This window comes from Callithrix jacchus, chromosome 7 (genome assembly GCF_049354715.1).
Source record: "Callithrix jacchus isolate 240 chromosome 7, calJac240_pri, whole genome shotgun sequence".
Classification (NCBI taxonomy): Eukaryota; Metazoa; Chordata; class Mammalia; order Primates; family Cebidae; genus Callithrix; species Callithrix jacchus.
The window spans coordinates 69,593,667-69,658,289 of record NC_133508.1 but is presented as its reverse complement, the minus strand read 5'-3'; the positions used below and the strand labels follow the sequence as shown (position 1 = coordinate 69,658,289).

The window sequence follows — 64,623 nt, the reverse complement described above, 5'->3', positions numbered from 1 at the left end:
GCCAAGTGATTTGCCTAAAATCACACAGCAGGTAAATGGCAGAGCCTGGACTCAAACTCAGGGCTGTGCACTGGTGAGAAATTTGAAATGGAGAGGCCCGGGATCATGTTAGAGCAAACCCTGGGGCCCTAGCTCTTCAAACTCCAAATTCTAATTGTTAGAGCTGTCTGTATCCCCTTGATACAGGGACAGGCAGGCAGAGACCCTGCTGCACCTTGGGACCCAGCCTAGGACCCAGCACTGAGAAGACAAAGCTCAAGTGTGTTGACTGAATCCGGAATTATACTCACAACCCTTCCCGAGGCAGACAAGATGCTAAGAGGCTGAATATGGTAATTTGGATTTCTTTGTGTTTATTTTCATTCTCTTTTAGGCTACACAAAAATGCGAAAAAAAATAATAATAGAGTGTAACAATTAAGGAACTCATATACTTTCTCTGAAGCCAGACCTGAGTCATTTCTAACCAATGAGTTGGGAAAACAACAACTACTTAAAAAAAAATACTCAGCTGAAATTTCTCGCTTTCTCCAGCTGCTGTCTTCAGAGCCACCTGGGAGAGGAATAAACAAGGCTGCTGACTGCAACTCTGTTCCGCATTCTCCGATGGTTCTCAGACTTGGGCCTGCATCAGAATCACCTGGAAGGCTTGTTAAAACACCCATTGCCGGCCGTTTTCCAAAGTTTCCAATTCAATAGGTTTGGGGTAGCCCTGAGAATATATATATACACACACACATATTTTTTTTTTTTAGATGTCAACCTTGTTGTCCAGGTTGGAGTGCAATGGTGTGGTCTCAGCTCACTGCAACCTCTGCCTCCCAGGTTCAAGCAATTCTCCTGCCTCAGCCTCCAAAGTAGCTGGGATTCCAACCATCCACCAACACGCCCGGCTAATTTTTGTATTTTTGGTAGAGACAAGGTTTCGCCATCTTGGCCAGGCTGGTCTCGCACTCCTGACCTCAGGTTATCCACCTGCCTCAGCCTCCCAATGTGCTGGGATTACAGGTGTGAGCCTGTAAGACTGCTGTAAGGTGTGAGACTGCTGATACTACCAGTCCAGGAACCACACTTTGAGAGCCCCTAGCCTAAATAGACCTGAAGCACAGCGGGCAAAGAGATCAAAGCTATGCGCCTTTGAAAGAAGGCATCAAGCGCTTGCCCCAGCCCCTCTCTGGCAAGGAGGTAGGGTGGGCCAATAACCAACCTGGGCTGGCAGGCTGTAGTATCCCTAGACAATAGGAGCACATCCACAAATACGCACACCTACTATGTACCCACAAAACTTAACAAAAAATTTTAAGTAGGAGTACACACTTCAGGGGTATATAAGCTTGACTTCATCTCCTGGGGCAACCCTCATTTACTGTGTTACCTTGGCAAAGTTACTTATCTTCTGTGAGCCTCACTTTATTCATCTGTAAAATGGGCATAATAAGACTGCCTGCTTCCCAGGGCTGCTGTAAGAAATTTGTGAACATGTAAAATCTCTTGCCTAGTACCTGGCATATACATTAGCAAATGCTTTTTTTTTTTTTTTGACAGAGTCTCGCTCAGTTGCCCAGGCTGGAGTGCAGTGGCACGCCGGCTCACTGCAACCTCTGCCTCCTGGGTTCAAACAATTCTCATGCCTCAGCCTCCTGAGTAGCTGGGATTACAGGCGCGCCACGACACCTGGCTAATTTTGTATTTTTAGTAGACATGGGGTTTCACCATGTTGGTCAGGCTGGTCTTGAACTCCTGTTCACAAGTGATTCACCCACCTTGGCTTCCTACCAAATGCATTCAAAGCAGTAGCTATTCTCATTATTAGCCTGAGCCAGAGTGCACGGAGCCAGAGGAGAAAATTCAGAACTGTATCAGAGGATACAGCTGGGGCAGGATGGGAGAGGCAGTCCCACAGGGAAGTTTAGGAGGTGAGCTGAAAACACCCAGCAGGGCCCAGATACTCAGGAAGTGGGGCAGCACAGTACCAGGGTGGGGGGTGGAATTCCATTCCATTCCCCTTGGATTTTCACAGGGGCAGAGGTTGATGTGCAGAGCACTGAGTCATGCAAGCCCAACCCAAGCTGGGCCTCCTTCTAAATTGCTACGGAAGTCATGTTTTCTCCAAAAGCTGGTCATTCACGCCAAGAAAGAGCAGACTCAGACAACCACGTTTACACCTCAGGATGCTCTGCTCCCCTCCCGCACTACTGATGGACTCATACTTGGGCACCACATCCCTATGCCTCCAGTTAGCTGACCAATCAGAGACACAGTGACTGCAGCTGGGTGCTAGAGTGAGATCCAAGGTCAGTGGAATCCACTCTAGAGAGAGCCAGTGTTTGCCTCTGTCTCTGAGGCTTCCAGCCATGCCTGGTGTCCCTGAGAGACTCTGAGTCCTTTCATCAAGCCCTCCTTACAGAGGCAGCACAGCAGAGTCCTCAACCACAAGGATACAAGGGGTCATGCTCCCTATCCTTGAACCTGGGCCCCACCATTTACCCAACAGTGTGACCCTGGGGAAGTTACCTAGCGTCTCTGTGCCTCATTGTCCTCATCTGTAGAATGGAGATAATAAAACTGCCTACTTCGCGGGGTTGATGTGGTAAGCAAAGAGGTAACCATGTGCTCTAGTCTGAATGTTGGTGTCCTCCCAAAATTCATACGTTGGAATCTAATACCCAATTTGATAGTATTAAGAGGTGGGGCCTTTGAGAGGTGATTAAATCATTAAGGGAGGCCATTGAATCTTTCACCATGTGAGGATACAGCAGAAGGTGTCATCTTTGAAGCAGAGAACAAGTTCTCATCAGACATCAAACCTGCTGGTATGGGCTGGGCACAGTGGCTCATACGTGTAATCTCAGAACTTTGGGAGGCAGAGGCAGGTGGATCACTTGAGCCCAGAAATTTAAGATCATCCTGGGCAACATTGCAAAACCCTGTCTCTACAAAAAATACAAAAAAAAAAAATTAGATGGCTGTGGTGTCCTGTGCCTGTAGGCCCAGCTACTTGGGAGGCTGAGTTGGGTGGATCACCTGAGCCCAGGAAGCCAAGGTTGCAGTGAGCCATGAAGTGCTACTGCACTTCAGCCTGGGAAACCGAATGAGACCCTGTCTCAAAAAAAAATCTGCTGGCATGTTGATCTTGGACTTCTCAGCCTCCAGAGCTGTGAGTAATACATTTCTGCTGTTTGTAAATGACCCAGCCGCAGGCATTTTGTTATAGCAGCACAAATGGACTAAGACAGGACTCTTATGTGGTTGTAATCAGATGGCAGCTGGAACTAGAGTCACCCAGAGGTTCCACTGGGACACTGGGATAGCTGGGCCTTTCTCCCTCTTTGTGTATGTCAGGGCCCACTATGGGGTTTTCACTTGGTCTCATAGCAGGGGAGCTCTTACCTGGTAGAACAGAACTCCTAAGAGCGCAAAGGCAGAGCTTGACAGTCTCTTGAAAAACTGAGGTTCAGAACTGGCATAGCATCGCTTTCTCTGCATTCTACTGGTTAAAGTGGGTCAGAGAGTTGTCCAAGATTAAATGTAAGATGGTACTACACAAGGCACATATATTGGGAGGCGCGGTTTATTTTTGGAGAGTAACTGCCATAAAATCCATCCAATGTCTATGTGTCCACTGTCCCCACCCTGTCAAAGTGATCATCCCTAGCCTGGAGGTCTGCAATCATTTTCTAAATAATTTCCCTGTACTTCTCTTAACCTTCCACCCATCTAGCCCCGACACTGCAGCCAGGGTGTTCTTAATGAAGGTGATATCAAAATGCAAATTCAGCAAAGGTTTTGCCTATTAAAAACCCTGCAATGACCTCCCTTTGCTCTTGGGACAAAGTCTCAGATTTTTAACAAAGCCTACAGTGCCCTTCGTCAGGAACTTTGCCCCAGCCCCACCTTGGACACTCTTCTGGCCACCCTTTTCCTAGCCTTCCTCTAGCTGCCACTGCTGCTGCCACCGCCGCCACCGCCGCCGCCTCTTCTCCTCCTCCTTCTTCTCCTTCTTCTCCTCCTCCTCCTCCTTCTTCTTCATTCTTCCTCTTCTTCTTGCTGCTGCTGTTTCTCGAAGCTGCTGCCACTGCGCTCCTCCGCTGCCGCCTCCTCCTCTCTCTCCTCCCCCTCCTCCTCCTCTTTCTCTTCCTGCTCCTCCTCCTCCTTCTTCTGAGATTGGCCTTTCTCTCTCACCTACACCTAAGCTGGAGAGAAGAGGCACAATCACAACCTATTGCAGCCTCAAACTCCGGGGTTCAAGGGTCCTCCTGCCTCAGCCTCCAAGTAGTTGGGACTACAGACATGTGCCACTATGCCTTGCTAATCGTTTTTTTTGTTTGTTTGTTTGTTTTTTTAAGTGATTAGGGTCTAACTATGTTGCCCAGGCTGGTCTCGAACTCCTGGGCGCCAGCGATCCTTCCCACTGAGCATCCCAAGTAGTTGGGACTACGGGCGTGAGCCACCGCACTCAGCACTTTCAATTTATTGAGCCTGCCATGCTCCTTCCTGTCTTGGGACCTCTGCACTTGCCGTTCCTCTGGAACATTTTTTCCACCTGACCAACTGTTGCTCATCCTTTAGCTCTTGGCTGAAGTGTCCTTTCCTCAGAGAGGCTGTCCCTGACGCTTTGGAGCACTCAAGCATTTCTTCATTTTGAGTAGGGCAAACCCAACTAATTGTCTCGAGCAAAAAGGGCATTCATTGCTTCATGTGACAAAGTCACTGAGGGATGAAAGTTGAGACAAAGACTAAATCCAAGAGCTCAAAAATGTCACTGGGGATCTGTTTTGCTTCAAGTGTCAGTGCTGCCTTCCTTAGGGTGGGCTTCACCTCAGGCAGGCTCTCAGCACCGCACCCCCGACACACACTCCTATCCTCCACTCCACCCTGGACCCCAGCCACTGTCTCCTAGGCCTGGTTCCTTGATGTGCACGTCTCTGATTGGCCAGACCTGGGGCTTGAGCCCCTTGCCCAAGATAAGATCAGCCCCATTCTTTTTTTTTTTTTTTTTTAAGACAGAGTCTTGCTCTGTCACCCAGGCTGGAGTGCAGTGGCTTGATCTCCACCCACTGCAACCTCCGTCTCTCCAGTTCAAGTGATTCTCATGCCTCAGCCTCCCGAGTAGCTGGGATTACAGGTATGCACCACCATGCCAGGCTAGTATTTTGTATTTTTAGTAGAGATGGGGTTTCACCATGTTGACCAGGTTGGTCTTGAACTCCTGACTTCAAGTGATCTGCCCACCTCAGCCTCCCAAAATGCTGGGATTACAGGCATGAGCCACTGCACCTGGCCTATAAATCCTTTTTTTAAAAAAATGTTTTATCTTGAAATTCATATAGAAATTTTCCAAAAATAGTACATATCTTTCACCCAGATTTCCCAAATGTTAACATTTTAACAATTTTGCTTTCTCATTCATATATATACATAAACATATATATATGTGTGTGTGTGTGAATACATGGATGGATAGACAGACAGATAGATAGAGATATAAATGATTTATTTTTTCTGAACTGTTGGAGAGTAAGTTGCAGACATATGCCAGTGTACACCTAAATACATCCATGTGTATTTTTTCTAGAACGTGTTTCCTCCAGATATTCCCGTGGCTCACTCTGCACACAGCATACCCTCACTTCCTGCAAGTCTTTGTTCAAATGTCACCTTCTCAAGAAAGCCTATCCAATCACCCCTTTAAAATTTCTTTTTTTTTTTGAGACGGAGTTTCGCTCTTGTTACCCAGGCTGGAGTGCAATGGCGCGATCTCACCACAACCTCCGCCTCCTGGGTTCAGGCAGTTCTCCTCCTGCCTCAGCCTCCTGAGTAGCTGGGATTACAGGCACGTGCCACCGTGCCCAACTAATTTTTTGTACTTTTAGTAGAGACGGGGGTTCCACCATGTTGACCAGGATGGTCTCGATCTCTTGACCTCGTGATCCACCCGCCTTGGCCTCCCAAAGTGCTGGGATTACAAGCATGAGCCACTGCGCCCGGCCCTACCCCTTTAAAATTTCAACCTGTCTTTCTGTGCACGGTTGTCACTCAATCCTTTTACTGCTCTCTACTTTTTCTGCTTCGACAACGCCTTTCACTTTCTAGGATACTTCAGAATTTATAGGTTAAATCTGCATATACTTTAAGCTCCCTTAGGATAGGAATCTTTGAACTTTTTGTTTACTGACATATCCCAAGCTCCTTAAGCAGTGCTTGGCACACAGCAGATGGTCCATAAATACCTATTAAACGAATAAATGGGTAACCCAAGATCATAGCAAGTGAGTGGCACAGTGCTTCCATCAGACCCTGTCATGGGTCAGCCACTACTCTCAGAGCTCTTCTGTGATATTCTCTGGGGCTGCCTAGGCTCTCAATGGGCTCGTCTACAACACTGCTTTGTGTAGTCTCTAGCCATTATGGGGTCGACCCAAAACAAAATTACGAGCTCTCAATTTTGCTACCTCTAACGTCCCTTTTTCTTTTGCTTTTTTTTTTCCTTTTTTTTTTTTGAGACAGAGTCTTGCTCTGTTGCCCAGGCTGGAGTATAGTGGTGTGATTTCAGCTCACTGCAACCTCCGCCTCCCGAGTCCAAGCAATTCTCCTGCCTCAGCCTCCCAAGTAGCTGAGATTACAGACACATGCCACCATGCCTGGCTAATTTTTGAATTTTTTAGTAGAAACGTGGTTTCACCAAGTTGGTCAGGCTGATCTTGAACTTCTGACCTTGTGATCCGCCTGCCTCGGCCTCCCAAAGTGCTAGAATTATGGGCATGAGCCACCACACCCAGCCTGACATCCCTTTTTCACTGCTTTCCCCACTTCAAAACCTCTCTTTGCTGTAATGTTTCTCCCACATGGCAACTATTTCCCTCTTGTATGGCAAGAGGCAGGCCAAAGTGGTGCAAAGACACTGGCAGGGAGTCCTTAGAAAGGAGTCACTTCCTTCTCTGGGTCTCAGTTCCCCACTCTGAGATTCCCATGATCTCTGAGACTCCTGGGGACTCTGGTAGCATCTGCCAGTCTCTTTATACATTGACCTAGGGAGCCTGGGTTGAGATTTGAGGACTTTTCTTTGATAGCAGAATGGGTGGCTCATTCTCCCACGAAAAGCATCACAGGGAATAGATGAGAAAAGTGTTTTCAAGTCTGTGGTTGCTGCTTCCCTGCCTCTGGGTTTGAAAACTAGGCAAATTGGAATTTCTATCTAAAGCGACCATATCACTTAGTAGCTCTATGACCCTGGCAATTCGTCTCAGCTTTCTGAGTCTCTGTTTTCTCCACTGTAAAATAGGTTTAATAATATCTTCTTCAGAAGGTTGTTGGAAGGAGTAAATAAAAAGATGCATGCAAAGTACTTTGCCTATAACCTGGGACACAGAAAGATTCCAAAAACAGCAGCTGTTTTTAGCATCTGTCTTAATCCATTTTCTGTTGCTTATAACAGAATCCCTGAACATAGATAATTTAAAAAGAAAAGGAATTTATTTCTTATACTTACAGAGGCTGTTAAATCCAAGGTGGAGGAGATGCATCTGGTGAGGACCTTTCTGCTTCTGGGGATTCTCTGCAGAATCCCAAGGTGGTACAGGGTATCATATGGTGAGGGGGCTGAGCAAGCCAGCTTGAGTCTCTCTTCCTCTTCTTATGAAGCCACCAGTTCCACTTCCTGACAACCCATTACTCCATCAATTCATTATTAATCCATTCATTAGGGCAGAGGCCTCAACCCAATCACCTCTCAAAGGTCTGACCTCTCAACACTGCCACACTGGGGATTAACCTTCAACATGAGTTTTGGAGGGGACAAATATTCAAACCATGGCAGCATCTGAGCCCTGAGTGGATTCCTGCTGCAGCTGTGGACACACGGTCAGGGAGCATTTCTGGAGTCCTCTCTGTATAGCAAGTGTGGGCCTGAGCCCTGTGTGCAGCCACTGCGGGGCTGGTTTGGTGGGCGGAGTCTGTGGCTATTTAGGAGACACCAGTTCCTATTGTCTAGATGGAGTTCCCTAAGGCCATCATCTCCTCATCACAGAAGTTGAGCTCAGAAGTCTGAGTCATAGAAAGCACTCGAAAGTCGCTGGGAAAGCCATCTGGGCCAAGAGCACTTAGAATATTTTTTCCTACATGTTTCTTCTATAGAAGAAAGTTTCTTCTATATTCATCATTTATTGCTGCATAACCCCAAAACCTACTAGCTTAAAACAGCAAACATTGATTACCTCACCCAGTTTCTGAGGGTCAGGAATTAGGAGGCAGCTTAGCCAGGTAGCCTGGCTCAGGGTCTCCCATGAGTTTGTGGTCAAGCATCTGAAGGCTTGAACTGGAGCTGAAGCATCCACTTGCAAGCTCACTTACATAGCTGTTGGCAGGAGAGTTTAGTTTCTTGCCCCCTGGATTTTTTCATAGGGATGCTCAACATATGGGTTCCTCCAGAATAAGTGACCTGAGAGAAAGAGAGATTGAGACCAAGACAAAACTGCAGTGTCTTTTTTGGGGGGCGGGGAGAGTGATGGAGTTTCGCTTTGTCTCCCAGGCTAGAGTGCAATGGTGTGATCTCAGTTTACTGCAACTTCCATGTGGGAAGCAGAAAAGGAACTTTTTAAAGTTTCCTTTCTTGTTAAAGATGTGTGTTAATAACTTTGTTAAGACCTATTCTATGTAGTTGTTAAACATGCCAGGCTTACAGGCACGTAGTACATTCTATGTCCTTGTCCTTTAACCAAGATATTTGTTCTGCACATGCTCACAGGTATGTCCCAGCTCTCCATTGCTTTTACCTATTTAGAAAAGTTTTACGTTATCAGGCAATCGGGTTTTAGTTTAAATTGTGAGGTCTGGCTCCAGCCAATGGAGATCAGACACAGCAGTAAAGATGACCCCAAATGCATAAAAGATAAATTTGTCTGTTTTCCTTTGTTCATTGTACACTACTGGCACAATGGCTAGCAAAGGTACCCTTTCTGCAGTCCGGGAAATAAAAGTTGAGTCGCTAAAAAAAAAATCCTTTGTCTCAGTGCTAATTTTTCTTTGTGGTACCAAACATCTATTTCCAACACTCCGCCTCCCAGGTTCGAACGATTTACCTGCCTCAGCCTCCTGAGTAGCTGGGATTACTGGCACCTGCCACCACACCCAGCTAATTTTTTTGTGTTTTTAGTAGAGACAGGGTTTTGCCAGGTTGGCAAGGCTGGTCTTGAACTCCTGACCTCAGGTGATCCACCCACCTCGGGCTCCCAAAGTGCTGGGATTACAGGCATGAGACACTGCACCTGGCCTGCAGTGTCTTTTATAACTAATCTCAGAAGCGACACCCCATTACTTCTGCCAAATAAACCAACCTGATACAATGTGGGAGGGGGTAACACAAGGGCATGCACACCAGTAGGCGAGAGTCTTTGGGGGCTTTTTGAGGTTTTTTGTTTGTTTGTTTTGAGATAGAGTCTCGCTTTGTCACCCAGGCTGGAGTGCACTGGTGTGATCTCGGCTCACTGTAACCTAGGTTCAAACAATTCTCCTGCCTCAGCCTCCCAAGTAGCTGGGACCACAGACACATGCCATCACACCCAGCTAACTTTTTTTTTTTTTTGAGACTGAGTCTTGCTCTGTCACTAGGCCGGAGTGCAGTGGCACAATCTTGGCTCACTGCTACTTCTGCCTCCTGGGTTCAAGCAATTCTCTTGCCTCAGCCTCCCAAGTAGCTGGGATTACAGACCCACACCACCACACCCAGCAAATTTTTGTATTTTTAGCAGAGATCATGTTGGCCAGAATGGTCTCGATCTCCTGACCTCGTGATCCGCCCGCCTCAGCCTCCCAAAGTGCTGGGATTATAGGCATGAGCCACTGCACCTGGCCAACTTTTTTATATTTTTAGTAGAGGGAGAGATGGGGTTTCACCATGTTGGCCAGGCTGGTTTCAAACTCCTGACCTCAAGTGATCCGCCCACCTCAGCCTCCCAAAGTGCTGGGATTATGGGTGTGAACCACAATGCCCAGCCTGGAGGCTCTTTTGAATGCTACCTGCCATGGACATAATTCACATTTGGTGAAATTCACAGATCTTAGGTGTACGGTTTTATTGGTCTTAACAATAGAATATTCTAATATAAATCACACTCCTATCAAGGTTTGGAACATTTTCATTACATCAGAACATTCTCTCGTCCCCTTCTCAGTCAATCCCCCCTCACCCCAAGTAACTACTGACCTTATTGCCATCTCTGTGTAACCCACGGTTTTTCCTGTTCTAGAACGTGATAACGTTGGAATCATACAGTATGTACTCTTTTGTGTCGGCTTCTTTTGTTCTGCACACTGACTTGAGATTCATCTATGTGGTTGTGCATCAATGGTTCATTCCTTTTTATTGTTGAGTTAGGCACTCCCACCTTTGTGTGGTTCTCACCCTTATTAAATGTGCCCTGTAACATGACATCTGGCAGTTACTCTTCATTTCTACTTCTACTGGACTGTGACCTACTAGATTGTGACCTTCTAGACTGTGACCCACTCAAGGACCAAGATTGAATGTATCTCATTTATTTCTGGGTCCCCAACATGAGCTCAGTGCCTGGAAGGCAATAGACCTGGGAACTGTCACATCCTGAAACTTGGGAGTTGGCATGATGGGAAGTAGGGGACAGTAGAGAGTCAAGGGGCACTGACAGGAGACCTGATAACTGGGGCTGGAAATCACTCCAAGACCCACCATCCACAGGCCCCATGAGCTCAGAGTACTCTCCAACCAGAAGTCCCAGAACAGAGAGGGGGTTCCAGCCTAATAAACACAGAGTGGGCAGTGAGTCCACAGCTATTACTCTAGGGCTCAGCCTTCTAGCCACCGGAAAGCTCACCAATGGGGGACAGGCCTGTAAAGAAAGTAAAAATCTATTTTCTCTCACTTGCTTCTCCTCCCCTTTCACCCAGAGAGTGCACCTGACAACTAGCCCCAACCCTTTGAAACCCCTGCCCCCTCCGGCCCCACCCTCTCATGCTGCTCACAGTGGTGCCTCCCTCAGCAGAGCCATGAGATGAGGGTTGAGGCTCCAACACCTGCCAGATTTCTGGAATCTCAGAAGCCCTAAAGCATAGCCCTAGGAGTCAGAGCTGGCACTGAGTTCCTGCTCTACCATCCTCTGGCTACGTGGCCTTGGCCAGATTACTTCCTCCTCTGTAAAATGGGGCCATAATTCCACCTAGTAGGGTAGGTAAAGAGTTACGTACCTGACAGAGGTAGAGGGCTAAGTGCAGGAGCTGGCAGAGAAAGGATGAGGTGACTTGGTAGTGGGAGGAGCCAGTGAGACCTTCCCTGTTTTTCCAGAAAGGTAGAATTAGCACCAGAGGATCAGGTGCGGTGGCTCAGGCCTGTAATCTCAGCACTTTGGGAGGCCAAGTTAGGCAGATTACCTGAGGTCAGATGTTTAAGACCATCCTGGCCAACATGGTGAAACCCTGTCTCTACTAAAAATACAAAAATTAGCTGGGCATGGTGGCACATGCCTGTAATCCCAGCTACCTGGCAGGCTGAGGCAGGAGAATTGCTGGAACCTGGAAGGTAGAAGCCACAGTGAGCTGAGATCACACCACCACTGCACTCCAGCCTAGGTGACAGAGCGAGACTCTGTCTCAAAAAAAAAAAAAAGAATTAGCCCCAGAGTCCACAACTGAGAATGAAAGCTGAGAAATGCTCCACCTTCCAAGCTCAGAGGCTCAGTAGGAGGTGGTAATTCAGCAGAGCTAGCACTACTTACAGTGCTGGAGCTATGCCAGGCTTGTGAAAAGAAGCCACCTGTCCCTTAGAGCAGAGCAGGCAATTTCCCCAAGACAGGTTCTGCAATAGGACCATATCACTTCATCAAGAGGACCAGTCAAATTCTTCTCCCCTTGAATACGGGTTGGCCTTGGTGACTGCTGCTAACCCAGAGAATGCAGCAGAAGTTATAATGCATGTTTCTCAGGCTAGACCAAAAGAAACCTTATAACTTTTTTCTTGTTCCCTTAGAAAGCTTAGTCTATAGGCACTCCTTCTTGGAACACAGGTGATATGCTGTGAGAAGTCAAGCCACATGGGGAGGCCACGTTTAGTTCTCCAGGTGACGGTCTCAGCTCAGGCACTGGTCATGTGAGGGAAGCAACCTCCAGGTGATTCCAGCCCCCAGCCATTGGAGTCTTCCCAGCTAAAATCCCAGACATCATGGAGCAGTGTATTAGTTATGCATTGTTGCATGGTGAGTTACCCCAGAATGCAACAGCTTAAAACAAAAAAATATTTATCATCTCACACAGTTTCTGACCGTCAGGAATCCAAGAGCAGCACATCTGGGTGATTCTGATTCAAGGTCCCTCATGAAGTTGCAGTTAAGCTGTTGGGGCTGCAGTCATCTACTTTCTCAGGGGCCAGAGGATCCATTTCCAAGCTCGTTCATGAGGCCATTAGCAGGAAGCCTCAGTTCCTCTCCATGTGGCCTCTCCACAGTGGCAGCTGGTCTCACAACCTGGCAGCTGGCTTCCCCCAGGGAGTGATCCAAGAGAGAGAAGCAGAAATCACAATATCTTTCTTTTTTTTCCCTGAGACAGGGTCTTGCTCAGTCACCAGGCTAGAGTGCAGAGTGGCACCATCACAGATCACTGTAGCGTCTACCTCCTGTGCTCAAGCAATCCTCCTGCCTTAGCCTCCCAAGTAGCTGGGACTGCAGATGTTAGTCATTGCACTGGCTAAGTTTTTTAAAAAATGCGCTGTAGGTCAGGCATGGTGGCTCATGCCTGTGATCACAGCACTTTGGGAGGCTGAGGCGGATGGATCACGAGGTCAGGAGTGGAAGACCAGCCTGGCCAAGATGGTGAAATCCCATCTCCACTAAAAATACAAAAAATTAGCTGGGCATGGTAGCAGGTAAACCCAGCTACTCAGAAGACTGAGGCAGAGAATTGCTTGAACCCGGGAGGTAGAGGTTGCAGTGAGCAGAGATCACGCCACTGCACTCCAGCCTGGGCGACAGAAACTCTGTCTCAAAAAAAAAAAAAATTTGTAGAGACAAGGTCTCCTTTGCTCAGGCTGGTCTCAAACTCTTAGCTACAAGTGATCCTTCTACCTTGGCCACCCCAAGTGCTGGGATTACAAGCATAAGCCACTGCGCCCAGCCTCACAATATCTTTCACAACCTAGCCTTAAAAGTGACATACTATCACTTCTGCCATATTCTATTGGTCACACAAACCAAACCTGATATGGTGTGGGAGAGGACTGCACAAGGGGGTGAATACCAGGGGGCAGGGATCATTGGGAGTCATCTTGGAGGCCACCTACTGTAAGTGGACACCAGCTTTGTCTCTGTGTCACACTGTGCATTGTGAAACTCCTGACCCACATATTCCATGACCATGATGAAATGGTGATTGTGTTATATACCTCGAAGTTGAGGCTGATCCATTACAGTTACACAAGCTAACTGGGACAGAGCTAACTAGGACAGTAGCTAACTGGAATAGAGCCAAAAGAATCATTCATCTGGTGTGGGGTGACACCAGGGGGCGTCTGACTTCCCCTACCCTGATGTCTGCTGAGCGACTACACTTGCCAACCTGCCCTGGTGCTACAGAAATAGAGGACAGGGCTTGGGAAGGGAAGGTCAAGGATGTGATCAGGTGGCAAGGAGTGGCAGAAAGATGGACTCTAACCGTGTCCACAGGCCCCAGGGTTGGGGCTGCAGAGAAAACATGTGATGGGGCAGCAGGCCTGCTGAGGGCAAAGAGGTGCACTGTGAAGAATGAGCCAGAGGCTGCCAGCAGAGGAGAGCTACTTGGCACCAAGCCCTTTGACAGCATGCTACTCCATCACCCATGTCTACAGATAAGGAGCTGAGCAGCTGTGATGTCCAAGAGGACAGGAATACAGACACCTCGCATAAAGCAAAGAAGAGGTCAGCCAGGGGCCAGCAGAGGACACCTAAGGAAGTAAGTCCTTTTTTTTTTCCATCGTGTTTCTCCCCACCAGAGGGCAGAGAAGAAAGAACAGACCCATCTCTTCTCCAAGACACAAGGCCTGCCTGCTGGACTGTGAGTCCCAAAGGAGACTGACCTTTGAAAATGGAAAGACCAAGTTCATGGCCGAAGCAAGAGACTGAATTAATAACTAAAAACGACTAAAAGTTTTCAAACCAGCTGGAGATGTCATCAATGAGGCCAAATGCCCATCAGGAAAGGGGATGACAGATTACAGTTGGTAAAAATTATTTTTAAAATTAATGGTTTGGCCAGGCATGGTGGCTCATGCCTCTAATCCCAGCACTTTGGAAGGCGGAGGTGTGTGGATCACCTGAGGTCAGGAGTTTGAAACCAGCCTGGCCAACACAGTGAAACCCCATCTCTACTAAAAATACAAAAAGGCTGGGTGTGGGGGCTCACACCTGTAATCCCAGCCCTTTAGGAGGCCGAATCGGGCAGATCACAAGGTCAGGAGTTCGAGACCAGCCTGGCCAACATGGTGAAACCCCATCTCTACTAAAAAGACAAAAAATTAGTCTGGCATGGTGGTGTGCACCTGTAATTCCAGCTACTCAGGAGACTGAGGCAGGAGAATCATGTGAACCCAGGAAACAGGTTGCAGTGAACCCAGAACGCACCATTCACTCCAGCCTGAACAACAGTGCAAGATTCCATCTCAAAAATAAAAAATACAAAAAATTAGTCAGGCAGTGCTTGTAAATGCCGGGTGCTTGTAAAGCATGGTGTCGGGCGCTTGTAATCCCAGCTACTTGGGAGGCTGAGGCAGGAGAATTGCTTGAACCCGGGAAACAGAGGTTGCAGTGAGTTGAGATCATGCCATTGCACTCCAGCCTGGGCAACAAGAGCAAAACTCTGTCTCAATAAATAAATAAATAAATAAATAAATAAATAAATAAAACTGTTTGGGCCGGAAATAGTGAGTGTCTCATGCCTGTGATCCCAGCACTTTGAGAGGCTGAGGTAGGCAGATCACTTGAGGTCAGGAGTTCAAAACCAGGCTGGCCAACATTATGAAAATAGAAAAATTAACCTGGCTTGGTGGCTCACACCTGTAATCCCAGCATTTTGGGAGGCTGAGGCGGGCAGTTCACCTGAGGTCAGGAGTTCAAGATCAGCCTGGCCAACATGGTGAAATCCCGTCTCTTCGAAAATACAAAAATTAGCCAGGCATGATAGCAGGCGCCTGTAATCCCAGCTACTCGGGAGGCTGAGGTGGGAGAATAGCTTAAACCTGGGAGGCAGAGGTTGCAGTGAGCCAAGATCACACCATTGCACTCCAGCCTGGGTGACAGAGCAAGATTCCATTAAAAAAAAAAAAAATTAGCTGGGTGTGGTGGCACGCACCTGTGGGTAACCCCCCATATAGGCACTGAGGAATGAGAGCTAAGCAGAACCCCGGCACAGTTAGGGCTTGAGGAATATCTCACTTTATAGTGTTACCACTCAGCGATTTCCTTTTATATAATCCTTTATATAATCATATATTAGTTTATAGAATTAGGGCTTGACGAATCCCTTTATGTAATCCTCTATATATAATCATATAATAGTTAATAGTATGAGTGCCCAAATAATATTTCCCTACATATATACCTATAATTATATCTTAGTTCATATCAGAGGAATGCCTAGAGTGGACACAGTACAGAGCATGAATTAAGGAATAAGCAGCTTATAATCAGAGGAATGCCTAAGAGCAGACACCATGCAGAGCATGATTTAAGGGAAAAACAGTTATACCAGGACAAGAATCCATGGCCCAGGCGGCAGCGTAAAGATACCCGCTGAATGGCAGGCTTGGGGCGAGAGCCACTCCTCCTGATAAAGGAGTTGTAGGACCTTGCTCCAGTTCTTGTGGAAGATTGCCCTCAGAACGGCAATCCGCCTTGGTGACTGTGAACTTTATCAGCTCTTGCTACTGTGCTGCTTGAAAAGCATCTTCCCATAGAACCCACTGGAAGCTGCCAGAAGGTGGCAGTAACCCTGACAGCTCTGTCACTGCTATGTAACTCAAAGCATCCTCCTATAAATCTTCCAAGAAGTAGTTTGACCATAGATAGAAGTATTGCACACTGAGCACGGCCCACCTTCATACCTCAGTGACCTAATGGGGGTGGACCCCTTACTGCGCACGGCCCTTGCCTTCATGGAAACGGGCCCTTTGCTGTGCACTGTCCACCTCCTGGCCTAGGTGACCTAATGGGGGTGGACCCCATGTTTTATTGCTCACAACCCTATCACTATCCTTAAAGATGATTTCACTCACTGCCCTGCCCCCTAACCTATACACAATAAATACTCATGCTTCTGGACATTCGGGGCCTCGCCTGACTCTGCTTATAGGTGGCGTGGCCCCCCCAAGCCCAGCTGCGTTTTTCTTGTACTTCAGTGTCCTGTCTCTTTATTTCTCAGATCCTGCGCCTCAGCACAGCGTAAGGCTCACCCCACGACCCTGTGGGGCCATCAGCCCTACATCGGGCTCACAACGTGCCCTACACGTACCTGCAATGCCAGCTACTTGGGAGGCTGAGGCACGAAAATTGCCTGTACCAGGAGGTGAAGGTTGCAGTGAGCCGAGATCATGCCACTGCACTCCAGCTTGGTGACAGAGCGAGACTCCTCAAAACAAAAAAAAACTCTGGGCCAGGCAGAGTGGCTCATGGCTGTAATCCCAGAACTTTAGGAAGCCAAAGCAAGAGGATCATTTGAGCCCAGGGATTTGAGGCCAGCCTGGACAACATGGCAAACCCAGACTGTAAAGAAAAATACAAAAATTGGGGCCGGGTGCAGTGGCTCACGCCTGTTACCCCAATATTTTGGAAGGCCAAGGTGGGTGGATCACCTGAGGTCAGAAGTTCGAGACTAGCTTGACCAACATGGCGAAAACCCATCTCTACTAAAAATACAAAAATTAGCAGGGCGCGGTGGCTCAAGCCTGTAATCCCAGCACTTTGGGAGGCCGAGGCGGGTGGATCACGAGGTCAAGAGATCGAGACCATCCTGGTCAACATGGTGAAACCCCGTCTCTACTTAGTAAAATACAAAAAAATTAGCTGGGCATGGTGCTGTGTGCCTGTAATCCCAGCTACTCAGGAGGCTGAGGCAGGAGAATTGCCTGAACCCGGGAGGTGGAGTTTGCAGTGAGCCGAGATCGCGCCATTGCACTCCAGCCTGGGTAATGAGCGAAACTCCGTCTCAAAAAAAAAAAAAAAAATTAGCCAGGCTTGGTGGTATGCACCTATAATCCCAGCTACTCAAGAGGTTGAGGCAGGAGAACAGCTTGAAACCAGGAGGCAGAGGTTGCAGTGAGCTGAGATCCTGCCACTGCATTCCAGCCTGGTGACAGAGCTAAACTTCATCTCAAAAAAAAAAGAAAGAAAGAAAAAGAAAAATACAAAATCAGCTGGAGAGGGTGTTGCCCACCTGTAATGTAGTGCCAGTTACTTGGATAGGTCAAGGCTGAAATGAGCAGTCATGGTGCCACTGCACTCTAGCCTAGTCAATAGAGTAAGACCCTGTCTCAAAAAAAAAAATTGTTTGATGTTTACTTTAAGATTTTGATTTTTGTCAATCAAACTTGTCACCAGAGTCATTGTTGTTATTGTCCTTGGCTGCTCCTCTTTTACCTCATCCATTTGCTCACCCATAAGCACTTATTGTATGCCAGGCACTGTGCTTGGCACTGGCCCTGGGATTCTGTGATAAGCAAAACAGACTCAGTCTCTGTCCTAGTGGAGCTTATAAGCCTCTAGGAAAGGGAGATTTTTTTTTTTTTTTTTTTTTTTTGAGACAGAGTCTTACACTGTCACCCAAGCTGGAGTGCAGTGGCGCGATCTTGGCTCACTGAACCTCCACCTCCCAGGTTCAAGCGATTCTCCTTGCCTCAGTCTCCCAAATAGCTGGGATTAGAGGCACCCACCACCACACCCAGATAATTTTTTTGTATTTTTTTTAGTAGAGACGAGGTTTTACTCTGTTGGCCAGGCTGGTCTCAAACTCCTGACCTCGTGATCCACCCACCTCAGCCCCCCAAAGTTGAGATTACAGGCGTGAGCCCCTGCACTCAGCCTTTTTATTTTCTTTAGAGATGGAGCCTCACTCCATCACCCAGGCTGGAGTGCAGTGGTGCATACTCCGCTCACTGCAACCTCCGCCTCCTGGGTTCAAGAGATTCTCATGCCTCCGCCTCCTGAGTGGCTGGGATTACAGGCACACGCCCCCACACCCAGCTAATTTTTGTATTTTTAGTAGAAATGGGATTTCACTATGTTGGCCAGGATGGTCTCGATCTCCTGACCTCGTGATCTCCCTGCCTCAGGCTTCCAAAGTTCTGTGTTATAGGCATGAGCCACCACGCCCGGCCTGTGAGGGAGATATTGAGTAGCCAATGGCAAAAATACAGACTATGATAAGTACAGTTAATTAGAAGTATAGCCCCTTAGTCCTATATCTTATGCATTCAACTTCCATATCTCCTAACCCTCCTCTATTCAACTTCCATATTTCCTAAGCCTCTGCAGCTTCTCTCCATCCCAGATGTCTCTGTCTTGGTTCAGGCCTTGGTGTCTCTCATTTGGGTTATTTCCTTAGCTCTGAACTCTTACCATCCAGCTCTTTCTCCTATTCTTCCTTTAGTAATAGAGCCTCTACCTGTTGGTTAGGCACATGTCTGTCCAGAATAAAAACTACGTTTCCCAGCATGCTGACTGCTAGTCCTGGCATTATGACTAAGTTCTGGCCAGTGCAATGAGAATGAAAGTAAGGGGTGCAATTCCAGGTTATGCCTTTAGAGGGAATGGGGGTGTCCCCCACAGCCTGTTATTCCTTCCTGCTGGCTGAAATGCGAAAGTGATGATGGGAGCTGGAGCTGCCCTTTTGGACCACAGGAAGGAAGCTGCATGTTGATGTCAAAGCAAGGACACAGAAAAAGCCAGGGTCCCTGACAGTAGAGTCACCATATCCACGCCCGCTTGCCTGCCAGGGTTTTGACATAAACCAGAAGTAAACACCTATCTTGTCTAAGCCACTGTTATTTTGGAGTCTCTTTTATAGCAGCTGAGCCTCTTTCCTAACCACAGTACTTCCCTCTTAGCCACAGTTTCCCTTTCTGCAGTTTCACCTAATCAGGGACAAATGTGGTCCGAAAATATTACATGGGAAATTCCAGAAATAAACAATTCACAAGCTGTAAATTGCACGCATTTATGAGCAGCGTGATGACATCTGGAGCCATCTCACCCAGGATGTGAATCATGCCTTTGTCCAGTGCAGCCATGTTGTATACACCACCCGCCAGTTAGTAGCTTAGTAGCTGTCCTAGTTATCAGATCAGCAGATCACAAGAAGGGTGAGTAGAGTACAGTAAGATATTTTGAGAGAGAGAGAGAGAGAGAGAGAGGGGGGAAAGGGATTACATTCACATAATTATGGTATATCCTGTAATTTTTTAAGTTTATTATTAGTTATTGTTATTAATCTCTTACTGTGCCTAATGTATAATTATTTTTTTCTTTTCAAGACAAGTCTCATTGTGTCACCCAGGATGGAGGGCAGTGGGACAATCACGGCTCACTGCAGCGTCAACCTCCCAGGCTCAAGCAATCCTTCCATGCAGCCTCCCGAGTAGCTGACATACAGGTCCACATCACCATGCCTGGCTAATTTTAGTTTCTTGTAGAAAGGGGTTTCACCATGTTGCCCAGGCTAGTCTCAAATTCTTAACCTCAAGTGATTCTCCCTCCTCAGCCTCCCAAAGTGCTGGGAGCTCACTAGTGTGAGCCAATATGCCTGGCCCTAATTTATAAATTAAACTTTAGTACAGGAGTGGTGGCCTACGCCTGTAATCCTACCACTTTGGGAGGTCAAGGTGGGCAGATTACTTGAGATCAGGAGTTCGAGAACACCCTGGCTAACATGCTGAAACCTCATCTCTACTAAAAATACAAAAATTAGCCAGGCATGGTGGTGTGTGCCTGTAGTCCTAGCTACTCAGGAGGCTGAGGTGGGAGAACTGCTTGAACCTGGGAGGTAGAAGTCGTAGTGAGCCAAGATTGAGACATTGCACTCCAGGCTGGATGACAGAGCAAGACTCCATCTCAAAACAATTAATTAACTAATTAAACTTTATCATAGGTATGTATTTGTGGGAAAAAAAAATTATAGGATTTGGCACTAGTTGAGGTTTCAGGCATCCCCTGTAGGTCCTGGAATATATCCCCCTCACAGAAGGGAGGACTACTGTAAATCAACATTTCAAAATCTTTCCAATGGCTCCTACTATTTTCAAATTAACCCCATGCACCTAAACCCAGCATCTAGGGCCCTTCAAGAGGTAGCCCTTGTCAGGCTATTCTCTCCCCTTACCTCTTGTCCCTCTTTAGTTCAAACCCTATGCTTTATTCATACCTAACTACTCGCACTTGCCAAATGCACCAAGCTGATTCATGCCTCTAGGACTTTGCTTAAGCTGTTCCCTCTGTCTGGAATGCCCTTCTTCTTCACTGCCTAATTCTTGCTCATCCTTCAGGACTCAGTTTTGGGGTGTTATTTTTTTTAAGTTATCCCAGATCTCCACCCTCATTCCTGCCCTAGATTAGGTTATTTGCCTCTGCTGAACATTCCCTTAGCACTTTGTGCCTACTTCTCTCTTGTCTGTTAGAATATAAACTTTACGAGGACAAGGATAGTCCCTATCTTGTTTATACTAAATGTTCAGTCCTTAGCATATCAGGAGAGCTCAATAAATATGCATCAGGTGAATTAATGACTAAATTAACCAACAGAACTCATTTATTATATTGTCTGCTCACTTACATGCCTATCTCCACCGTTGACTTGAGTACCCTCACCCACGGGCCACGGAGTTCTGACTGCCAGGCATAGTAGGTGTTCAAAGTTGTTCCCGTACTTCCAACCCAGTGCCCTTTGCTCTGTGTCATCATTTTCCAGTAGAACTTCTGATTCCTTCCACAAGGGTTTCCTCACAGGCCATGTCTAATGTGTAGTATTTCCCAGCTGAGTATTTGTTACTGTTAATATCATAACCGTTTTCTTTGAAGCTGGCAAGTTTTATGGAAATCAGAATTTGGCCACAGTTACCTCAAAACAGTAGTAGGAAGGATTTTGCTTGTTCTGGTGGCTTGGGCTAAGCTAGCTCTTTAGAAGACTATGTTTTGGCTGGGTGCAGTGGCTCGTGCCTGTAATCCCAGCACTTTGGGAGGCTGAGGCGGGTGGATCATGAGGTCAGGAGTTTGAGTCCAGCCTGGCCAATATGGTGAAATCCCTTCTTTACTAAAAAATTCAAAAATTAGCCAGGTGGGATGGCACACACCTGTAGTCCCAGGTATTTGGGAGGCTGAGGCAGGAGAATTGCTGGGACTCAGGAGGCAGAAATTGCAGTGAGCCAAGATCACGTTACTGCACTCCACCTGGGTGACAGAGCCAGACTCCATCTCATTAAAAAAAAAAAAAAAAAAAAAAAAGGCCAGGTGAAGTGGCTCACACCTGTAATTCCAGCACTTCGGGAGGCTGAGGCAGGCGGATCACTTAAGGTCAAGAGTTTGTTACCAGTCGGGCCAAAATGGTGAAACCCTGTCTCTACTAAAAATACAAAATTAGCTGGGCATGGTGTTGTGTACCTGTAATCCCAGCTACTCAGGAGGCTGAGGCAGGAGAATGGCTTGAACCTGGGAGGCAGAGTTTGCGGTAAGCTGAGATCACTTCACTGCACTTCAGACTGGGCAACAAGAGCAAAACTCCATCTCAAAAAAATAAAAATAAAATAAAATAAAATAAAACCCTTGCTCATACTAAATGCTTATTTGGATTGACTAGAGGGCTCTGCTGCAGGTGGTCCGTCTCCCAGAGACCTAGTCTAGTGGAGGTTCCATCTCAACACAGTCTGCCATGACTGCTGAGGCCAAAAGAACATGTGAATCCTGCCCTGGTTCACAAAAGCTTCTCCCCTGAATGCATGCATGCTACTTCCGTTCACATTTCACTGGCCAGTGCAAGTCATATGTCTTCACCTAAGTTCAACAGAACAGAAATAAATAATCCTTTCATAGGGAGAGACATCAAATATTTGTGGAAAACAGTATAGTCTGCCACAAAAGAAAATGCTGTGTGGTGGGAGATGTCAACAGCTGTGTGATTTCAATCAAGCCAATTAACCATGGTGAGTTAAGCCTCAGTTTTCCCATGCGTCGAATAGGGATAAAATAGTTCTGACATAGCAAGAGTGTTGTGATGACTCAGTGAGATTGTATGTAGAGATCTGATCACAGAGCTTGGTACCAATCCTTGCTCAATAAATGATAACTTTTCAAAATTAACCTGTGGAGACCTCTGATCATGACAAGCAAGAGTAAAGTAAAAGTCACTTCCTTCAGCTGAAACTGTTCTCATGTTAAAGGTCATAGGCAAAATCCTTGAGGCTAATGCCAAAAGATTTTTCTCAGTCTGCACCTTTGACTCCTCCGTGAAGGCAAGTTGTGTTATTGTTCATGAATATTCCCTGCATCCCCTACTGAGCCCCTCCCAGTGGAAGAAGCACAGTCCTGGCCCTATAGACTGTACTTGGCCATGAGACTTGCTTTGACAAGTACGATATGAGTGCATGTGACGTCGCATTTCTATGGCCTGTGCCATTTCTAGGCAGAAGGTTTAAGGGTCAACAAGTGAACTCATCATTTTCCTTTTTCCAGTCCTGTGCTGGTAAACATTTAACCACCAGCTCATCCGGGGGAAAAATATTTGCCACTTGCTGTAGTGTAAGTACTTCCACCATGACTGATTTCAGGCTACCAATGTGACATCATCGAGTATAAAGTTTGAAAGAGATATACACTATCAGTTTTCTTTAATGCAAGTTATACCAGCATACCAGCATATCTTTTCCCTGTCTTCCAAGAATAGAACCTTCAGCCTGCGTCCAAATGTATAGCAGAGCCATAGCTGACCTGCAGCTAACATGTAACCCTTTCTGTAAGCTGATATTTTGGGGCTGTCACTGCAGTATAGCTTAGCTGAAACTGACTAATACACTTCCTGAAACTTTTTATTTGGCTTTGGTAACACTCCTTCATCATTTCAGTCAATAAACACTTATCAGTGTCCCACTACATATGAGAGATAACATATTATAGTGGTTAATAGTGCAGACTGGAGAGGCAGACTGCAGAGGCTCAGGTTCCAAGTGTCTGGAAGTAACCATAGATGCCTAATTTGCATAACAACTGGGAACTCCTGGAAATGAGGGAATCTCCAAGAGATATATTTGATACATGTCCAGAGCATTTCTGAATAAAAGAATCTGGGATTGTCAGGCTAATATCAGGAACCCCACATTTCATATAGTTAAATGAAGAGAGGAGACAAAGGCCAGGCTTGGGAAGGAAGGAGAGATCAATAAAGGTTTTACCCAGGGCAGATAAAAATTGATAGAATGGGCTGGGCACAGTGGCTCACGCCTGTAATTCCAGCACTTTGGGAGGCTGAGACAGGTGGATCACTTGAGGTCAGGAGTTTGAGACCAGCCTGGCCAACATGGTGAAACCCCATCTCTACTGAAAATATAAAAATTAGCTGGGCCTGGTGGTGGGCACCTATAATCCTAGCTACTTAGGAAGCTGAGGCAGGAGAATTGCTTGAACCCAGGAGATGGAGGTTGCAGTGAGCTGAGATGGAGCCACTGCACTCCAGCCTGGGCAACAGAGAAAGACTCCGCCTCTAAAAAAAGAAAAAGAAAAAGGATGTGGTGGCCGGGCATGGTGGCTCTTGCTGTAATCCCAGCACTTTGGGAGGCTGAGGCAGGTAGATCATCTGAGGTCAGGAGTTCAAGACCAATCTGGACAATATGGTAAAACCCCGCCTCTACTAAAAATACAAAACTTAGCTGGGCATGGTAGCAGGCACCTATATTCCCAGCTACACAGGAGGCTGAGGAAAGAGAATCGCTTTGAGCCCAGGTGGCAGAGGTTGTGGTAAGCCAAGATGGCTTCACTACATTCTAGCCTAGGTAGAGCAAGACTCTGTCTCAGAAAAAAAAGTTGCGATGAGTAGAGTGAAATTTCAGGTTTTCTTCTTTAGTCTCTAGTGATTCTCTGACTCCTTTCTCCTCAAGTATTGGTTTCTCAGATTTTAGTCTTCATTCTCCCTCCTCTTCTCTCTCCCTTCCCACAAGACAAACTCATTTCCTCTATGTCTTTGACGCAGGTAGTAATAGTTAACATTTACTGAGTGCTTACCGTGAGTAGGGCACTGTGCTAAATACTTTACATCCGTTATCTAATTTGATATTCACCGCTATCCTGTGAGTAGGTAACGGCATCCTGATTTTGCAAAGAGGAATTGAGGCCCAGCAGCATTAAGTGACTTGCAGTGTCACATAAGGGGCTTTGGGCAGTGAGTATCAGAATACTGACATAAATGCAGCATGAACATTAGGGGTTTATCTCATATCATAAGAAGTGTGGAGGAAGGTGACACTTGAGTTGCTTAACTCAGCAGCTCAGTGATGTCAGCCCCTAGGTCAGCTTCCCTCTGAGTCTTGCAGCTCTCCCAACTTGGTCCCAAGACAGCTGTCATATTTTAAGCACTGTATCAGCCCTGAGGCGGGCAGAAAGGGAGTTTTTCCTCTTATGCATCTCTTTTTCCTGGAAGGTAAAGCCTCTCACAAAAGCCCCCAAGAGAATTTCCCTAGTCCATCTCCTCTCCCCCTTTTTTCTTTCCTTACTCTCTTCAATTGTAACTCCAGCCAGACCGACCGTCTTTCAACTCTCTACCAATCAGGAGTCTTGGTGGCTAACCTCAGCAGTGAAGGAATTTATTGAATACCGTGAGGTACTCCCAAATTCCAAACATGAGTAGGAACCAAAAGTAATCAGGCCAAGAACACAGCCAAAGACACAACACAGGAAAAGCCTACCTGGACAGCCACAACTGGCCATCATCCACCCACTGCGACTGGACTCTCAACTCCCCACCAAGAACAGGCCCTGCCCCGTCCTCTCTCTCCCTTAAGAGTCAAAGTCCTGGACAGGACCTCCCACTGTCACATGTTCACTCTCCTGTTGCCAAGAAGGCAGGCAAGAGTCTGCCCTTTCAGCTTCTGCAGAGTTGTTCTGTTTTTTCCCAAGTTCCTTGCAGTAGAGGATTTCCACAACGCAAGAGGGGTGTTCCTCTGCTGAGTATCACAGTTTCCCTCAACTTTCTATAATCTCTCTCTTTTTTTTTTTCTTGGAGACAGGGTCTTGCTCTAACCCTCAGGCTAGAGTGCAGTGACCTGATCTCGACTAACCGCAACCTCTGCCTCCCAGGTTCAAGCAATTCTCATGCCTCAGCATCCTGAGTAGCTGAGATTACAGGTGCCTACCATCACACCTGGCTCATTTTTGTATCTTCAGTAGAGATGAGGTTTTACTATGTTGGCCAGGCTGGTCATGAACTCCTAACCTAAGCCTCCCAGAGTGCTGAGGTTACAGGTGTGAGCCTGGAAGAAGCACAGTCCTGTCATAACCTCAGCCTCTTGTCATAACCTTTCTTGACTCCAGGTCTTTGCATATGCCATTCCCTTTGTCTAGAATACCGTTCTTCCCTCTCTCCTCTAAACAAATCCTCCTTGTTCTTAAGTTTCTTAAGTGAGATCTTAAGATTTCACTTCCATGTCATTTCCCCTCAAATCTGAGCTAAAGGCTTTTTTATTGTGTTATTACTAAAGCCTGTGCTTTCCCCAGCACAGCCTCCATCAACGTCTTATTTTTCCCCCCACTTGACTGCAAGTTCTGTAAGAGTGGAGAGTTTTCTTTTCTTTTCTTTTCTTTTCTTTTAATATGGAGTTTCAGCTCTTGTCGCCCAGGCTGGAGTGCAGTGGTGCAATCTTGGCTCACCGCCTCCCAAGTTCAAACGATTCTCCTGAGCCTCAGCCTCCTCAGTAGCTGGGATTATAGGCAATCACCACCACACCCAGCTATTTTTTTTTTTTCATATATTTAGTAGAGATGGGGTTTCACCATGTTGGTCAGGCTGGTCTCAAACTCCTCACCTCAGGTGATCCTCCCACCTTGGCCTCCCAAAGTGCTGGGATTACAGGCATGAGCTATCATACCCAGCCTCAAAGTGGAGATTTTTCTAAAGGTGGAAACCTTGCTTTTGTTTTGTTTTTAGAGACAGGGTCTCGCTCTGTCTCTAAACTCTGGGTTGGAGTGCAGTGGCCTAATTATAGTTCACTGCAGCCTCAACCTTCTGGCCTCAAGTGATTCACACACCTCAGCCTCCCAAGTATCTAGTGTAAAAGTTAAAGAAAGAGGAAAGAAACACAAAACACAGCTTAACCAGTTAAAGACAAGTTTATTTTAGAGAAAAAAACCTGAGAGGGGCTTCTGGCCACTTTTGGTCAGGAGTACTTTCTCTTACAAATAGCGTATATTGGTTTTAGGGTGAGGGGGCTTATTACAACCTTGGAATGTTTATGTGTTGGGGAGAAGTTTATGGTAGGATTGGGATGTTCTGGGCAGAAGGGAGGTTATCTTGGGGCTGACATCTTTTCAGCAGGAGGAGGGTTATCTCAGGTCTGGCATCTTCCCAGCTGGAAGGGGGTTATTTTGGGGCTAGCAAGTCTCTGGTGGGGGAGGAGTTTGGAATGTTTCTGGTTAGAGATGTTATCTATGGTTAATGGTCATGCTGACCTTAGCCATTAGGCTGATGCCCTTTGGATTCAGGCAGTTTTTGATTAAGGTGAATTTTTTAAATGACAATGCTTGTCCAAGATGGCGATACTCCTCTGTCAGCTAGAACTAAAGGTGAATACCACCACACCGGGCTAATTTTAAAAAATTTTTTGGGGGGGTTCTCACAAATTTCAAACATGAGTAGGAACCAAAAGCAATTAGGCTAAGAACACAGCCAAAGAAAAGGCACAGGAAAAGCCTACTTGGACAGCCATGACTGGCCATTGTCCACCCACTGCTGCTGGACTCTCACCTCCACACCAAAAACAGACCCTGCCCCTTCCTTTCTCTCCCTCAAGGGTCAAAGTCCCAGGTAGGACATCCCACTGGCCAAGCCCAGGCTATGTTGCCCAGGCAGATCTCAAACTTCTGGCCTCAAGCAATTCTCTCACCTCGGCCTCCCAAAGTGTTGAGTTTACAGACTATATGAGCCACTGCACCTAGACTGACCCTGGCCTCCTTATTCACCATTGAATCCTTAGCATCAAGAACAGTACTAGACACGTAATAAACGCTCCTTAATTGTATGTTGAATGAATCAGTTAATGAATGAATGAGATGAATACAAAGGTACTATCATCCCCCCCCCCCAGTCACTTGGCCCCATGACTCAGTCATTCTTATTCCCATTTGGTCTGGTGTCAAGTCCCATTAATTCTACCTCCATAGTCTAGGCCTTCCTTTTCTTTCTCCTGGGCCTTTGCCATAGCTCCCTGCAAAGGACATCTGTTGTTTCTGCCTGCTCAATATCTCCTTCCTCTTATTTTAGAAACTGCTACCATTTGCTTAAGAAACTACTTTTTCCATTCCCTGTAGTCTTGAGGGAACTGTCAATTAAGTTCCTCTCCACCATTGCCAAGGGATGAACAGGAGATCCAAGCCAAGCCAAAAATTAAAGTCTTGAAATGGAATGACACAGATACAGATGTTGTACTGGCCCGAGCATAGAAAGTCAACACCAAGACAAAAGTATGCCAAATTGTAGGGTCTTTATTGCCGGCGACCAAGGAGGACTCACGTCTCTCCAACCCGTGGCCCCGAATAAAGGATGACAAGACTCTTTTATACCCGTAAACCACCTCCGGGGCTGGGGGTGAAGGGATTCAGACATTCTGAGGGCCAGGGGATTCCGTAAATCACCTCCTGGGCAGAGAGGAGGGAGCAGGTCTCCGGACATTCCAAGGGCTAGGGGACTTGTCACTTCGATTGTTACCTAAGTGGTTTACAGAAGTCAAGATAAGCGTTAGTTTACACATTGTCTGGGCAGAGGTGGGATCCACAGATTTTTAGTTACTTATTACAAGTCATAGGAGCCAGGATGGAATTAACTTGGGCTGCTTATTCTGGTCATTACCAGCAAGCAAAGGCCAGCAATTCTGGTAGTCACTGATAAGAAAAGGTAAGCAGCTTTACATACTGAGCACTAGCAGTTTTATTTACAGAAGCCAAGGTTAGCAGTCATTGTGAGGAGAATGGGGCAACTTATTTTTGGAAAACAGCTTTTGTCTTTTATAAAATGGCGTTGCTCAGTTTCCAGTTATAGCACACAGAAATTGGTTGGAACTGAGTCATTCAAATCATAGCAACCATAAGAAATTGCTTGTTGGGTTTTGGGGTTGCCTCACCCATGTTTAGACCCAAATGAGGGGATAACCTCAGAAGTGAGGCAGAGGGAGATCAGAATATCATTTTTATTAACAAAGCTGCATGAGATATGCATTTCCTGATAGAAAAGCGGGGTTATGAATTCTGGACCCCCAGGTTAAACTTTTCCACCTGGTCACAGGCAGTACTAGAAAATCATCATAGTGCTCTCTCTTTTTCTTTTCTTTTCTGAGATGGAGTTTCACTCTTGTTGCCCAGGCTGGAGTGCAATGGCATGATCTCAGCTCACTGCAACCTCTGACTCCCAGGTTCAAGTGATTCTCCTGCCTCAGCCTCCCAAGTAGCTGGGATTACAGGTGCCCGCCACCATGCCCAGCTAATTTTTTGTATTTTTTGTAGAGGGGGATTTCACCATGTTGGCCAGGCTGGTCTCAAACTCCTGACCTTAGGTGATCCACCCACCTCAGCCTCCCAAAGTGCTGGTATTACAGGTATGAGCCACCGTGCCCAGCCTCTTTTTTTTCAGATGGAGTCTCACTCTGTCACCTGGGCTGGAGTGCAAGTGGTGCAATCTCAGCTCATTGCAACCTCCGCCTCCTGGGTTCAAGAGATTCTCCTGCCTCAGCCTCTCAAGTAGCTGAAACTACAGGTGTCCACCACCACACCCAGCTAATTTTTGTACTTTTAGTAGAGATGGGGTTTTGCAAAGTTGGCCAGGCTGGTCTTGAACTCCTGATTTCAAGTGATTGATCCACCTTGGTCTCCCAAAGTGCTGGGATTACAGGTGTGAGGACTGTGCCTGACCAATCATAGTCCTCTCTGTGAGGGCTAGACTGTGGGAAATGTATTAACAGAACATGGAGGAAGAGGGCAAAAAATCGTGCTTCTTAAGGGCAGGCATATTTGAAAGAGAAAAAGAGAGGAGGGGACTGAGTTGTGCCTCGCTCATTCTCCCCATATTCACTAATGAGATACAGGTTGAGTATCCCTAATCCAAAATGCTTGGGACCAGCAGTATTTCAGATTTTGGATCATTTCCAGATTTTGGAATATTTGCATATACTTAATGAGATACCTTGGGGATGGGACCCAAGTCTAAATATAAATTCATTCATGTTTCACATAGACCTTATATACATAGCCAGAAGGTAATTTTATATAATATTTTTTTTGTTTGTTTTTCCTGTATAAAAAAAGACTCCCAATATAAAGGTAGGGAAAGGGACACGAGGGAACATACCCCTTAGTGTAGGAAATAGGGGGGCAGAAGGAGAGGCCTCAGAAGGAGAGGTAGGAGGGGAATATCATTAAGGCAGCAAAGTAATCTCTGTAGAAAGATGGAGGTGGAGCCTCTACAGCCTCAGAGACAAAGGCAGAGACTGCCCTCTCAGTGTCCAGAAGGGAAATGGCAGCTTTTCTTCCTTCCATGGCAGCCACTCCATTGCTCACTCCGGATTACCTTCATCCTTATGTAGGTAAGAGTGCTGCAGAGCTCGAAAGGCAGAGATTCGCTTGTGTGGGTTAAAAGTCAGCATTTCCAACAGCAGATGTGCTCCCAACTCCTCCATCTCAGGTGCACTGGACTTTTCTACTAAAAGTACAAAAATTAGCTGGGTGTGGTGGTGGACACCTGTAGTTTCAGCTACTTGAGAGGCTGAGGCAGGAGAATCTCTTGAACCCAGGAGGCGGAGGTTGCAATGAGCTGAGATTGCACCACTTGCACTCCAGCCCAGGTGACAGAGTGAGACTCCATCTGAAAAAAAAGAGGCTGGGCACGGTGGCTCATACCTGTAATACCAGCACTTTGGGAGGCTGAGGTGGGTGGATCACCTAAGGTCAGGAGTTTGAGACCAGCCTGGCCAACATGGTGAAACCCCCCTCTACAAAAAATACAAAAAATTAGCTGGGCATGGTGGCGGGCACCTGTAATCCCAGCTACTTGGGAGGCTGAGGCAGGAGAATCACTTGAACCTGGGAGTCAGAGGTTGCAGTGAGCTGAGATCATGCCATTGCACTCCAGCCTGGGCAACAAGAGTGAAACTCCCCTCCGACTGCACTGAACGGGGCCCTCTGGGGTGAAAGTCTCCACGGGGCAGAGATACATCTCGAGGCCAGTCATCCTCTGGAGGCAGCCCAATCAGGTCAAAGATTTTGCCCAACTGGTTAGCTTCAGAGTTTCCACAGAAGAGAGGCTTTCGACGAAACATCTCAGCAAAGATACAGCCAACACTCCACATGTCCACAGGTGTTGCATATGTGGACTGCAGAAGAACTTCGGGAGCTCGGTACCAGAGTGTAACCACCACAGGTGTAAGTGCCATCTGGTAGCTGTAGATTCTGGCCAGGCCAAAGTCAGCCAGCTTGACTGTTCCACCACTTGTCACCAGAATGTTCTCTGGCCCCAGATCTCAGTGAACGATGCAATTGGCATGAAGAAAATCTAGGCCTCTTAGAAACTGGCGCATCAGATCCTTGATGGTCTCTGCAGGCAAGTCTGGTGGGGGTGCCTTGTCCAGATATGTCCTTAGATCTTGGTCTACATGCTCAAACACCAGGGTTACCTTGATCTCTCGGTCAGTTCGCGATGTGGCACAGACATCCATCAGCCGGACAACGTTGGGATGCTCAAAAGCCTCCAGTCGCCTCAGTAAGGCCACTTCATGAACTGTGCTGACGGGAAGGCCTCCTCCAGCTCCTCCATTGGGGACTCTCACACTCTTGAGGGCCACAAAGTGGCCACTGTGGGGATCGCGGGCCTTGTACACTGTCCCATAGGCACTGACACCAATTTCAGCCACTGGCTCGTATCGAGAGGTAGCCATTCTCAGATCAAGGGAGACCCTCACGCCAGGCTGGGGTGCTGTGGGGGCGGCCCGTTATCGGGGCCCCGGAGCTGGTTCCTGCGGCCCCATACACCCGGGCTTGGTCCCAGGCAGTTGGACGCAGAGGCAATTTATATAATATTTTTAATAATTTTGTGCACAAAACCAAGTTTTGTATACTGAATCATTGGAAAACAAAAGTGTCACTTAGACATCCATCTGGATCTGGAAAATCTGATTGTTCAGCATCACCATCATTCATGACTCTGAATTTATATGCTGTATCATTTTTTTACACTTATTCACATAGAAATAGTCAACAGTTAAAAAATGACCTACCATTAATACAGTGAAAAACTAATGTGTTCAGGGTAAATAAGTAGCATAGTAGCAGCATCAAAATAAAACCTGGAGATGCTGAAGAAACTGTATTGTATGTGTTTTGACTGGGACCTTTCACATGAGGTCAGGTGTGGATTTTTTTTTTCAGAGACAAGGTGTTGCTCTATCACTCAGACTGTCATGCAGTGGCACCATCATACCTGGCTGTAGCTTTGAACTCTTGGACTCACATAATCCTTCCGCCTCAACCACAGTAGTGCTATCATAGCTGGCTGCAGCCTCGAATTCCTGGGCTCAAGCAGTCTTTCCACCTCAGCCTCCCAAGTAGCTGGGACTCCTTGAGTGTACCATCATCCCTGGCTAATTTTATTGTTAGTAGAGGCCAAGCCTCAATAGATTGTCTGGGCTGGTCTCAAATTCCTGGCCTCAAGCAATTCCTCCTACCTCAGCCTCCCAAAGCGCTGGGATTACAGGTGAGAGCCATCACACCTATTAGTGTGGGAGTTTCTACTTGGGGCATCAGTGCTCAGAAAATTTCAAGGGTGGACTACGGTGGTTCGTAGTCCTAGCTACTTGTGAGGCTGAGGTGGGAGGATCCCTTGAGCCTAGGAGTTGGAAGTTACAGTGAGCTATGATTGCACTGCTGCACTCTAGTCTGGGTGACAGAGTGTGACTGTCTCTAAAAGAAAAGGTTTTTAATTTTGGAGCACTGCAGATTTCAGATTTTTAGATTAGGGATGCTCAACCTGTGTATCCTCTGGGGGCATTAGGTGGTTGAAGGGAAGAGAGAAGAATGTCACTCTAAAGGAGTTCCCTCCACATGGAAAAAACTGGGGCAGGGTCAATGTTCCCCTCATCACAGTTTATTCCTTATTTCCTTATGTCTAGATTACTCAACACAGCTCTGGCTCCTAATCGCTTCCAAGGCCTGTGGTTGTACAACTGAATCCTCTCAATGAATTCTGGTTTTGCTTGATGTAGCTAGAGTCTATTTCTATTGCTTATATCCAAAGAATATGTACTAGTTTCCTTTTGCTGTTAGTTTCCAAATACCACAAACTTGGTGGTCTAGAACAACGAAAATTTATTACCTTAAAGTTTTGGAGGCCAGAAGTTCAGAATAGGTCTTATGGGGCTAAAATCAAAATATCTTCAGGCTCATGTTCCTTCGGAGGCTCTAGGGGAGCCATTTCCTTGCCTTTTCTGACTTCAGAGGCTGCCATTATGTTGTAACTGAAAAGCAGGTTAGTTGCTCACTACATTCAGAGTCCAATTAAAAAGAGCAAGGTCTGAGACGAAAAAATGAATTTATTTGGAAGCTAGCTTGGGGAAGGGGCACAAAGCATCCTGCTTTTAAACGTGCCACTTCCCTTTTGGAGAAGAAAGCGGGCCTTTTATAAGTGGTGGGAGGAAGTGAGCAGGGGGAGGAAGGTGCCCATTAGCTCTGGTGGTTTATCTACTGGGCAGTTGAGTCAGTGCAGAAGTAAGTTGTAAAAGTGGCCAAGTGGGCATGCTTTCAACATGCCTTCCTGATGGGTGTGAGTTCGAAGCAATCCCCCAGAAGGTGGAAGTTCCAAGGTGAAAGTTCCCTGGCGGGCATGCTTTGGTCTGTTAATTTTCCAAGAATTAGATGAGCTTGCGCTGAAGGGCGTGTCTAGTGAAGGAGTGGGTAAAAGGCTATATTTGAATTTCTAAAGGGCTAAATCAGAAGTGGGGATCAGGAGGAAAGGAGAAGAGAATTTTTTTTTAAAGATAGAATTTCGCTCTTGTTGCCCAGGCTGGAGTGCAATGGCACCAACTCGGCTCACCGACCGCAACCTCTGCCTCTCGGGTTCAAGCGATTCTCCTGCCTCGGCCTCCCGAGTAGCTGGGATTACAGGAGCGCGCCACCACTCCCGGCTGATTCTGTACTTTTAGTAGAGACGGACGGTGTTTCTCCATGTTGGTCAGGCTGGTCTTGAACTCCAGACCTCAGGTGATCCACCCGCCTCACCCTCCCAAAGTGCTGAGATTACAGGCGTGAGCCACCGCGCCCGGCCCGTTTTGCTGTTATTTTATGGTTTGTCTCGGGCTGTTACAAGTGCTGCAATTAACATTTGTTACACACATCTTTACTCATATCCTTGATTTTATCTTTTGAACTCCTGGAAGTGGAATTGCTGGACCAAAGAGTATTTGAAACATATTGCCAATTTGTCTTCTGAGAGTGGTTTTACCCATTTAAACTCCCACGCGCAATTTAATAGGACTTCAGTGGAGTTGCTGGTGTCATCAACTGTCAAATACCGAACAGACCTCGGGCCGGACGTCTCGTCCCCCTTCGCGTTTTCCCGCCCACTCCGCACACCCGCCGCCAGTAGTCCATGCTGTCCCGCCCCTTTCTTACTCCCGCACCAATTCTGTCCAATCAAAAGCAGTCTTCCTCAGTATCGCCGTGCGGTTGGTAAGATGAAGTGTCCGTCGTGCTCAGGGGCGGGAGGAATGGGCTGACTGACGCGGCGACGGGCCAGTGTGAGCGGCGAGTGGGACGTGCGTGGCGTGCGTGGCGCGATGGCCTGGAAAGCACTGGACCTGTGAGTGGTGCGAGCGGGTGTGAGAGACTTCCGCGGATATGGCTCCCAGCGTGCCAGCGGCGGAACCCGAGTACCCTAAAGGCATCCGGGCGGTGCTGCTTGGACCTCCCGGGGCCGGTAAAGGCACCCAGGTGAGCGGCAGGACTGGGCTTGGCGGCAGAGCCTGCCGAACTCCAAGGTCAAGGCGGCCGGAGATCCAGAAGCCCTGGACCTGCCTGGAGCGGGCCGGGGATTGAGGCCTGCGGGGAACGCTGGCCGGGGTCTCGGTTCTGGTGAGGCATTTCAAGGAGGGTCCAAATTGGAGGTCGGGGCAGTCGGAGTTAGGATTGGAGTGCCCTAGGGATTCAGTGTTGAGATGCTGTATTAGGGAATCTAAAGGCTAATTAGCTCCACTAAGGGGTTAGAGACTGGAAAGGTTTGAGGGGTAGAGTGAGCCCTGGGTTGAGTATCTAGATTACAGGCTGAAGGCAGACAATTAGCTGTATAACCCAGGTTTCCTGCGAATTGGAGGTGAATTGTCCAGAATCAGTGTTACGTTCCAGGCACTGGAGGTCGGGAGACTTTTTTGATAATGATTTATGACTTACGGGGAGGGGAGGAGGAGCATCTCCAACACGTGGGGCAGAGTGAGAAATGAGATATGCTGTGAGAGCCGGTTGAGATGGGAGGAAATCTAAGGCTCTCCCTGTTTGAAAGTTGGGCGTGAATGTGTAGAACTGGTTTATAGCCTGGAGAGCCATGAGTCGAAACCTTTGAGTAGTGTCCACAAAAAGGGTTGGGAGTGCTCATGGGACCTGGCTTGGAGTTAGGACCTGAGGCTACTGCAGGCTGGGCAGCTTGGGATGACTCAAATGATTTTAGATGAGAGGGAACTTGACTTTTTTTGTTTTTATTATTTTTGTTTATGTCTTCCCTTTGATTTTTTTCCCCTTTTAAAAAAAAGTATTTATTTATTTACTTTTTAAAGATGGGGTTTCGCCATGATGGCCAGGCTGGTCTTGAACTCCTGACCTCAGGTGATCCACCCACCTCTGCCTCCCAGAGTGCTAGGATTACAGGCGCGTCCGGCCTTTTTTTTTTTTTTTTTTTTTTTTTAATTCTTGTTGTTTATAGGGAACTTAAAATTGTAACTTTCTCAATCAACAGGTTACAAAACAGGCCCAGAGAGGTTAGGTGACTTTCCCAAGTTAGTGAAATGGGTTTCATGAGCCTGGGACCTCAGGAGCCATTGGGTTAGAGTGTGAAGTTCCCGTCTGCCCTAGCAGGCAACAGGGGCCTCACTTGGCATCTGTGCCCTTTCTAGATCTGGGACTTAATGGGACCATAGATTGGGGTTAGGATTGATGATCTCATTTAGGATTTGGAAGCCTATAGGTTGGATTATAGATGTCCCCTTCTTGCTTGGGGTCTGGCATTGCCTTCTGGGCCCTAGGCCTCTGGTGAGGCTCCAAAGAGGGAAGTCTGAGCTCCCAAATGAAAGGGAATATTGGGGACTGCTCTATGCCCGCTCTTCTCTTCCTAGCACTTGCCAAATTTAAAAAATCTTGGTAAACAGTCCATCTTACTCATTCTTGGTACCCCCTGTGGCACCTAGCACATTACCTGGCCCTTGATGGTGTTAGTGGAAGTGGATGACTGCCACAGATTAATGTGAGTGATAAGGAAAGAAGTTCTGACACTCCATTCCTTCCTGTGACCTGGGCACTAGTTCAGAAAAGGCACTTTCTTTTCTCTCCACAGACTGAGATGATTCTTCTTTGGAGCTTACCTGTTCCTGATCCCTTTATCCTTTATCCTCAGCGTTGTTGACATCTCCTCTTTCCCATTGCTGCCACACTCATTTATTGGGTAATCTGCAGCTAAAGGATGTTTAATCTTAGACTCTGCAGACTTTTGCTGTGAGTGATGAAGTATAAACAGAGTAGCTCAAATGTGTCGTTGTTTTTCTTTTTTTTTTTGAGACAGGGTCTCACTCTGTTGCCCAGGTTGGAGTGCAGTGGTGCCGTCACTGCTTACTGCAGCCTCGACCTTGCAGGTTCAAGCGAGCTTCCCACTTCAGCCTCTCAAGTAGCTAGGACTACAGGCACATGCCATCATGCCCAGCTAATTTTTAAACAATTTTTTGTAGAAACGGCTGGTCTGAACTCCTGGACTCAAGTGATCCTCCTGGCTTGGCCTCCCAAAGTGCAGGGATTATAGGCATGGGCCACTATGCCTGCAAATTTTTATTTCTTAACTCATATTGAAGTTAATAATTTATGTAATTATGGAATGGACAGCCTATCCTAGTACTGGGACAAAGGTCTTATAATCTAGCAAGCTATGTAACTTCTGAGCCCCAGTGTTCTCAGCTGAAAAATGGGGTGTTAACCTACCTTGCTCATTCAACATTTCATGAGCATCTAACATTGGAGATAAAGCATTAAGCAAGACAGATAAAGTTTTTCCCCTCCTCAGTGAAAAATTCACAATGATACTGGAAGATTATTTTTTATATATATATGTGTGTATACACACACAGACACACACACACATACGTGTGTCTGTGTATACCAAGCACCCACAACCTAGATGACAGCACTGTTCCGTAGTAGGTACTCAATAAATATTGACTCCCTTATCTTAGTAACACATCTCCCCTCCCCTCCTTCAACTTGGATGTATTTCAGTGTAAGACATGATTTATTCAGGAAGTTTAAAAGAAAATTATACTAATGAGTTGATTGATAAGGGTGAATGATGGTGGAAGTTGGTCAGAGAAGGCTTTGTAGAAATAGAGGAGATTTGATTAGAGCTGGGAATTGAAAGGATAAGATTTACATAAGTCATTTAACCTCTGTACACTTTCCAGAGTTGGAACAATAAGAATACTGGTGGTTGTTTGTATTTTTGTGGAGTTTAAAAAAAAGTTCAAGCCTGGGCAAAATGGCTACAAAAAAAATTGTACATCTCTACAAAAAAAAATTGCAAAATTTAGCCGGGCATGTTGGTTCATACCTGTAGTCCCAACTATTCAGGAGGCTGAGATGGGAGAATTACTTGAGCCTTGGAGGCGGAGGTTATAGTGAGCTGAGATCTCACCATTTCACTCCAACCTGGGCAATAGAGCAAGACCTTGTCTCAAAAAAAAAAAAGATCATAAATCAGAGATTGCAAATGGTGGCCTACAATAACATTTAGCCAGCAGACACACCCCACACACCTTAACTTTTAATTATGAATTTTTAATACACAAAGGAAGACAGGATGGGATAATGAGCCCCTACCCAACCCCAACAACCATTAACTGATGGCCATTGCTTCTCCAGCCATTCTCCCTTCACAAATTATTATAAAGCACCTCCCAGGTATCATAACATTTCATTTATAAATATTTAGTATGTATTGCTAAAAGATAGTTTTTTTAAAACAAGCACAATATTCCCTAAAAAATTAACAATTTGTATTCAAATTATCTTTTGTGTTACTAATGTGATACTTTTAAGTTGCTTTTATTTATTTCTTTGTATATATTTTTTACAGGCATGTGCCACAGTCCCATCCTTTCTTTTAATTTATAAGTTCCCCTTCTCTTTTTTTTTTTCTTATGGTTTTGCTGAAGAAATTGGATTGTTTTTTCTGGGAGTATTATACCTTTGTCTGGGAATTGTCAGTTGTATTCCTCTGGTGTACTTACATCTTCCTTTGGCCTCTCTATTTCCTGTAAATTTGTGGTTTACACTTTTTTAGTAGAGATGGGGTTTCACCATGTTCACCAGGCTAGTCTTGAACTCTTGACCTCAAGTGATCCACCCACCTTGGCCTCCCAAAGTGTTGGGATTACAGGTGTGATCCCCTGTGCCCAGCCATGGTGGTTTATACTTAGTTAATATATACTTAATTCAGTTCAGATTCCATTTTTTGGGGTCAGCTACTTCACAGGTGGTGGGTGCTGTGCTCTCCCTGAGGAGGCACGTGGTATTTGCTTATCTCTGTGGTGTTTATAGTCATGCTGTTCAGTATCTAGGTTCAGTAATTCATTATGGATGGTGAAATGTGGTATTCTAATTATATCGTTCCCTGTTGATTTATTAGCGGAAATATTTCTATAAAGAGAAACTTCCCCTCACCAACTGTTTGGTTACCCCATGAAATGGTTGGTATAGAAATGTCAGGATAAATGCTTGATTTGTTCTCTTTGTCAGCTTTCAAAATAATAAGTTGACTACAGAGCATTTTCGGTTATGCAATTTTTCTTAAAAATTCAGAGCTCCAGTTTCTTTTGAGAAACCAGAAGACCTGGCAGTGATGCCTCCGTTCCAGTGTGGCAGCAGTCACTTGCAGTTGTGTGGCATTGCTGCTTTGGATGGTCTGTGTGTCTTCCTGTTCCCTGCATGGTCCTCTTCACTACCTGTTGCTTTCATTTGACTCATTTCATTCATTTGTATTGCCTGCTTGGCTCCCATTGGCAGATGTTTGCAATCTTTCTCGTAAAATCCCTAACCTAGGGTTAGTGCCTAGTGCTTGCTCAGTAATGTTTGTTTTCTTCCTGCTATATTTTGTTATTCCTGCATAACTCAGTACTTTTTGTGTTTTATGTTGTATGACTGAAATAATGTTTCCTTTTAAAACTCCTCACTTTTAACTAAAGTAGTTAAATATTTGAAAACTACCCACTTTGGCATCAATGTAATGTTTTAAAACATGTATAATGGGTTTATAGTCGGGTGTGGTGGTGCATGCCTGTAATCCCAGCTATTTGGGAGGCTGAAGCAGGAGAATTGCCTGAACCCAGGAGGCAGAGGTTGAAATAGGCTGTGATCGCGCCATTGCACTCCAGCCTGGGCAACAAGAGCGAAATTCCGTCTCAAAAAAAAAAAAAAATACTTAGGTTCTTATTTTATTTAAATAACTTTATTTCCCTGCCTCCTTTTTGGAATTGGACGCTCCTTCAGTGTGGTCAAAAGCAAAGATATGTTTCTTGGTTTTTCTGCCATCCCCCTCCTCATTTCTTCCATGTGTCAAACTTATGCCCAATTATTCGAGGCCAGGCACACTTAGGCAATCTTATAGGTCAGATGCATCAGTTATATCATTGCAGTGATACTCGCAACAACTCTGAGACCCACACTCTTATTTCCCCTTTTACAGTTGGAGAAACTGAAGTTTGAATGGCTTGTTCTCTAGGCTACATAGCAAGTAATTCACAGAGCTTCCATCTGAATGACTCCAAAGCTCCTGCTCTTTCTGCTGCTATCTACTGCCCCAGGTTAGATTTTTCTCCTACCCTATGCATGTCAGGAAGATGTGATAATTACAGCATAGTCACCCATTGCTTAGTTATGTGACAGACCCCCAAGCTAAAGATTTTACATGCATCATCTGATTTAATCCTATAACACTAGGAGATAGATCCTTTTTACTGACAGAGAAACTGAGGCTCAGAGGCTATATCTTGCCCCAGGATGCACATGTAGTAAGTAGCAAAGGTAGGATTTGAACTCATGTTTATCTGACTCTTGAGTAGTCATTATTTTATATTGTTGCTGTGTAATCTAGATGAAGAGGCAGAAATGAATATGAACGGAAAAATGCATACAAGTGCAGGGTACCAGATGGGAAGCATCAGATGAGTGACTTTGATGAATGGGGTTTTGCCATGTTGGCCAGGCTGGTGTCAAACTTCTGACTTCGTGATCCACCCGCCTAAGCCTCCCAAAGTGCTAGGATTACTGGCTGAGCCACCACACCCAGCTGCCCAGCTTAATTTAAAAAATTTTGTAGAGATGGGTTCTTGCTGTATCACACAGGCTGGTCTCAAACTTTTGGCCTCAAGTGATCCTCCCAAAGTACTGGGATTACAGACATGAGCTACTGCTTCCAGCCCAGTTAGAGAGGCTTTTGATGGGAGAAATGTACTCAGAGTGTACTACAGAAAAGGCTTGGACCCAATAGGGGAACAGAAATGGCATTCCTGTGGAGTGAGGAGCTTGAGCTGAGGTCCTTGGAGACGTATTTATGCTATGTATTTTGGAACCATGTATAAGAGCAGTTTGTCTGCAGTGGTGCAGGACATAAACACGGGGCAATTGTGAAAGTAAGTTTGGAGGGCTTGGCAGGTTTTAGAAGTTGATTGTGGAGGGCAACTGGGTGCCAGGGTAAGATGTTTGGACTCTTCCCTGTTGCACCACAGAGATGTTGAAGGCTTCTGAATGTGTATGTGTTGGGGGGTAGGTAGCATATCCAATATGTTTTAGGATATGATTCTAGTTGCTTGTGTAGGAACATTGACAGCAGGGGTGACAAAGACTGGAAGCACAGAGGTGATTGTGCCAGGCACAGTGATATGTGCCTGTAGTCCCAACTACTTCGGAAGGTGAGGTGGGAGGATTGCTTGGGCACAGCAGTTTGGGCTATAATGTGCTATGCTGATCAGGTGTCTGCACTGAATTTGGCATCAGGCCAGGCAGTGTTATGCGCTTGTAATTCCAGCACTTCGGGAGGCTGAGGCAGGCGGCTCACTTGAGCCCAGGAGTTGGAGACCATGAGAAACATGGCAAAACCTCATCTCTACAAAAAATACAATAATTAGCTGGATATGGTACTGCATGCCTGTAGTCCCAGCTACCTGGGAGACTAACACAGGAAGATTGCTTGAGCCCAGGAGGTTTGAGGCCACAGTGAGCTATGAACATGCCACTGCACTCCAGCGTGGGCAATAGAGTAAGAACCTGTCTCAAAAAAAAAAAAAAAAAGTTCAGCATCAATATGGTGACCTCCCAGGAGTAGTAGGGGACCACTAGGTTGCCTAAGGAGCAGTGAATTGCCCAAGTAAGAAAAAGAGCAGGTCAAAACTCCCATACTGATTTGTAGTAGGCTAACACTTGCAAAGCCACTGTGCTCCACCCTGGGCAACATAGCAAGACCTCATTTCTAAAAAAAACATAAGAAGATGATGATTGCAAGGTGAGAAAACGGGTGGATTTGAGATTAAACCAAATCTCTAATTTCCCCTTATTTCCTAATTGTCAGGCCCTATGTTGTATGTTTTTGCATACATAATCTTATTAAATCCCTACAACAGTTCTGCAGATAGACGTTGTTTTCTGTGCTATGGATAAAGAAATTGAGACCTTAGGAAAGGTAATGTAATTTGTTCAGAATGACACAGTGAATAAACGATACAGCCCATTTCCTAATCCAGATATGTACCACTACAAAACTCAGTCTCTGCCACTACATCAGGGCTTCACAAACTGTGTATGCATCAGAACCTCAGGTGCTGCTTGAGGAGCCACTCAGTCATAAACTTTAAGGGTGGGCCTAGCAGATGCCCCTTATGATTGATAATACACTGAAGTTTGAGAACCACTCAGTCCACCATGCTGTCTCTCTAGTGGTTTTAGCATTCTCATCAATTACCCCAGAGTCCTCCACCCCACACAGAAGTCTTATAGTGGTGATGAGCCTGCTTCTTGGGCTCAGCAAGAGTCTTTGGCCCACAGCAACAGACTGACTATAGGTTCCAGACCCCTGCACTTCAAAGTGTAGTTTAGAGTCCGGCCACTCATCCAGGCTTGGAAGCTTGCTTAAAATGCAGGTGCTTAGGCCCTACTGTATGGAACCAGAATCTCCATTTTAACAGCATTCCTCTAGTGATTTAGAGTCTGAGAATGGCTGCTCTAAAGCATAAGTTTGAAGTGTGAGGGAACTATAATAAAGTTATTTCATTAGGCTTCTGCAGTCTGTAAATAAAGAGCAGTGCAGGAGAATGATCCAAGATGGCTGATCACTAACATCTCGAGATTGCAGGTCCCAGTGAAAGCACAGAGAACGAGAGGATGCCACACTTTCAGACAAATTTTTGTCGCTCACGGAGCAGAAGATTCCCAGTGGAGGAGCCCCACGGGTCGTCAGCACGACTCTTGTGGCCGGCGCAGCGGTTTTGCCAGCACCTTGGCGCGGCAGCTCTTGGTGCAGAGTAAACGGGACTGGTTCCCCTTCTGACCGAAGTTTGGAGCTCCAGGAAGGCAGAGTCGCCTATTACAGACTCAAGAAGGAAGCCAGACTGGAGATTCCCAGGCAGAAAAGCACCATCAGTCTTAATGCCGCTGTTTTGGCCGGCGCAGTGGGTTGCTCGTATTTCGGCCCTGGGAATTAACAACTTGGACATCCACTCAGAGACCTAATTTGAAAGTTGGTAATTACAAAGATGACAGGTGGATAAATTTACAATGATGGGAAGAAACCAGCGTAAAAAGGCTGAGAATACTCAAAATCAGAATGCCTCTCCCTCTAAAGAGGATCACAGTTCCTCATCAACCAGGGAACCAGTGCATCCCATTAACAGAATCAGGCTTCAGAAGATGTATAATAAGAAACTTCTGTGAGTTAAAAGAACATGTTGTAGCCCAATGTAAAGAAACTAAGAACTTTGAAAAAAGGTATTGACAAAATCCTAATGAGAATAGACAGCTTAGAGAGGAATATAAGTGAATTAATGGAACTGAAGAATACAATACAGGAACTCGGAGAAGTATGCACAGGTTTAAACACTCAAATTGATCAAGCAGAATAAAGGATATCAGAGGTCGAAGACCAACTTAATGAAATAAAACGGGAAGACAAGATTAGAGAAAAAAGGATAAAAAGGAATGAGCAAAGTCTCCAAGAATTGTGGGACTATGTTAAAAGACCTAATTTACGTTTGATAGGTGTACCTGAATGTGACAGAGAGAATGAATCCAAGCTGGAAAATACTCTTCAGGAAAATTTTCCTAACCTAGCAAAGCAGGACAAGATTCAACCCCAGGTAATACAGAGAACACCACAAAGATATTCCTCAAGAAGAGCAACCCCAAGGCACATAATCGTTAGATTCACCAGGTTGAAACAAAGGAGAAAATGCTAAGGGCAGCCAGAGAGAAAGGTCAGGTTAATTACAAAGGGAAGCCTATCAGACTTACAGCAGATCTCTCAGCAGAAACTCTACAAGCCAGAAGAGAGTGGGGGCCAATATTCAACATCCTTAAAGAACAGAACTTTCAGCCCAGAGTTTCATATCCAACCAAACTAAGCCTCACAACTGAAGGAAAAATAAAATCTTTTATGAACAAGGAAGTACTCAGAGATTTTATTACCACCAGGCCTGCTTTACAAGAGCTTCTGAAAGAAGCATTACACATAGGAAGAAACAACCAGTATTAGCCTTTCTAAAAATATACCAAAAAGTAAAGAACATCAACATAAAGAAGAATTTACATCAATGAATGGATAAAACAGCCAGTTAACATCAAATGGCAGTAATCCTAAATTTAAATCGACTAAATCCCCCAATCAAAAGATACAGACAAAACCCAACGGTATGCTACATCCAGACCCATTTCACATGCAAGTATACACAAAGACTCAAAACAAAGGGATGGAGAAAGATTTACCAACGAAATGGAGAGAATAAATAAATAAATAAAAAGCAGGAGTTGCGATTCTTGCATCTGATAAAATAGATTTTAAAGCAACAAAGATACAGCGGTAAAAGGATCAATGCAAGAATAAGAACTAACGATCCTAACACCCAGATACATAGAGACTTAGACTCAATGAGAGAGAAGATTAATAAGGATATCCAGGACTCGAACTCAGATCCGGAACAAGTAAACTTAATAAATATTTATGGAGCTCTCCACTTTAAATACACAAAATATACATTCTTGTCAATACCACATCACACCTCATAGGTTTAAATGAAATATTGTTTGACCATTATTAATACCTATTTTTTAGAATAAAATAAAAGAGCAGTGCAAAGCAGACCATGGAAGGAAGCATTTTATTTATTGAATGCCTGCTGCATGTCTGATGTTTTTGGTACTTTATTTCATTTATCCTCATAAGAACCCTGTGAAGTAGTCATCATCCCCATTCAGCTGATGAGACAACTGACACTCTGAGAAGTTAAGTACTTAGCCCAAGATCACACAGCTGCTGGGTGCCTAAGCTAGGAATCAAGTGTAAATCTGTCTTGACTTCAAAATCCATACGTGCTCTTTGCAGCCTACCACATTGATTCTCAGGCAGCCAGCAGGAAATTAAGGAATTCATTTTCTTCCCTATTGCTGTGTGTTCTTCCATACACCTGTAGGATCCAGTCACCTGGAACAGTGCATAAGAGTTCTGCAGTTTGGGAATGCTAAAAATAGAACAGGTTCTGTGCTGGCAGCTTTTCTCTGTAGTGTTTTGGTCAGCCTTTCCACTTGAGCAAGCCTGACCTTCAAATTGTTTACACAGGTTAATTTCAACAGCCAATAAGAGAGATTGGCAGAAAGCACCCTCTGGGTATATGGCTACAGTGCCAGCCTGGTTTTTCATTGCCAGGGGTCCTGACATTCACTAGTTTTCCAAAGTACAGAGTTTTTAATGCCTTCTCTCTAGATTCCATTTTGCTACGAAGTCATTTCTTTGCTTTAACTGCATCAGTCCATGAATCACAAACCAGCCCTATCTATGTACCTTTTATTGTGTGCACCTAAGAAAATTCCCAATTATGTAAAAATTAGCCAGGCATGTGGCACGTGCATGCAGTCCCAGCTACTGGGAGACTGAGACAGGAGAATCACTTGATCCCAGAGAAGTCATGGCTCAGTCATGGCTGCAGTGAGCCATGATCATGCCACTGCACTCCAGTCTGGGTAACAGAGTGAGACTCTTATCTCAAAAAACAAAAGCAGGAAAAGAAAACTGCCAGTGAACTGGTTTGTTTGAACAGAGATCTAAACCTACTTAGTTTATGAAACAATTGAAAAGCTAAGATTGAGCTCCTTGAACTGATTATATTCCTTGTGACTTCTGTATTCTCTTTTTCTACTGTAAAGCCAGTGTTGAACTGTCTAGGGTCTCTTCCTATTCTAATTCTGCATTCTCAAATATAGTTCACCAAATATAAGCTCTTTAACGCCATAGTCTATGCCTTTTATACATCTGTTTCCCAGGCTCCCAATAGGGTTCTTGGGAAAGGCATTAGTAAATGTTTTCTTTCTGTATGAATGAATGTAGAATTAGGACAGGGGTTATGCTAAAAGCCAATGCCCATTGAGCACTTACTATGTGTCAAGGCCTGCATATACTGAATTCTATATAATCTTCTCATCAACCCAGTGAAATAGATACTATTACCATCTCCGTTTTACTTAGAGGAAATTTGAAACTTAGAAAGGTGAAGTGACTTCTTAAGTCATATATGTAATAGTGGATCTGGAGTCTGAAAATCAGGCAGTTTAACTCTCAAGCCTATGCTCTTGACCAAAAGGCTATAATGCCTCCTAAAACTAGTATGTAAGTGCTTATTATATGCCAAATGCTCTTTGTATATATCTCATGTAATCCTCACAGCTGCCTTCTGAGATGGAGCCTATTTTTGCCTTCATTTTAAACAGATAAGGAAGCTGAAAAGTGAAGTGGCCAAGATAATACAGCTACTTAGTGACAAGGAAGGGGGAAAACCCAGTTCTGCCTGGGGGCATCTGCTCCTAGCTGCCTCCCAGACCCAGTAGCTGTGGTACATGCAATTACACATTCATCCCTTTGGCAAATGTTTATTCAGCACACGTTATGTGCCAGGCATTGTACCGAGTGCGTTATATACATATCTAATTTAAATTTCACAGCAACCATGTGAAGTGTTGGTACTATTTTTATTCCCATTTACAATGGGGAAACTGAAACTTAACGTGTCACTAGTGTGTTGAGTGGAAACAGTAATAATAGCTAATATTTATAACTGCTTCCTGTGTCCTATTTATACTGTTTTAAGTGCTTTACATATATTATTTCATGTAATTATTACTATAACCCTATAGTCATTGTATGTTAGAATGTAATATAAGGACTTTTATCCCCATTACAGGTAAGGAAGTAGGCATTTGCCCAAGTTTACCATAGCCAGTAAGTGGCAGGGCCAGGTTTACACTTAGGCAGTCTGACTCCACAGCCTGCAGTGTAACTGTATCTTGGTTTTTGTCTTCCTTTCCATAGGCACCCAAATTGGCTGAAAACTTCTGTGTCTGCCATTTGGCTACTGGGGACATGCTGAGGGCTATGGTGGCTTCTGGCTCAGAGCTGGGAAAAAAGCTGAAGGCAACTATGGATGCTGGGAAACTGGTAGGTTTGGTGATACCATTGAGTATTGATATTCCTCAGAATCCAGATCTGCACTGTCTAATATGGTAGCCACCAGCCACAGTTGGCTATTTAGATTAATTTAAATTTAATTAATGTAAGAATCAGTTCCTCAGTTGCACTACCTATGTGTCAAGTATTTACCAGCCAGTGCAGATACAGAATTTTCCATTATCAAACAAAATTCTGGTGAACAACCATGTGTTAGAGGGTGTTTTAATAAACTGACAGATTATAGGAATTTTTAGAGTACAAGTTACTTTGTTCTGAATTTATGGCACTTACTCATAGCATTATTGAAGTTTTTCTGTGCTGATGTATTTTGTTACATACCCAAATTTTAGAGCCAGAAATGAAACTGCTGTCCCTAGGCCAGAACTCAGAGAGGTATTGTGCCTCTGTGTTCTATTTCTGTAACAAGGCAGTTACTTGCCAGTTGTGACAAAGGTAATATCCTTCCTATCTGGGGGCTGTAACTGCATTTTCTCTTTTTTTTCTGGAGACCCAGGCTGGAGTACACGGCTCACTACAACCTCAACCTCTGGGCTCAAGTGATCCTCCCACTTTGGCCTGATGAGTAGCTGGGACTGCAGGAACACACCACCATGCCCTGCTACTGTGTGCGTGTTGGGGTGGGGGATAGAGATGGGGTCTCACTGTGTTGCCTACACTGGTTTCGAACTCCTGAGCTCAACCTAGGAGCAGTCCTCCTGCCTCGGCCTCTCAAAGTGCTGGAATTACAGATGTGAGCTGCCGTGCCCAGCCACATTTTCTCTTTCTTTAGGCTAGTTGACCTAATTGGACAAATACAGTCAATTATTTTCTGGCACTAATCAAAGAAGATCTCTAGATTAATTATAACTGAGTTATTCTGGAACTTGGCTTCTGATAATCACCTTCAGAAGTCATTTTGTGGCTGGGCATGGTGGCTCATGCCTGTAAATCCCAGCACTTTGGGAGGCTGAGGAGGGTGGATCACCTGAGGTCGGGAGTTGGAGACCAGCCTGATCAAAATGGAGAAACCCTGTCTCTACTAAAAATACAAAATTATGGCCAGGCGCGGTGGCTCACACCTATGATCCCAGCACTTTGGGAGGCCGAGGTGCGTGGATCACGAGGTCAAGAGATCGAGACCATCCTGGTCAACATGGTGAAACCCCATCTCTACTAAAAATATAAAAAAAATCAGCTGGGCATGGTGGCGCGTGCCTGTAATCCCAGCTACTCAGGAGGCTGAGGCAGGAGAATTGCCTGAACCCAGGTGGCAGAGGTTGTGGTGAGCTGAGATCGCGCCCTTGCACTCCAGCCTGGGTAACAAGAGCGAAACTCCGTCTCAAAAAAAAAAAAATATATAGAATTAGCCAGGCATGGTGGCCCATGCCTGTAATCCCAGCTACTGAGAAGGCTGAGGAAGGAGAATTGCTTGAACCTGGGAGACAGAGATTGTGGTGAGCTGAGATCACACCATTGCACTCCAGCCTGGACAACAAGAGTGAAACTTTGTCTCAAAAAAAAAAAAAAAGAGGCCAGGCACAGTGGCACACGCCTGTAATCCCAACACTTTGGGAGGCTGAGGTGGGCAGATCACCTGAGGTTGGGAGTTCAAGACCAGCCTGACCACATGGAGAAACCCCCTCTCTACTTAAAAAAAAAAGAAAGAAATTAGCTGACCATGGTGGCACATGCCTGTAATCCCAGCTACTTGGGAGGCTGAGGCAGGAGAATGGCTTGAATCTGGGAGGTGGAGGTTGCGGTGAGCTGAGATCACACCATTGCACTCCAGCCTGGGCAACAAGAGCGAAACTCTGTCTCAAAAAAAAAAAAGAAAAGAAATCATTTTGTTCTTGGTCTTGGTGCTTGGTCTTCTATTCTTTGTTTTTTATCTTAACATGTTGGTTGGGAAAGGAGCTGGGGTTTGCTTCCATCCTCAAGTTACTTTCTGTTAGGCTTTGAGATTCCATGGCTATATCAAATGGTACCTCTGCCTCCCCACCTGCTCGCCCATTTCTCTAGCTTTCCCTTCATGTAATTGAGGCCTTGAGTCAAACCAGAAAGCTAGATATTTTGGACTTTGGGTCTTGGCAGAAGATTCTGTACTAAGAAAAAAATTGAGATGTGTCAATGAGATTGCTTATCTCCAGACTTCACCTAGTTGCAGAGCATGTCCTTTGTCCCCTTGTTCTAAGTTAGTGCCACGAAATAAGAGCATTAGCTGCCAAGATGGGCAGGCTTCGCTACAGGCTAGAGACTTTTCTTTCTATAATGGCCCAAGAGAAAAACCAGTTTTGGAAAGCTGGGAGAGGTCCTTATTGGGTTTTAGAGAGACTCAGAGTGTGTTGGCTTGTGGCTGGTTGCAGTGGCTTATACCTGTAATCCTAACACTTCGAGAGGCTGAGGCAGGCAGATCACTTGCAGTCAGGAGTTCGAGACCAGCCTGGCCAACATAGTGAAACCTCATCTCTACTAAAAATAGAAAAAATTGTCTGGGTATGGTTGTGTGTGCCTGTAGTCCCAATTGCTTGGGAAGCTGAGGCATGTGAATCACTTGAACCTGGAAGGTGAAGGTTGCAGTGGTGAGATTATGCCCCTGTACCCCAGCCTGGGCAACAGAACAAGAATGTCTCAAAAAAAAAAAAAGTGAGGGAAAGGTGTTGGCTTGGCTTCTCAGTTCCTTGGTTCTGACCCATTCTTGCCAATTCAGTGAACTTCTCTGTTTCCTCAAGTCCAGGATGGCCCAGATGTGTAACTAAGTACACACGTCAGTCATATTACTATTAGCCTAATGACAGCTGTGAAACGGAAAACAGATGCCTTTCGGTGTTTTTGTCAACCCCATTCTCTCCTGGCACTCTCTCAGGTGATCTCTCAGCCATTTGTCCTCACCTTTCTTGTGCGTTGAGGATCTCTGATTACTGATAAGCTGTTATCTGACAGCTTGGACTCTGGACTCTAGTGGCAAGAGGGGCCTTCAGAACCTAAGATACAAAGTTCTCCTGGTAAGGTAACAAGTAATGGAATCTACCTTCCCTCACCCAGATTTTTGGGATACAGAAGAATTTCAAGAGACGAGAATGTGTGTATGGCAACCACAGAGATAAAATCATGAAACTGGATCTGCCCAATGGAGCCATTTCACATTGGCTCTTATTGTTGCTTCTTTGAGTCCAAGAAAACACCCTGTTTAGTAATAAGGTTATATACACATGAACTTTTGGCTGTGAAGTTGGGCTAATGTCAGTCACCTAGATCATAGATTTAAACCAAAGGTTCTTTTGTTCTTAACTTCCAGGTGAGTGATGAAATGGTAGTGGAGCTCATTGAGAAGAATTTGGAGACCCCCTCATGCAAAAATGGTTTTCTTCTGGATGGCTTCCCTCGGACTGTGAGGCAGGCAGAAATGGTGGGTAGCTTGGTTTTTATATTACTACTGAATGAGAGCAAACTTTTGCCCCTTTTGTCTCTTAATTCCTCGGAAGGAGATGGGTCTGACCAAGCTCTAGTAGCTTAGGTGGGCCACACATTCTTTTACAGCTTGATGACCTCATGGAAAAGAGGAAAGAGAAGCTTGATTCTGTGATTGAATTCAGCATCCCAGACTCTCTGCTGATCCGAAGAATCACAGGAAGGTATTTGTTCCCTGAAGGTCCCTTTCCATGCTTCTCAGAACTTTGTCAAACGAAAATTGGTTTTGCCTAATCCCAGCTATGAAGCTTAGTGTCATTTCAACACCGATTGATTTTATTTGGTGACATTCACTGAAGTGGTGACTGGGATATGGAAAGAAGAGCAAGAGATTTGAAGTCAGACAGCATCTCATTCTTGTCACTTTTTTTTTTTTTTTTTTTTTTTTAAGAAATGGAGTCTCACTCTGTCACCCAGGCTGGAGTGCAGGGGTGCAATCTCAGGTCAATGCAACCTCTGCCTCCTGGGTTCAAGTGATTATCCTGCCTCAGCCTCCTGAGTAGCTGGGATTATAGGTGTCCGCCACCAGGGCCAGCTAATTTTTTTTGTATTTTTAGTAGAGACGGGTTTTCACCATGTTGACCAGGCTGGTTTTGAACTCCTGACCTTAAGTGATCCGCCCACCTTGGCCTCCCAAAGTGCTAGGATTACAGGCATGAGCCACTGCACCTGGTTCTTGTCACTTTTTTTTTTTTTTTTTTTTGAGACAGTCTTACTCTGTCGCCCAGGCTGGAGTGCATTGGCGTGATCTTGGCTCACTGTAACCTCTGCCTCCCGGGTTCAAGCAATCCTCCTGTCTCAGCCTCCTGAATAACTGGGACTATAGGCATATGCTACCACACCTGGCCAATTTTTGTATTTTAGTAGAGGCAGGGTTTCACCATGTTGGCCATGCCAGTCTCGAACTCCTGACCTGAAGTGATCCACCCTCCTCGGCCTCCCAAAGTGTTGGGATTACAGGTGTGAGCCACTGCACCTGGCCACTTGGCAGTTTTTAACTGTGACCCTTGTCACATTTCTTAACCTCTCTGAGGTTAAGAACTGTTGCCTCATAGGTAGAAAGGGGGCTGATAACACCTGCTTTGAGGAGCTGTTGCATGTGTTAGGTAACTTAAAATGCATAGTTGAAATCCTTGCCCATATTAGGTGCTTAAGAAATGTTAATTTGGCTGGGTGCGGTGGCTCAAGCCTGTAATCCCAGCACTTTGGGAGGCCGAGGCGGGTGGATCACGAGGTCAAGAGATTGAGACCATCCTGGTCAACATGGTGAAACCCCGTCTCTACTAAAAATACAAAAAATTAGCTGGGCATGGTGGTGCGTGCCTGTAATCCCAGCTACTCAGGAGGCCGAGGCAGGAGAATTGCCTGAACCCAGGAGGTGGAGGTTTCGGTGAGCCGAGATCACGCTTTGTACTCCAGCCTGGGTAACGAGGGAAACTCCGTCTCAAAAAAAAAAAAGAGATGTTAATTTATTTACATGTATACCTCCATTTTAGTGCTCCTTAAATCTAATTTCAGCTGGAGTTGCCATATTTTGCTGTAGACTTTTTATTAATTATAAAAATAATAGAACCATCCATACAAAAATTAGAAAATGGAGGAAAAATTTGCTCATAGTATAGTCACTTTATTTGTGTGTATGTGTGTGTGTTTTAACATGTTCGTTTCTCTATAATAGCATTGAACACATAAATGCCTCTGCTTCTGGACACTTGTTCTGACAGACCAACACGGCTTTAGGCTACAGTTTTCTCTACCCTATTTCAGTAATCACTCACATCGGCTTTGTGCCTTCCAGAAGAATGTTGGAAGCTTTCAACTGCTAATGGACCCTCCATTCTCCTCTTTATTGCGGGCTGTAGCTTTTTTATGTCTTTGTCATTTTAATGGTGTCTCAGGAAAGTGGTCAGCCCACCATCTTGAACCAGATATCCATGACCATTATTTTTAATCGCTCAGTGATATTTCACAGTAGGCAAACCATTGTTTACTTATTTCCTTACTGTGCATTTGTGTTTCTTCCTGTTAGCCACTGTTAAAATGATACTATGGCCATCATAAGCATGTAAATTTTTGGATTTAATTAGGAAAAAAATGTTTTCTTATTTCAGACTATTACTTTGATTTCCTAATAAGGTTGAACATCTTTTCCATGTGTTTGTAATCCATACCCTCAAGGAGACAGACAACGCAGTGTTAGCACTGTTATCCTGGAAAGCAATATGAAATTCAGTGGCTTCTACCTCATGTTAATTTTCTTTTCAAATGTCCAGGTTACATGTCTCCAACTATTCCATGGGCTCCTTCATTGCAGGAACTTCTGTTTCTTTGTATCCCCACTGGACACAGAGTAGACAAAGTTGATGTAAATCGAGAAGCAGTAGGGTTAACAGTAAAGATATCACCAGGCCTGGGGTCTCTGAGGCACTGAGCAAGTATTAGCAAAACCAGGTGATACTGGAGACCTTTGATTCTATGGGCCCAGCTTCCTACATAGCCCAGTTCTAGACCCTGGGAGCAGAGGACCAGGAGAGGCTCTAGTATAACCATATAGTGAGATGCCCATCTCTGACCTCAGAGAGTCATATATGAAACTTGGGCTGTTCAGTGTAGTACGAAGTCCAAGAAGAAAGCCTGGGGACAGGGAAGAAAGGCTTCCTAGGATAGAGCTAACATCAAACTCTACCTTTCTGGATGAAGAGTATTTCAGTGAGACTTTCCCAGAAGGGAGTAGAAGTGGGAATGAGTATGGGGTGCGCTCTTGCTGAGGCTAGTAGCAGACATGTCTGCCCAGTGGTCTGGGGGGCAGGATGGTAGAAGGAATGCTGTTGAGAAGATAAAATGGGAGCTTTACTGGGGAGATCTGACAAACCAAAGAGGGTAGACCTCACAGAGTTCAGGATTCATGAGATATTCTTGAGTCTCTGGCTGTTGTGCCAAAAACAGTATTCTAACAACGCTAGCTTGGTCCTAGTGTACAAAGTAAATTAGGGCAAGGAGAAACAGATAAGGACACCATCTAGGAGCCTGATTATGATCCACGTGTTGTGATGGAGGTTTCTAACTGAGGTTGAGCAGGTGAGAACAGAGATTCTGAAGAACCAATAGCAGGATTGCTGTAAAGCGTGAAAGAGAAAAGACTCAGTCCCTCCATTTGAAAGTAGGTGGTTAGTGTGACTTCCTCCCTCCCAGAGAGAAGGACTTCCTTCCTCACAGAGCATGTCACTGCTGAAGGTGTTTTTCCAAGTTTACCCAGCAGATTAGTGACAGGGTTAGCCCTGGAAGCCTGCTTTCTGCCTCCCAGTGCAACATGTTGATGGTTAGAAGAAAATGAGGCAGGAACTAGTCAGTTTAATAAAGATCTTTTTTATTTTAATTTTCTTTTTTTTTTTGAGACAGAGTCTCACTCTGTCATCCAGGTTGGAAATAGATGTTGGCTGTTTGGAGATGCTGGGAAATGAACCCGGTACCTCACACAGGATCTTTTTCAAGTCTGAGATGATATGGACCCCATTGTAACAATTTTCTGAATTAGCTCCCACCTCACTTCTAGTCATTTTGAGTCCTTGTTCGGCTTCTTGAATATGAGTAGTTGGTGGTTGTGGTTTTTCTTTTTAACTTATTCTCATATCCTAATTATCCTACCAGTTGGATCTCTGTTACTCTCTTAATATCTTTTTTTTTTTTTTGAGATGGAGTTTCCGCTCTTGTTACCCAGGCTGGAGTGCAATGGCACGATCTTGGCTCACCACAACCTCCACCTCCTGGGTTCAGGCAATTCTCCTGCCTCAGCCTCCTGAGTAGCTGGGATTACAGGCACGCGCCACCATGCCCAGCTGATTTTTTAAATATTTTTAGTAGACACGGGGTTTCACCATGTTGACCAGGATGGTCTCGATCTCTTGACCTCATGATCCACCCGCCTCGGCCTCCCAAAGTGCTGAGATTATAGGCTTGAGCCACCGCGCCCGGCCTTATCTTAATATCTTAACCATCCCACTTTTGTGGATGAGAAAACAAGCGTTTAAAGCATCACACTGAATGTTGGGCACCGTGGTTCATACCTGTTATCCCAGCTTTTTGGGGGGCCTAACTAAACAGGAGGATTACTCGAGGCCAGGAGTTTGAGACCAGCTTGAGCAGCATAGAAGACCTCATCTCTACTAAGAAGCAAAAAGAAAAAAAAACTTAGCCAAGTGTGGTGGTGCACACCTGTGGTGGTGGTGGTCCCAGCTACTTGGGAGGCTGAGGTGGAAGGACTGCTCGAGCTTGGGAGGTCAAGGCTGCGCTGAGCCACTGCACTCCAGCCTGCGTGACAGAGCAAAACACTGTCTCAAAAAAATAAAGTGTCATACTCACGGTAGCAGTGATTGTAGATTCCCTGCCCTGTTGGCACCTCCAAGCCAGGCTTAGTGGCTCATGGAGCTGTTTTGTCTTGAGACCAATCCCATTTGAAGAACTTGGAGAGTGAGCTTTCTTTCATTTACCTGCTAGGGAATGAGCCTTGCATTCCTTTTAAAAAGTGGTATTTGTGAATAAGAAAACAATAGTGTGTGGGGTCATATTTGTTGTAGCCTTGCTGCTATGTGCCTTGTGCTCTCTAGAAGGTGAAAAAATATCGTGGTCCACATCTCATGCCCCTAGCCCTTCTCAAAATTTCTGCTGCTGAACCCAGCAGCCTGCTCTCTCCTCTCCCTGGGTCTCCCAGTGGATGCCATTTCTGAATGAATGCATCAGAGGAACCCTTCCAGACACTCAAGTAATGGAAGGTCCAACCTCACAGTACATGACTGTAGTCACAGGAGCCTTTACTCCTCTGTCCAGTGGCCTTCCGTATCCATGATACTCTCATCCACAGATTCAAGCATTTGTGGATTAAAAATATTCAGAACAAAAACTGTAACCAATAACTATAACCTGGGGAAGCTGAAGAAAATAAAAAATAATACAAATTTTAAAATGCAGTATAGCATTTCTTTACATGGCATTTACGTTGTATTAGTTATAAATAATCTAGAGATGATTTAAAGTATACAGGACAACCAGCCTGGGCAACATGGTAAGACCTTGTCTCTACAAAAATGTTAAAAAATTAGACTAAGTGAGGTGGCTCATGCCTGTAATCCCAGCACTTTGGGAGGCTGAGGCAGGTGGATCACAAGGTCAGGAGTTCAAGACCAGCCTGACCAACATGGTGAGACCCCCTGTCTCTACTAAAAATACAAAAAAATCAGCCAGGCATGGTAGCAGGTGCCTGTAATCCCAGCCTACTCAGGAGGCTGAGGCAGGAGACTTGCTTGAACCCGGGAGGTGGAGTTGCAGTGTTGCCTCCAGCCTGGGCAACAGAGTGAGACTCTGTCTCAAAAAAAAAAAAAACAAACAAATAAATAAGCAAAAATAAAAATTAAATTAAAAAATTAGCCAGGCATGGTGGTGCATGTCTATAGTCATAGCTACTCCAGAGGCTGTGGCGGGAGGGTCACTTGAGCCCAATAGTTTGTGGTTACAGTGAGCTATGGTCATTGCTATTGCACTCTAGCCTGGGCAACAGAGCAAAACTGTGTCTCAAAGAATAAAGTATACAGGAAAATGTGCATATGGAAATGCTGTACCATTTTATATCAGGGACTTGAGCATCTGTGGATTTTGGTATCCACAGAGGGGGTTCCTGGAACCAATTCCCCCTATGAATACTAAGGGATGACTATATAGCTTATTTTCTCTACTGTCACGTCCCTCATGCCCATAACCCAATGACACTTTATGCCATAAATGGACCGTCTTGTCCCCCAAAATATGCTGTGATTAAAACACAGTAGCACATTTTACAGAGATGCTCCTTCAGTAGTCTAAATACAGTTGAGTAGAATATTTATTTTTTTATTTTTTTGAGACAAAGTCTTGCTCTGTTACTCAGGCTGGAGTACCGTGGCATGATCTCGGCTCACAGCAACCTCCTTCACCCAGGTTCAAGCGATTCTCCAGCCTCAGCTGCCCAAGTAGCTGGGATTACAGGTGTCTTCCACCACACCTGGCTAATTTTTAGTAGAAACGGGGTTTCAGCTGGGCACGGTGGCTCACGCCTGTAATCCCAGCACTTTGGGAGGCTGAGGCTGGCAGATCACAAGGTCGAGAGATCGAGACCATTTGGCCAACTTCGTGAAACCCCATCTCTACTAAAAATACAAAAATTAGCTGGGCATGGTGTTATGCACCTACAGTCCCAGCTACTTGGGAGGCTGAGGCAGGAGAATCACTTGAACCCAGGAGGCAGAGGTTGCAGTGAGCCGAGATCACGCCACTGCACTCCAGCCTGGCAACAGAGTGAGAGACACTCCATCCCCAAAAAAGAGTCAGGCGCAGTGGCTCACGCCTGTAATCCTAGAACTTTGGGAGGCTGAGGTGGGTGGGTCAACTGAGGTCAGGAGTTCAAAACCAGCCTGGCCACCATGGTGAAACCCCATCTTAAAAAAATAATAATAAATTAAAAAAAAAAACGGGCTTTCGCCATGTTGCCCAGGCTGGTCTCAAACTCCTGACCCTGGGTGATCTGCCCACCTTTGCCTCCTAAAGTGTTGGGAATAAGGTATAAGCTCCTGGGCCCAGTCCAAATACTGCTGTGCATGCCAAATGGTGAAAAATATTAGGGACCTCTAGTCTAATAGACCTTCATGAGAAGAGCAGCCATTAGTTAAATAAGCAAACAAACACTTGGTTGGCAGAGAATTGGAAAACCACAGAACTCAAGCAAGGCCTGGCTGCTGAGCAGAGCTTGGCCTACCTCCTTTCTTTAGGTTTCTAGTCTCTTGTGGTGTGACCATTCCCAGTCAGGAATGTAGGTGTGTCACCTATGGGGACTCAGCACAGGTACAGCTACCTGCTATACATTCAGTGCCAAACAAATGCCTGTTGTTGAGCTCTCTAATCCATAACTTGCTTAATAAGTCCTTTTTCCTGATGACTTGAATATTGCTCCATAAGAGTTAGGCTGTCTTTTATCTTCTGTGTGATCAAAAAGATGTGTTGCATTATCTTGTAGTGTTTACATCCATGGGAAATGTTTTTCCTGTTAGTACCTTTCTGTTTTTGTAACCCAGCTAGTTTAGAAAATGGAATTCATTTCTTTTCTCTTCTGTCCCCCATAGCTCTTTGTACAAATCTCTGTTAAAGGATTATCATATTTGTCATTTATTTCCACATTTGTCTCCTTCACTGAGCACTACTTGTGGACAGGGATCATTCATTACTCATTGCTTTGTAGCCTCTGAATTCAGCTTAAGGCTTGAATGGGAGTAGGCACTTATTAATGTTTATTTAGTGAATGGGTAAAAAGAATGGGTGACTCTGTGAGACTAGCACCAGAGTTCCTTCTCTCTAGTTCTGAATTAGGTAGTTATGCCAGCAGTTTGCTCTTCAGCCAGAAATTCATAATAATATTTGGTCAAAATAGAAAATATACTCTGCTGCTAGCATAAGCTCTCCTGAAAGCCGTTATTTAGCTGGGTTTTCTGCTGGGTGCTGGGTTGTTGCATCCAGCATCCCTGTCTGCTTGTCATTTCGGAGGTCCCTGGAGTGTGGAGTGCAGGCGTGTACTGTCAGTTAACCTGACTCATATTCATTTGCTGCCTTTCAGGCTGATTCACCCCAAGAGTGGCCGTTCTTACCATGAAGAGTTCAACCCCCCAAAGGAGCCCATGAAAGATGACGTATGTAAACGCAGGACAAGAAATTTCCTTTTCTTTCCTTCTGCTTTCTTCACTGGTTTTCTTTTGTTCTTTCCATTTTCCTTTTATTTCTACCACTATTACTAACATAGTCATGAAAAATGACACTATCAGGCTAATCACATGGCCAGTGTCAGATCTATTCCGTGTCTCCTCAGGTGGTTTATTGCTTGGCCTCAAGGTAGCTACCAGTTGTGCCAGCTTTTTGCAGTGCCCAGATTGTACTGGTCTTCTGTCAAGAGCAGCCCCTCTCTGACATCATGGCCACCTAAGTGACCAGCTAATAAGGAGAAGATTTCTTAAAAGCCTAGAATTGGAGAGTGGGGAGAGTGTGGCACTGAAGAGGAATTTTCTGACCAGTCCTCCAAAAGAATATTGTTTCCCTATAGTACTGTTGCTGTACTGTGTCCTGGGGTCTCATACATGGTCACTGCACCATTTGCCATAAAGAGTATATATGGTCTGTTTTAGAGCATGCAAACAACAGTAAGAATTTCCTGGATTTACCTTTGTCCTATGAAACAAGTTCATCAGATCATCCAGGTTCTATAAATACAGGTTCTAGAGCCATTATGGCAACTTGGTCACATTTTGCAAAGTTGCTAATTCTGCCATTCAAAGTTCTTTCTTATTTTACTTTCCACTTTTAGAATGTTGATGAGTGACACTCTAGTAAAAATGCTGAATATTTAAGCAACTAAGATTACAATTGCTAATGCATCTTTGATTTTGGTGTATTCTCCTAGTCTTAGGGGCTTTTGACTTCCTTACTTTTGACCCTAGAAGTGTTTACCTTGGAAGCTGAATCGCCTGAGCAGAAAACTGAGAAAGTCATTGCCTATCTTCTCATGAGCCCCTTTCCTCACAGTTGCTGTTTCTGACAGACTCTCTGGCTTCTCTGGACAAGCTGCTCTGCTCCTGGGAGTACCAAAGTTCTTTATTGGAGAGGGTCTGAATTGCCTGTCTGCCTCTGATGGGCTTTGGGAGCAGACAACATCCTGGGCAGAATGGTCCCATCTCATATCTGCATCTGGCATGGAATAAGAAAACCTTGCTAACAGTCCCAGCCTTTCATTGCTCTCTTCATATTCTCAGATCACCGGGGAACCCTTGATTCGTCGATCAGATGATAATGAGAAGGCCTTGAAAATCCGCCTGCAAGCCTACCACACTCAAACCACCCCACTCATAGAGTACTATAGGAAACGGGGGATCCACTCTGCCATCGATGCATCCCAGACTCCTGATGTCGTGTTCGCATGCATCCTAGCAGCCTTCTCCAAAGCCACATGTAAAGACTTGGTTATGTTTATCTAATATTGGGTCCAAGAGGACTTTCTTCTTCCTAGTCCTGTGAGGGAGTGGGTGGGAATGGCAGGACAGGCAAAGAGAAGCTTCCTCAGGCTAGCTAAAATATCATTTGATGTATTGATTAAAAAAGCACTTGCTTGATAATTGGTGTGTTTGCGAGGCTCATCTCATCTGTGTATGCGTGTTGGATATGTGTATGCGCAGGTATATGTGTTCACTCTCCTACTTTCTAAGTTTTGGGCTAGGTGGCTTTACTAACTGTTTACTTCTTTTTTGTTGTTGTTTTGAGACAGTTTCACTCTGACACCCAGGCTGGAGTGCAGTGGTGTGCTCTTGGCTTACTGCAATCTCTGCTTCCTGGGCTCAAGCAATTCTCCCTCCTCAGCCTCCTGAGCAGCTGGGACTACGGGTGCGTGCCACAACACCTGGCTAATTTTTGTGTATATGTTGTAGAGACAGGGTTTTGCCAAGTTGCCCAAGCTGGTCTTGAACTCCTGGGCTTTAGCAATCCACCCACCTTGGCCTCCCAAAGTGCTGGGATTACAGACGTGAGCCACCACACCCAGCCCAGTTGTTTACTTCTTCTTCTCCTTTTTTTTTTTTTTTTTAATCTTATAACCAGCTTAGAGAAGAGCTGTTTACTTCTTTAACCATACTTTTGATTTTATATTTTGACCAAAATAAACTAACTCAGGTAATCTTCCAGGGATCACAATTCTGAAACCTCATGGTATATCTTCCATTTCCAGCAGCTGATTGGAAGCCCAGCATCATGTGAAGTTAGGCAGGGTCACAATTCTTGATGGCACATTATTGGTAGAGAATTCCATTTATTTTCTAACCCATAATGAAAAGCCACATGAGTCAGTGTGTGAACAGAGATCATTAATTTTTCCCCCTAAGTGGAAGGAAAAAGGCACTTATGTTGCAGATTATAGAAATTACTGGGAGACGGTATCATCATAGAAAGAGCCAGGCCAAGTTGGAATATTTTTGTGATCTGCATCATGATGCTGAAAAGTAGGGATTATTTGGGACTTGGGTTTGAAAACTGAATTGTTGCCAGATAATTAAACCAGGTGAAAGGTCCTTTTACATTCAGATTGTCTTCTGAACATCCAGGCTGAGTGAGAGCAGCCAAGTCTACTTCCCCAAAGAGAGACCAGGATAGGTTTATTTGCTTTTATTTTTAATCTTTGCCTCTGTTTCCAAGTGTGAACAAAACAGTGTGTGATCTATTATTCTTGGATTCATTTTGATCAGTATTCATTCAAACCCAGTCTCTCTCCAGGACATAAAACTGAAATCAGATATGTTCCTTTTAAACCCAAACCCTCTCTCTTCTAGATCCAACCCTTCACCCTAATTTTATGATAGTTATAGCCACAGGCTTCCCCAAGAAAAGATCACCCAGAAATAAGACCACCTGCGACAGTAACCAGCTTTTATTCATAACCTTAGCTTCCCAACTGTTGAGCATTTTTTTTTCTTTTCTTTTCTTTTCTTTTTTTTTAACTCATTGCTCAGTATCACAGAACTGTTGCGTATTTTCTAAAGTCCCTGCTGTGCCTTTTGGTTTCTGGTTTGATTTATGGCAAACATATGAAGTAACAGACTGCTATGAAGGACTACAAAAACAGCGGCCTCTGGAAAAACCATTAGAAAGTGGCAGATCCAGTAAATAATGTCTCTTGCCTCAGCATAATCTGCTGCTGACTCAATGCAGTGGACTCTAAAGGGCCCAGCCTTCTTCTGACCTGAGCTCTCCTGCTGTCTGTGGGAGTACTGGAGGGCTTATCTGCCATCCACATGGCAAGTGGGCATGAGTATGTGGCCACCTTGCTTCCCTCTTTGCCTGGTCCAAGTGAGTTTCTGCTGCCTCTGCCCTGCCTTGTTTTCCTGGCTCTAAGCTAACTCCACCCACTCTTAATGGAAACTCAGTCTCTTAATGGAAACTCAGTCTGGCTTTGTGTGTTTCTGGGAAGCACATGACTTCTGGGAATGGGCAAGGAAGAGGAGTGAAACAAAAACTGTCAGCTATGTGTGCCTGGTCTGGAATCCTTCTCTGGGTAAAAGTGGCATCATGAATCTTACAATCAGCTCCCCTTTAACTAGGAACAATTGTAAACACTTGGCCTCATAGTTGAGGTCCCTGAGTGTTTGCTAATTGAATGTACGTGATCCATGCCCAAATATTTGTCATCCATCCACATATAGTCATGTGCGCATACATGTGCAAGTGATATTTGGGCGGCCCATAAGAACTAGAAGATTCATAGGGAATGCATATACCCTTCTCAGGATGCTTAGGATTCTGTTTTTGCTTCATTTAATTCCAGAGTCTTAACCTCAGCAGGTTCTGCTTTTACCTGGCAGAGAAATGTCCAGTGTTCAATGCATTTGGTTGCTGGGGCTGGCATGCCAGCCTCCTCTGATATGTACTTGGTTTTTAAAAACCCATTTTGTTCTCTCTTGTTTCCTCTCTATTTCAGCCTAGTATCAGAAGGCCAGGCGAGACTGCACCACTGCTCATCACCCTGCGGCATGATCCCTGCTCTTAGGTGCTGGGCAGAAGGGAATGGGGGTCAGGGTGAGGATGGTGAAGGAGGGCTGCTGAGGGGCTCAAAAGGAATATTTGGAAGAGCAGCAGTGTTACTGTAGTGAGGCAGTTTCTTTTATACGTAAGTAGGAGTTTTTAAAGTGTAAGGGAAAAATTAATTTTTTGAAAAACACCATGCTTGGAGGGTGGGGGTAGAAATAGAGAGATACAGTATTATTTCTAAGGAATCGGGCTCTCCTTTACTCTGGACTGGTGACAATATTTTTTAAAGCCAGTGCTCTAAGACCTCAGCTTTTATCTCGGAACCCCATGGGTTCCAGACCAAGAGTACAGGAAATCAAATTATTGTCCGGTCTGTCCTATAGCTTGGAACAGGGAGGCTTTGACTACTGACTGTGGTTTCATACACTGTAAGATCAAAAAACCATCTCCACATTTGAAAGAGATATAAGGTGTATTCACAGTGATGGTAGATCAACAAATCAAGCTTACTGGAATCAAGGGAAGGGGGAAGAGAATGGAATGGAGAGGGAGGCTGACTCCTTTCCCCTGACCTACCACTGATTCACCAGGCTACCTACTCTCATGAGTAACCTCTCCCAGCTACCCAATACATGCCACAATCCTATGCTCTTGCCTTCTTTTATCTGCAGTGTGTGAAGGGACCCTTTTAAATAAATGAGCAAATGTCCCAAGCTGTATCCAAAGATTGTCCTTTCCATTCTCAAATCCTGTGACTGGGATCACTCAACAGCACTGTGATGTATTATTTTCAATGAGGTGCCTTTCTTAACTGACCAAATGCTGCCTTATTTGGCCCTAAGTCAATAAAATATGTTAAAATTTGTATTCCCGGTTGTGGCATTTTTTAGATAATCTGATGACATTGAATTCTGGACCTGGCTTGGACGGAAAGGAAGTCCTTTCTTGTGGTCGCTGGCAGCTGTGTGGTAGGGAAATCCAAGTATTTGCCCATAAGATAAACCTACACCCTCTTGACCTTCAGCTCCTATGCAGGATTTTCTTGAGCCCAGAGACAAGGCAGCTTGGTCTAGTGGAGATAGTACTGTTCTTAGAGTTCAAGGGACCTAGGACAAATCCCAGTCAGTTAGTTATTCACTCTGCTCCTGTTTCCTCAGCTGAAAAAGGACGTTGGTTATGCTGCCTTCTCAGCCTCAATGGCACTAAATGAAATTTATAGGAAGAAGCTTTCTGCTCAGTACCTGGCACGCATGAGACATTGGATAAATGTTAGTTGGATCCGATATACACAGAAAAATACCTGCTTCCTGCCAGGCTGGATAGTTGTTGAACGGACACTTGTCCATATCTAGAAAGCCAGTGCTTCTAATCACTAAGCCAGATCATTTACTACCTTTTCAGTTGCTGCTTTTTTTTTTTTGTATTTTTAGTAGAGACGGGATTTCACCATGTTGGCCAGGCTGGCCTCAAACTCCTGACCTTGTGATCCGCCAGCCTTGGCCTCCCAAAGTGCTGGGATTACAGGCATGAGCCACTGTGCCCGGCCTTCAGTTGCTTCTATAACACCCTTTATTGCTTCTCTGTGTGTCCTAGTTTAAATCATTTCTTCTCCAGCAAAAGTGAGCTTAAATCATTTGTCCAAACTAAAGTTCTCATACTTTTGGAAGGGTTGCCTTTGCAAGTGAGGTTTCTGAGAAATGACTGTTGTTCCCAAAACAAGAGGGAGCTAGGCTGAAAGCACTACCTTTCTTCTTTAGGTGTCTTGTTACAGAGAGAGGCAGGGTCCTCACTGAGAAATTAAATTCTGTTCCCTGATCCAGCCCCTCCTCCTGCTCCACTTACTCACCTCTGCACAGTCATTTTCAGGTGTCAGACTTACTGATTTGCACTGATCTGTTTGTTCCCTGAGCTTTTTAAATGCCCCATGAAAATTTTTTTTCCTCCCTTGGTCATCGTGCATCTAATTGCAGGGAAATGTTTGTCAAACCATCCTGTGAAGCAGCATAGTGTAGTTGAGAAGAATAAACAGAGAAGACTAGGTGAGCTATTGCTTGTTTGCTTCTTTGGGCCTGGGTTTCCTCATCCAATTTGCAAACCGAGAATGTACACTAATCCTACCACTCCTGGAAGACTGACTTCATATGAAGTACTATGCAAAGGCTTCACGTAACCCTCACAGCATGCTGTGCAGTCAGAACTGTCCTTCACTTTTATAGGTGAGGAAACCGGAGTTGGAGGGCTGAAGTGGCATTCCTGAGGTCATGCATAAGAGGCAGTCAGGACTCAAACAGTCTCTAACACTTATCTGTTCCTTGACCTTGTTGCTGAAGTAATTTAATTACTTGCGTAGCTCTGCAGACAGGAAGGGTCACCCTGAATAAGAGCTCTTTTCCATGGACACTTAGCACTGCCAGAACTGATTTTGAAGAAATCACTGCTGGCTCTGAGGACCCAGGGTATGTGTCTTAAGATCTCTTATGTGTACAAAGTGTCACTGACAGAACAGAGCAGGATGGAGAGCAGCCTCCTCATAAGCCTCACAAGTCTTTCCTCAGATGAAGACAGAGCAACAAGTCAGAAGACAGATTTCAACAGCAACTTCACCATGTGACCTTGGGCAAGTTATCTCCCCTCATCAGTAGAATGGGAAGGATCCCTACCCCTCAAGGGTGCTGATCACAGTAGGGACCAAGATATTCATGTGGGTTGGGCTGCCCAAGACACAGCAGATGCTTAGTAAACATGGAATTCAGAGGGAAAATGTAGGCATTGATGAGAGCTGTTGTCTTAATGAACTAGGCTAAGGATCCCCTAGAAATCAGGGACCTCTGAAATTATATGCAGAATTCTTTATGTGTTTTCATAGTAGTCTAACATTAAATTCTTAACTGTGTGGGAGGTTTTACATGCATTATCTCATTTATTCTCAATAACCCTATGGAGGTAAGTACTGCTATTATCTCTATGGTATGTCTATGGACTTTGCAGTTCAGACATCTGAATAATGGCAGAACCAGAGCATGAGCCCAAGTCTGGCTCCACACCCCAGCCTCTTACCACTGTGCTAATTGCTTTGACACTTTGCTGGGAGAGGGGAAATGATCTGAAAAGGCACTCAAGATACAGAAAAGGCTATGAGCCATGGATCTAAACAAAAGGAGAACTTGAGTGGCTTTTCTCTGTTACGTGAAGAACCTGCCACAGGTAAGACCTTTTTCTATTTTGTCATCCTCTGTTGTTTCCTTATTGTTGGTGCTAAAGCTCCAATGTGCTGGATTTGCAAAGCTCCTAGAATCACCCGTATTCTAGAAAGGCTGGAGGGGCGAGTTATGATGGGGGAAAGGATCCATTTCCTGTCCCCTGT

At 45.2% G+C, this 64,623-nt stretch overlaps 1 protein-coding gene and 1 pseudogene across 9 annotated transcripts; one reads left to right on the top strand and one right to left on the bottom strand.

Moving 5' to 3' along the window:
* Window positions 1-29,500: 29,500 nt before the first annotated feature.
* On the bottom strand, window positions 29,501-31,176 carry LOC100406110 (cyclin-dependent kinase 4-like; annotated as a pseudogene).
* Window positions 31,177-34,088: 2,912 nt separating this feature from the next.
* AK2 (adenylate kinase 2) lies at window positions 34,089-62,124 on the top strand. 9 transcript variants are annotated; one of them, XR_013519914.1, is made up of 7 exons: window positions 34,089-34,198; window positions 46,077-46,202; window positions 49,510-49,620; window positions 49,752-49,846; window positions 57,316-57,388; window positions 58,275-58,697; window positions 61,210-62,124. XR_013519914.1 is itself a non-coding variant. In XM_003733401.5 (7 exons), the coding sequence occupies exons 1-7, from the start codon at window positions 34,106-34,108 to the stop codon at window positions 61,212-61,214; spliced, it is 699 nt and encodes a 232-aa protein (XP_003733449.1). In that variant the 5' UTR covers window positions 34,089-34,105; the 3' UTR covers window positions 61,215-62,124. The 9 variants fall into 9 exon arrangements, 7 of the variants coding, with proteins under 7 accessions (XP_003733449.1, XP_002750635.1, XP_008999097.1 ...); XM_003733401.5 differs by having other exon boundaries at window positions 58,502-58,697; XR_013519915.1 differs by lacking the exon at window positions 49,752-49,846 and having other exon boundaries at window positions 58,502-58,697.
* Window positions 62,125-64,623: the final 2,499 nt, after the last annotated feature.

What these genes read in the sequence shown, in the direction of transcription:
- AK2 (XM_002750589.5), top strand. Translation starts at nt 34,106, where the DNA reads ATGGCTCCCAGCGTGCCAGCGGCGGAACCCGAGTACCCTAAAGGCATC. An exon ending in GGGCCGGTAAAGGCACCCAG is followed by an intron (nt 34,199 to 46,076) that starts GTGAGCGGCAGG and finishes TCCTTTCCATAG; the next exon opens with GCACCCAAATTGGCTGAAAA. An exon ending in ATCCGAAGAATCACAGGAAG is followed by an intron (nt 49,847 to 57,315) that starts GTATTTGTTCCC and finishes GCTGCCTTTCAG; the next exon opens with GCTGATTCACCCCAAGAGTG.